Source organism: Schistocerca cancellata, chromosome 2 (assembly GCF_023864275.1).
Source record: "Schistocerca cancellata isolate TAMUIC-IGC-003103 chromosome 2, iqSchCanc2.1, whole genome shotgun sequence".
In the NCBI taxonomy this organism is placed as follows: domain Eukaryota; kingdom Metazoa; phylum Arthropoda; class Insecta; order Orthoptera; family Acrididae; genus Schistocerca; species Schistocerca cancellata.
In genome coordinates this window covers 875,849,575-875,921,663 of record NC_064627.1, presented here as the reverse complement: position 1 = coordinate 875,921,663, position 72,089 = coordinate 875,849,575, and positions in this window count along the sequence as shown.

Sequence of the window (72,089 nt, the reverse complement as noted above, 5' to 3'; positions counted from 1 at the left end):
GTGCAGAAGGTTTTTCATTCAGGGAAGTTTCCCGATATGTACAGAGGAGTCAAAGTGATGTCGTGCGGACATGGAATGGGTTCCAATTGACAGGTAGTGCTCAGAACATACACTACAAAGGCCATTCCCAATCGAGACATACAAAATGTGATCGATATGTGTAGTTCTTGAATGAAAAATACTGTGAGCTGAGTGCTCCAGAACTGAATTGAGTGTTCAAAAAGGCTATACAATGCTATGTATTGCTTCAAACTGTTGAGAGACGATTACACCACTCGGATCTCTGTTTCCGACGACCATAACGAACACCACGTCATACACCACAACGCCATGGGTAAGAAATCATGCAGAATGGATTCCCCAAGACTGGCTGTCTTTTACTTACGGACGAAACTCAGATTTTCTTTCGTCTTGGTAACCGCAGACAACTTGTTTGGAGACAACCTGGTATTCTCGAACGCCTCCAGCACTGTGTCCCACATGTGCAGCAAGGTGGTGGTGGAGTGTTTTTCGAAGGTGGCATTACATGCGGTTACCATACCCCTCTTGTGGTTGTAATGGGCGGCATCACCGCTCTGCGGCACACGACAAGATTCTGATGTAGTGGGACTATATCGCCAACTTTTGGTAACCATTTCGTCTTGATGTATGATAACTCGCATAGGCATCGTGATGCTCTTGTTAACACGTTCCTCCAGTACGCTAGGACCATCATAATGGAACGGGCTGCCCGTTCCCTCGATATTCACTCAATCGAAGTGATGGGTCGAGTGCAACTAGCTGTCTATAGACCTTTACAATAATCTCGTACACAGCAAGACAAAGAATGCCCCTTGACGAGTGCGACAATTTAGACTCTAGCTGGGTTGACGATCTCATCGATGGGTAGCCACGATGGACTGAAGCCTGCATCGGAGAAATCAAGGGGATGTTACACCACTTGCAGACGCTGCTCAGTAATTTTTTGTGGCAAATCCCACAAGGAAAACAGACCATTTTTGTCGTTACACTTGCTTTTTTACGTGGTGATCTATACACTTGAAGATGAGTATAAACGCATGCCTCATAATCAGTTCTTGTGTTCTTTGCCATTTATTTCGAAATAAAGGATTGTTGCAAAACTTTTACTGATGTGCGTATACTGTTATGCTACTATCCCGGTACCCAGTACAAGTTACAGTTAGCCTATCTAACGGACTCTGGGTGCAACCAATATTTCTCATTGTTGGTGACCGAATCTAACCATTTAAATGCTGACATAATCTACTTATTGAGAGGTATAATGACTGCTACAACTTTAACACAATGGGGCAAATGTTACACTTATATTTTATGTATTTGATTTGAAGCTGCGTAACTGACGGCGCGCAGGTACCCGGACTATATCGATCCAGTATTTGAAAATTAAATCACTTAGCGACTTCCAAAACACTTTACACATAATTTCACACCGTAACGAAACTTTTCCTCACTGTCACCCTCCAACAAAATGATTAAAGGAAAAAGGTTGATCGCTTACCTTCTGCATTATCGCTGTCCATTCAGTAAAATTTCAGCATTGAACACGACGCTTTAACTTAAGTTCGTAGATGGTATCTATATACACCACTGGATGTACCTGCAAAGTTACGTCGTTGTACGACACAGAAGTTTAAGAGATCTGAAAAACTCGCTTTTGTTTAAAATGGAGAGCAGATTACCCAGACTATATTCCTCCAAAGTTGCATTATGAGAGCACTTAGAGACCCCCAACAAACTGTAAGCGTAGCTTTGTATCTCTTCCAGATGTTATCTCTGGCACATCCTTAACGTCACATATTTGGTAAAGTTACCAGACGTTGCAAACTATTTTATACATTAGATTTCGGCCCATTAAGGAATCGGCAGTTTACTAGTCGTTGCAGACGGCACAACTAGAAGGCAGACAAATCCTCCCAACCGTAGTGCGCATCGAATTAGTTCGCCCCGGCAGATGGGCCACCGAACGATTAGAGTTCCAAACAGACACAGAGATTTCTATTAGCTCCGTGCCCGTGTTGACGTTTGTCTGTCATGAATGGTGTCGATACTGAACATCTGTAATTTATGGGAAGAGCGGTCATAAAGACCGCGCGTCCGTGCAGTGTTCTAATCGTACAGCAACTGCCTAAAGATATTGCTCGAGCACCTTAAATTACGCACAGTCATTTGAGGGAGACAGTATGTCGTGTTGTCCCGAAGTCACGTCTTGTATGGTTTGGAGATCTTCTAACCTAAGACGAATTCTCACTTCACCCAATCATTAACAATTTACAAAACGTTAGGTGGTAACTTTAAGACAAATTACCATGTCGAGGAACCCTTCATCGGAAGCAGTTTATAAAGAAGTTTATAGAGTCTAGGCGGCCACAAAACCCAGCAAGTGGCCAATAGGCTCGCCACAGTCCCCTATTTAGCCACCGTAAATTGAAACGAATTTTCTTCAGCTGTATTGTCATTTGTGTGAACAATTATTGAATGTAACTACACTACTGGCCATTAAAATTGCTACACCACGAAGATTAAGTGCTACAGACGTGAAAGTTAACCGACAGGAAGAAGATGCTGTGATATGCAAATAATTACTTTTTCAGAGCATTCACACAAGGTTGGCGAAGGTGGCGACACTTACAACGTGCTGACATGAAGAAAGTTTCCAAACGATTTCTCATACACAAGCAGCAGTTGACCGCCGTTGCCTGGAGACACGTTGTTGTGATACCTCATGTAAGGAGGAGAAATGCGTACCATCACAGTTCCGACTTTGATAAAGGTCTGATTGTAGCCTATCGCGATTGCGGTTCATCGTATAGCGACATTGCTGCTCGCGTTGGTCGAGATCCAATGACTGTTAGCAGAGTAGGGAATTGGTGGGTTCAGGAGGGTAATACGGAACGCCGTGCTGGATCCCAGCGGCCTCCTACCACCAGCAGTCGAGATGACAGGCATCTTATTCACATGGCTGTAACGGGTCGTGCAGCCACGTCTCGATCCCTGAGTAAACAGATGGGGACGTTTGCAAGATAACAACCATCTGCAAGAACAGTTCGACGACGTTTGCAGCAGCATGGACTATCAGCTCGGAGACCATGGCTGCAGTTACCCTTGACGCTGCATCACAGACAGGAGCGCCTGCGATGTTGTAATCAACGACGAACCTGGGTACACAAACGGCAAAACGGCATAACGGCATTTTTTCGGATGAATCCAGGTTCTGTTTACAGAATCACGATGGTCACAACCGTGTTTGGCAATATCGCGGTGAACACACATTGGAAGTGAGTATTCGTCATCGCCATACTGACGTATCACGCGGCGTGATGGTATTGGGTGCCTTTGGTTACACGTCTCGGTCACCTCTCGTTCGCATTGACGGCACTTTGAACAGTGAACGTTACATTTCAGACGTGTTACGACCCGTGGCTCTACCCTTCATTCGATCCCTGCGAAACCCTACAATTCAGCAGCATAATGCACGACCACATGTTGCAGGTCCTGTGCGGGCCTTTCTGGATACAGAAAATGTTCGACTGCTGCCCTGGCCAGCACATTCTCCAGATCTCGCACCAATTGGAAACGTCTAGTCACTGGTGGCCGAGCAACTGGCTCGTCACAATGCGCCAGTCACAACTGTGGATGAACTGTGGTATCGTGCTGAAGCTGCATGGGCAGCTGTACCTTTACACGCAATCCAAGCTCTGTTTGAATCAATGCCCACGCGTATCAAGGCCGTTATGATGGCCAGAGGTGGTTATTCTGGGTACTGATTTCTCAGGATGTATGCACCAAAATTGCGTAAAAATGTAATCACATGTCAGTTCTAGTATAATATATTTGTCCAACGAATACCCGTTTATCATCTGCATTTCTTCTTCGTGTAGTTTTCATTGCCGGTAGCACGATGAATCATGATGATAATAAATAATAATTAGCTTATGATCATAAATGACAGTTACTAAATAATAATAAAAAATAGTTTTTCCACGCATTCATGGTGTATATATGCGTTAAGGACACATAAAATAAAATAGTAGGATGCATTGATATGGAGAGAGAAGTGGAGGCAGTGAAGAATGGCTTAGCTGCAACCACTTTTTGTATTCCATGGGAGACGTTGAAGAGGAGAGTTATAAGGAGAAATCCAAGAGTTACTGACAAGAATAAGATATTTGGAGAGTTTTAGGGCGCTGTTTCCCAAAACAAGCCGCACGAAATTTGTGGCCGTCCCTTTCTTTGGAGAAAAGATTTTTCTGCATGACTGATAAGGACATGCGTTTTCTGAGTCACTTTACTTTACTTTCTGTCGGTAATAATACTGATAGTATTCTTGAAAAAATTTATAATTGTAAAATTTGAATAATATTTTACTTTGAAGGTGTGATTACTAATAGTTACACCCGCGGTATAGGGGTGACGTCTTTGACTAGTATTCATAATCTCATCGGTTCCGGATTCGAAACACTGCCGTCGCAACCAAGGACTTAAGGCATCAGAAGTCACCTTAATTCTGCCAATGGCTTTGTCAAAGACAGCGGATGAGCGGACAGAGGTTCAGGGCACATTTTTGTCCTTGGGATGGGAAACTGCCCCTAAACGCGGAAAAATCTGTAATGATCAACGGACTGATAATGTAGAAGGCAATGAAAACCACTGCATTAAAGACACGTAACGTGTATCCACAGGACATGTGGCCTGTAATTGAAGACGTGTCATGCTCATTTCTCCATTGACAAAAGATTCCGAAATAGCCCCCCCCTTGGGGTTTCCGGGAGGGGACAGAGAAAGGGGGAGGTGACCAGGAGAAGAAGAATGAATAACCACCGACAGGATAACGATTTACATGTCGGGGCGTGTAATGTCAGAAGCTAGAACGTGGTAGGAAAGCCGTAAAATCTGAAAAGGGAAATCCATAGGGTCAACCTAGATGTAGCAGCTTCCAGTAAGGTGAAAATCGGAGACAAGGATTTCTGGTCAGAAGAGTACAGTGTAATATCAACAGCAGCAGAAAATGGTATAATGGGAGTAGGATTCGTTATGAATACGAAGGCAGGGCAGACAGTGTGTTTGCTGTGATCAGTTCAGTGATGGGTTGTTCTTATAAAAATCGACAGTAAAACCGACAACGATAGTTCACGTATAATGGTCAACGTCGTAAGCTGATGATAAAGAAATAGAGAAAATGTGTGAGAATATTGAAAGGGTAACGGAGTACGTAAAGGGAGATGAAAATATAATAGACAAGGCGGACTGGAATGCAGTTGTAGGGGAATGAGCGGAAGAGGTTACAAGAGAATATGAGTTGGGACAAGGAATGAGTGAGGAGAAAGACTAACTGAGTTCTGTAATAAATTTCAACTAGTAACAGCGAATACTCTTCAAGAATCACAAGAGAAGGCTACGGGAAGATTTCAGTAATATTTCATCATGGTAAGGCAGAGACTCCAAAATTAGACTCTGTACTGTGTAACCAGGAGCAGATACAGCTTCAATAGTGATGAAAAGCAAGCTGAACTTTAAGAGATCAGACAGGAAGAATCAATACGCAAAGAGGTAGGATTCGGAAGTACTAAGGAATGACGAGAGACACTTGAAGTTCTCTAACCTACAGATTCAGCAATAGTAGAACAGTTGAAGAGGAATGGACATCTCTGAAAACGGTAGTCACAGAAGTTGGAAAGAAAAACGTAGGTAGAAAGAAGGTAACTGCGGAGAAATCATGGGTAACAGAAGAAATACTTCCGTTGACCGATGAAGAAGAACATAGAGAGATGTCGAGGGAAATTCAGGTATCCAGAATGAGGTTTTCACTCTGCACACAGTTTGAATCTGCTAGGAAGTTTCAAATTCAGGTATACCGAAATACGAGTTGCTGAGGAATAAAATACATAGAAGTTCCCCTATGAGGTGGAAGATTTGTCTGATGTGATAGAAGAAGAAATAAGTCTACTTAGAAGAGACAGGAGATCCGTTATTACAATAAGAATTTTAGAGAGGTTTGGAGGACTTAAAATCAAACAACGCAGATGGGATAGACGACATTCCATCAGAATTTTTAAGATCATTGGGGAAAAAGGCAACAAAATAACTATTCACGTTGGTTTGTAGAATGAATAAGTGTGTTTGCATGCCATCTGATTTTCAGAAAACTATCATGCAGACAATTCCGAAGACTACTCATTGGCTCATGCATCCAAGATGATGACATAAATGATATACAGAAGAATGGAAAAAAAACTGATGATGTGTTATAAGACGGTCAGGTTGGCTTTAGAAAAGGTAAAGGCACCCGAGGGGCAATTCTGACGTTTTGGTTGATAACAGATGCAAGACTATGGAAAAATCAAGACACGGTCATGGGATTTGTTGAAATGGAAAAAGCGTTCGACTGTGTAAAATGGTGTAAGATATTTGGAATTCTGGGAAAATTTGCAGGGAGTGATAAGAGTAGACGACCAAGAACGAAGCGCTCGGATTAAAAAGGGTGTGAGACAGGGATGTTGAGTCCCCCCCCCCCCCTACTGTTCAATCTGTTCAATGAAGAAGCAATGACAGAAATATAAGAAAGGGGAATTAAAATTGAAGGTTAAGGGTTATCAGCGATAATATTCGCTGATTTCGTTGCTATCCTAAGTAAAGAAGAATTACATGATCCGCTGAATAGAATGAACAGTCTAATGATTACAGAATATATATTGAGAGTAAGTCGAAGGAAGATGACAGTAAAGAGAAGAAGGAGTACTGAGAACAGCAGAACATGGTGTTTTACTAGACGGGTATGTTTAACTTCCAGCATCGGAGGGATGACTGCCTCAATGATCACGGAGATTTTGCGACTGCCGTACCGATTCTGCACTGTACGGCTTTCGAACGGAAACTCTCTGTTCGGCCCTTATACAACGAAAGCAACTTAACTAAAATTTGGAAAAGCTTCCCTTAAGTTAGAAACATGGGGAGATGATCTACCAGCTATTAAGCTTCTGTTTTCTGTATGTTTTGTAATTGTCTCGCAGGTGTACTTAAGAATACCCCAGTATTTGATGAAGTTCCTCCATGTGAACCGCGTGGTATTTGTTAGGTTTCCTTTAGGCTTAGTAGAGTAAAAGTACCTGTCGTTGACACGGAAGTTGGTTTTATCTTCATTGATTTGAATTACGTTTAATAGTAAAAGAGAGAAGTTGGTTTAATCCTCATTGATTTGAGTTACGTTTAATAGTACAAGAGAGTGAGTGTATTCTTTTCTTTACGCTTGAGCATAAATACCTGTCGTTGATACGAAAGTTGGTTTCAACATCACTGATCTGAATCACGTTTAGTAGTACAAGAGAGTGGGTGTGTTCTTTGTTTCTCCGACCTTCCACCTACGATCTAACGAAAGTTTAACGTGGATTCATAACGACGACACAACTGGACATTTTACAAAAAAAATATTGCCAAAAGCTCAGAAACAGAAGTGACATAGCAAGGCAATAAACAAGAATAATGCGTTTGACACCCAAGTAAAGAAAATATTATCTCCAGAATGAATGTTCACTCTGCAACAAAGTGTGCGCTGATTTGAAACTTCCTCCCAATTAACTGTATGCTGAAACAGAACTCGGGACTGTGACATACTGCCTTTTGCAGGCAAAGCCTGAGGAATTGTTTCCAAAATGTTCAAGCGCAGTCGGTTATGCTCTTGCCTGCGAAAGGCAGCAGTACCAACTTTCAGTCCAAGTCTGAGTTTTAAATTGCGAGGAAGTTTTAAGCTATGACGTTTCGGCAGTTGAAGACCTTTCTCTTTAGTTGGTGCAGCGCCACCGTCTTCAACCCACTGTTTCGTAAGTGGTATGACGTTTGAAACGCATGTGTCATCTACAAACTGTAGTCATGAAAGTTTTAGGAATAATTATGGTGATATACCATTAGCACTTTCTTACAACTAAAAAACCTCAGTCGCAGTACACGGAGATAGCCTCAAAGCAAAGTAGCGTGGAACATGAGGTGAAACTAAACGGAGCAGCCCGTTGGAGGAATGCCGTGCGGTAAATCGTATGGGACAGTAGTTTTGTCGCAGAGACCACCGGTGGGATCAAACTAGTCTGAATGACGAAGAATGAAGTGGCAGACCATCTCTTTGTGAAGAGGGAAAGCAAAATGAAGCCGTGCTACTCGAATCCAGTGGTGCCAGATTCGAGGTAGTAGTGGAAAAGTTAAAATCAATGTCACAGACCAGTTGTCAGCATACTGAACGACAGTTTGAACACGACAGAGGTCGCCGGCTACTAGGCTCCGCGCCTACTCACATTAGTTCAAAAAGCAGCAGCGGAAATGATGCGGCTGTACTACACTCCTGGAAATTGAAATAAGAACACCGTGAATTCATTGTCCCAGGAAGGGGAAACTTTATTGACACATTCCTGGGGTCAGATACATCACATGATCACACTGACAGAACCACAGGCACATAGACACAGGCAACAGAGCATGCACAATGTCGGCACTAGTACAGTGTATATCCACCTTTCGCAGCAATGCAGGCTGCTATTCTCCCATGGAGACGATCGTAGAGATGCTGGATGTAGTCCTGTGGAACGGCTTGCCATGCCATTTCCACCTGGCGCCTCAGTTGGACCAGCGTTCGTGCTGGACGTGCAGACCGCGTGAGACGACGCTTCATCCAGTCCCAAACATGCTCAATGGGGGACAGATCCGGAGATCTTGCTGGCCACGGTAGTTGACTTCCACCTTCTAGAGCACGTTGGGTGGCACGGGATACATGCGGACGTGCATTGTCCTGTTGGAACAGCAAGTTCCCTTGCCGGTCTAGGAATGGTAGAACGATGGGTTCGATGACGGTTTGGATGTACCGTGCACTATTCAGTGTCCCCTCGACGATCACCAGTGGTGTACGGCCAGTGTAGGAGATCGCTCCCCACACCATGATGCCGGGTGTTGGCCCTGTGTGCCTCGGTCGTATGCAGTCCTGATTGTGGCGCTCACCTGCACGGCGCCAAACACGCATACGACCATCATTGGCACCAAGGCAGAAGCGACTCTCATCGCTGAAGACGACACGTCTCCATTCGTCCCTCCATTCACGCCTGTCGCGACACCACTGGAGGCGGGCTGCACGATGTTGGGGCGTGAGCGGAAGACGGCCTAACGGTGTGCGGGACTGTAGCCCAGCGTCATGGAGACGGTTGCGAATGGTCCTCGCCGATACCCCAGGAGTAACAGTGTCCCTAATTTGCTGGGAAGTGGCGGTGCGGTCCCCTACGGCACTGCGTAGGATCCTACGGTCTTGGCGTGCATCCGTGCGTCGCTGCGGTCCGGTCCCAGGTCGACGGGCACGTGTACCTTCCGCCGACCACTGGCGACAACATCGATGTACTGTGGAGTCCTCACGCCCCACGTGTTGAGCAATTCGGCGATACGTCCACCCGGCTTCCCGCATGCCCACTATACGCCCTCGCTCAAAGTCCGTCAACTGCACATACGGTTCACGTCCACGCTGTCGCGGCATGCTACCAGTGTTAAAGACTGCGATGGAGCTCCGTATGCCACGGCAAACTGCCTGACACTGACGGCGGCGGTGCACAAATGCTGCGCAGCTAGCGCCATTCGACGGCCAACACCGCGGTTCCTGGTGTGTCAGCTGTGCCGTGCGTGTGATCATTGCTTGTACAGCCCTCTCGCAGTGTCCGGAGCAAGTATGGTGGGTCTGACACACCGGTGTCAATGTGTTCTTTTTTCCATTTCCAGGAGTGTAGTACAATATAGGTAAAATGTTCAGCTGCCTAGTCTCCAGGAAAGCCTTATGCATATATCGCTATTATTCCCAGACAAAGGAATAAAGCAAGCAGTAGTGTGGTATCATCAAACGATCGCATCTCCACACTAAAGCCAGCAGCGCGAATCGATACCACGGACATTAGCGTTGTCTCTCTCTGTAATCCGCAACAACGGATTCGTTCAATAGGGTTCTTTCCTGAAGACCAGCCCTCTTTCTCAGCACCACAGTGCAATTGCATGGAGGGCCATATAGAGCTGAGCATCGACTCGCTCTGACAAGTCCGTGACCTCCGAAGAAGCAGTGAAGACAATCTTGTTAGGGCACCAGTGCTATTCAAGATGGGACGTCGAACAGATGTGCAGAACTATTGACCTATATCTCTAATGTCGATCAGTTGTAGAATTTTGGAACACGTATTATGGTCCAGTATAATGACTTTTCTGGAGACTAGAAATCTACTCTGCAGGAATCAGCATGGGTTTCGAAAAAGAAATCCAGCTAGCGCTGTTTGTCCACGAGACTCAAAGGGCCATAGACACGGGTTCCCAGGTAGATGCCGTGTTTCTTGACTTCCGCAAGGCGTTCGATACAGTTCCCCACAGTCGTTTAATGAACAAAGTAAGAGCATATAGGCTATCAGACCAACTGTGTGATTGGATTGAAGAGTTCCTAGATAACAGAACGGAGCATGTCGTTCTCAATGGAGAGGAGTCTTCCGAAGTAAGAGTGATTTAGGTGTGCCGCAGGGGAGTGTCGTAGGACCATTGCTATTCACAATATACTGTACATAAATGACCTTGTGGACAACATCGGAAGATCACTGACCCTTTTTGCGCATGATACCGTAGTATATCGAGAGGTTGTAACAATGGAAAATTGTACTGAAATGCAGGAGGATCTGCAACGAATTGATGCATGGTGCAGGGAATGGCGATTGAATTTCAATGTACACAAGCGTAATCTGCTGCGAATACATAGAAAGAAGGATCCTTTATCATTTAGCTACAATATAGCAGGTCAGCAACTGGAAGCAGTTAATTCCATAAATTATCTGGGAGTAGGCATTAGGAGTGATTTAAAATGGAATGATCATATAAAGTTGATCGTCGGTATAGCAGATGCCAGACTGAGATTCATTGGAAGAATCCTAAGGAAATGCAATCCGAAAATAAAGGAAGTAGGTTACAGTACACTTGTTCGCCCACTGCTTGAATATTGCTCACAAGTGTGGGATCCGTACCAGATAGGGTTGATAGAAGAGATAGAGAAGATCCAACGGAGAGCAGCGCGCTTCGTTGCAAGATCATTTAGTAACCGCGAAAGCTTTACGGAGATGATAGATAAACTCCTGTGAAAGACTATGCAGGAGACACGCTGGGTAGCTCGGTACGGGCTTTTGTTGAAGTTTCGAGAACATTCCTTCACTGAGGAGTGAAGCAGTATATTGCTCCCTCCGACGTATATCTCGCGAAGAGACCATGAGGATTAATTCAGAGAGATTAGAGCCCACACAGCGGCATACCGACAATCTTCCTTTCCACGAACAATACTAGACTGGAATAGAAGGGAGAACCGATAGAGGTACTCAGAGTACCTTCCGCCACACACCGTCAGGTGACTAGCGTAGTATGGATGTAGATGTAGATTTGGATGTCGATGGAACTGTACTTTTGTAATGTTACACTTGTACTTCAAGAGAGGCGTCTGTATTTGTGTGCATCAAATGATGCTTTACTATTTAAAGACAGTTGTAAATATTCGGCAGACTCCTGTGGCAATGGATTTTACAACGTCAAACTCTTTATCATTCTTGTAATAAGGTGAACTAATTTTTCGTACGTTTCAGTTCCGATCAACGACCTCCCAGAGTATTCAAAGAGCCCACAGTTACAACCGGACAACTGTAGTTTCGTCATACCATAAGAAGCAGAACGCCGCCCGAATAGGTAAAGACACAGCTGATACTGGGGAAGGCGATGCGAGTGTTTTCGGGCATTCCAGGCTATGGAACTAATACATTATGCCGGAAAGAGCAAACTGTCGCAAAAAAGTAATACTGATGTGACCCGATTACGTTACTAAAGACTTACGAGTCGAAACGTGGCAGAACGCAGTCCGAGGGCGTGTTCTTGCTCGATTACCCCCAGTACATTGTGCACAGAACACAGTCTCCCAGTCACTTTAACTCATTTCCTGTGATGAATGTGGCAGGCATTTCCATGAAGACGCCAAGGTGGAACATTTCCTCAGAAGTCAATATGCAGACTTCTACAACTAAGGTCTTCAAGCAATGAAACCTTTTGCAAAGTGCTAATGAAAATTTTTTGATCGTATTCCCATATCAGCTCAAAGCATTTTTTGATAAGTATAAAAAATTATTTAATTTTCAGTTGCTGCAGGTTTCATTTGCAATAGTAATCTTCATCATCACCGGTCAGTTTATAAACGTATGATACAAACGCGAATGGTGGTACTTGAATCTGTAATACAGCGACGTTACTAGGGTACTGGAGCCAAGGCGCATGCTGGAGCGCCGTTCAAGTGGAAACGCGAATTTGCGATCGGTGAAACAATGTAAAAAGGCAACGAAACAGGTGAGAGAAGAAGGGAATGACTGAAAAGAATAAGGGACTAAGAGGCACTATAATGAGAAGTTTGTGGAGCTGGGTGAACGGGAATCGCGAGGAGATTCGGCTTCAACCGTGTCGTATAGTAATTCCAAGAGACGTACCACTCCCTGGTACAGAAGCGGTTATTTCAAGCACATAGAGCTACTCTTGTTATGTAAAGTGTTAAGAGCATATTTAGTGTTTTTTAAATTTCCTGTGGCTTTGCACTGAGTGCAGATTAACGAATACACAATGGCATTATTATTAAATTCATTACTCTAACGGTAAAAAAAAAAGAGTTCTGATCTGAACAGTGGGGATGGGATGGGGATAGAGGAGCGACTTTCATCGACAAATTTAAACCATGGAACGTGACTGTTAGCGGGTATGAAACCGACGAGGGAGGATGTTCCAACAATCTATTCTTTAAGCCATCACATTCATCGCTGTCTAAAAACCTTTATGGACAGGTGCAAAATTCTGTGCAATTCTTTATGCGTATCGATCTTTCACAAGCGTTTTTTCGAGGTACGGTTTCAGAAGACCAATATAACATTCGCCAGCATTTCTTTGCTCTTAGCTTCATCTAGAACCTATTACGAACTGGCTGTCACATGTGTCCACCTATAGCAAGAACTCATGCACATAATCATTTTATAAGTAGATCGTCTTAAAATATAAAAAAAAAAAACATTTGTTTTCGCTCTCGTTTTGGACATATCCTACATCCCACCTACCCGTAAATATTAACACAAGGGAAACGTATGTACGTGTTAGTGGGATGACAGTGACTCATGAGCAGGTTGTCACAGAGTGTGAATTAGATATATTTGTCACAGAGAGGAAAAATGATTGAGGAACAAAGAGTGTTAATTCATATGGCATGACTCAGAAGGACGTTGTAATTTAATTCGACAGGTAAAGTACGCTACGAGTAAGTACTGGGAAAACAAGTGTTGGATGGGTTCCTTGGGATACCTTCGAAACAGAAAAACTCAAATGGACAGATAAACTACGTTTCGAGTAAGTGCAATAGGATATTTGGGATACCTTCGAAACAGATGAGCTCAGATTTCTACGAATTTCTGAGAGAAAATGGAAGGAACCTATGGACAAGAAAAATATTACAGGGCAGCTAAATTTACAATACATAATCGTAATCACCGAAGACGTTAAGCACAACAATGTCGCATTTCCGCGTTGTTAATTAGTGAAGATATTTACTGAATATTAAGAATATAATGCTTTTTATTGCATTTTACTTTTGATGGTGACTAATGGCACATTAACTTTAAGAACTTCATTTTGGGATAATGTAGTCCTGAAACATATGTGGCAAATAAATGACACACTTTCGAAATGAAAACTTATATGATACATTCTCGGTACTGACATTAATATCAAATGGAAAACTTCTAAGCTCTGTGACACAGTGTATGTTTGGAACTTTAGGAGAACACTACATAGCATCCGTTAAATGAGCGTGATTGTCCTTATCGCGTTTGAATGATGGTGCGCTTTGAAATAACATAACAATCAAAATCAAAGCGAATAAATAATCGACTTGATAAAAATACAGTGTTCACGAACTTTGTTCAAACAAAACGATCACAGAGGTTGTTCTATGCGGGGGATATTATGGGTTGAAAATACGAGTAGACTTCAAAAACGCATTACTCATTATTATGTCAGGCCAAATAACTTTCATGGAATACTACATTACACGATAAAGTGACACAGATGCATCATACAATTTTTCAAAATGGCCATCAGGTATATGTGAACAACGGTTTGAACGTTCTACCTATCGTTTAATTTCTCGAATACAGAACTCCGATCCTTCGTCATACAGCTATTCCGGAATCATTGTGGGAACGTACATAAGAAATAAAATCTCTCACCTGCCCCCCCCCCCTCCTATCCGATGCCCGATGCTTCTAACTTGCCGAAAACATAGAAATCGCATAGTGCAACATCTGGTATTCCAAACCAACATCACCCACGCCTATATCGTCTTATTCAAATTGCTGGCACGATTTCACTACTGCTGGATGCTACGTTGCATTTGCTCCACTAACCGCCTAGAATGTCACGATGAATTTCTGGGCAATTTAGATTCTTTTGCCCACAAGTATCATCTTGTCCCGCTTGCGTCAGCTTTGAAATAAGTTTAGAGCTGTCGTGGCACTTAAATCGTAAGCTGTCACGTACTTGATATCCATACTGCGGTAGAACTGTGCCTACAGAAAACCAGGAATATGCACTCTCTTGTGACGATGCGCCACTGTCGGTACACAATAGTCTTAGCGTGGAACAACTTAAATAACTCGTCTTCTGAAATCCCCCCGAATTAGATCACGACAGTAAGAGCTGAAATCCATGAACCGTCTAAAGATTTTGTGAGTGTTCGATTCCAGCTCCAGTGGCCACCACTTTGAATTCCAGGCGCGTGGCGCCTCCGGCGCCCGGAATAACAGATGGCGCTCCAGGATCGGTGACGCCCGTGCTGCAGGCAGCGTGCGGGCATAACCTTCCGGAGGGGGTCAACGGAAACTTCTCGTTGTGATAGCTGCAGTCTTTGCCCTGGCGATCCATTGGACTGGTCGGGGCACATGGTCTGTCAACTGGAGGTTCCAAGCCATTGTGGGATCGAGTGGGCATAAAGACTTTATGAAGGGGCCGCTGGAACTGCTTCATACCACCATTTCTCGAATTGTGAACGGCGTTAAACAGCCTCATACAAAAAAGTGATGTTGATCGATATGGCCTTTTGCAACTGTTAGCCTGTGTGAATTCGTGTGGCCTTTGCAACTTGTAAAGGTCTATGCACTGCTCAGGCGAGTGAATGACCTGGTTGGTTGTGTCCAAGTACGTTGTTGGTGCTCATCGTCAGTATTGTATTGAGTCCATGTGTTTTTGAATCTGCGTGCTTGTCTTGACAAGAATCCCATTTATTACATTATGTTGAGTACGGTGTATCCTATTATTCATTTGATTATTGTTGAAAAAGGTGTGGTTCACATTTTAGAAGGAGGGCTGTTTATGGTTAATGTTAACGTGTGAGCTATCAATTCAGTGTAGCATTGGACTTGTCTGTTGTGTAAGGATTACCTGTCATTATTTTAATATTATTTATTCTGAAGCAGGACGGTGAAAACAGTGCGTAAATTTAAATCTTTCTTGTTAACTCCTGGTGAGATCTGTGCGATTTCTGTCTCCCATCTTAGTTAATGGGATTTGTTTTTAATGTAAAGATTATCTGTGGGCTTTTTAAAACTGTTTATTCTAATTGCAAAAAGATGAACCGACTGAATTATTTGAAGGTTGTTTTGATTGATTCCAAGTATGTTTATGTTATGCTGGTTCCTTAACTGCTGAGGGACTGATGACCTTAGCAGTTAAGTCCCATAAGATTTCACACACACACACCTTAGCTGATGTCTTAATAGTAGTTGTTTCTCAAAGGTAAAATGGAAATGAAAGTGTAAATTAAAATTTTCCTCACTGTTCGCGCTTAAAAGTTGTATTAAAATAACAGTGTGAGATGAAGCTTTTTTATCGATTCTCTTGTAGGGCTAACTGTGTTTCACCTCATTAGTTTTCTGTTTAAATATTTATGTGTGATAAAATCATGATAATTTGTTCATTGGAAAGTCATTACGTATACCTGTAAACCCCAGAACCACCTCTCCAATGCTACGCCACAGATTTCACAAATAAGAGGAAGATGTATACTAGTCTCACTTACGAAAGAGACTTGACTACATTCGTGAATATTTACGTAGACGCTTTTAATGTCACCAACTGTATTCAGCAAGTAACAAATGCAAAATGGAATAGTGAATCTCTGCAGACGTATGATAGGGCTTAGTTTGAAAGAAAGCATATACGTTTTAAAGTATTTAACTATCATTTAAAAGTCGGAAATCATTATTTGACTTGTAAACGTAGATATTCATGTCATATTACTGAACTCCTTCCATACAAAGGATTGTATGTTTAGCATTTCATTCTATCCTCGAATAGATACTATAATGCGGGTACTGTTGGCCACAATCCGCGAGAGTTTTTTACAAATCTGAAGAGATTATTAAAAATTATTTGAAACCTGTGGTAAGAAATATCACATAGAATTAATATTTCAAGCTTCCATTTCGAAATGTGCCTGTAAGTGAAATAACATATGACATAATATGTGTTTTCCCATTTAGAGGGTGGTTATGGCCACGATATATACTTGTTATAGTTGTGATCGTTTGTCTGTATACTTAGGTAGGTTTATAAGCTTATACCGTGCTAGTACTCATGAACATGTTGATGATGTCAGATATATTAGTCAGCTGCTATATTAAAAAGACTATAGTATTTTGAGCATAACCCCTTACCGAGAGTTATTCACTGTCTATTGTCAGGTGCATTTACCCTGTTAATCACTAGGGTATCAAGTTACGGCAATGTTCGCAAAAGATACTTGGAATTTACCCTTTCCATCACGGTGCGTTCCTCCCACTAATACAAGATACCAACGATTGTACATTCCGTGGAGAGGTCCTTAGTCTTGTTGTTCGCCCACATTCTCGTACTGTATGTACATACAGTTTCACGTGTCATCTATACCAGATGTATACCTCTTTTACGCACTGGTGTGCAAAACTTAAGGACGAAAGTAACTTAGGGCAAGATGTGTCACATTTAAGTAACATAAGTCGATGAAACATTGTCTATACCTAGAAAGAACAGCTACAGTATATTACAGTACAATACAGAAGGTTACTGAGAGAAATACGCAATGAGACGAACAGAAATGGCACTTTCATTTAAGAACAATATTTACGCTGTAGTCACCTCGATTCATGATGGCCTGGATATTACAAAAAGCCGGACATGGTTCTTAATAGGATGTGTGATCGCAACGGACAGCTACGCATAATCTTCAAAGTACTTCTTCGTGGCTGCAAGTGGACATGTTGCAATGCACCTCCACAAAGCAAACCACATGTGCTCGATGAGATTCGTCGGGGGAAAGGTCGTATCAGTACATTCGGCGTCTTCGGTCCCCGGTTCGAATCCCGACACTGTTTGAATTTTGATTAATAATCAGCTTTGGCGGCCGAAGGCTTCCGGCGTAACAAATCACTCTCACTCTGCCAACGTCCTTTCCAAGAGGGCGGATGAGCGGACAAAGGTTCAGGGCACTCACCTGTCCTAGGGGTGGGAAACTGCCCTCAAGGGGGGAAGAATCAGCCACGATCAACGGCATGAGGATGCAGAAGGCTATGGAAACCATTGCATTAAAGACACAAAATGTGGATGCAAAGAACATGTAGCCTGTAACTGAAAAAGGTCTGATGCTCGTCTCTCCCATGGTAAAATATTATGGACTAGTCAGCCATTTGGAACACCGGGAGGGCACTGCCAATGGGGAGGAGAACTTAAGAGAAGACTGAACAACCAACGAATGAGTAACGTTCTATGAGCTAAGGCGTGAAATGTCACATGTTTGGAAGTGGTAGGGAAACCAGAAAATCTGAAAAGGGAAATGCAAAAGCTCAATCTAGCGGTCAGTGAAGTGAAATGGAAAGAAAACAAGGATATCTGGTCTGATGACTATAGGGTAATATCAACAGCAGCAGGAAACCGTGTGAGTGGGATTCGTTATGAACAGGAAGGTAGGGAAAGAGTGTGTTACTGTGAACAGTTCAGTGAGAGGGTTGTTATTATCAGAATCGACAGCAAACCGAAACTGACAACGCTAGTGCAAGTATACATGCCGACGTCGCAAACTGGGGATAGAGAAAGTATATGAGGATGTTAAAAGGGTAACACAGTACGTAAAGGGAGATGAAAATCGAATAGTCATGGGGGACTGGAATGCAGTTGTAGGAGAAGGAATACAAGAAAAGGTACAAGAGAATATGGGTATGGGACAACGAATGAGGGAGAAGAAAGACTAATTGAGTCTTGTAATAAATTTCTGCTAGTAATGGCGAATACTCTGTTCAAGAAACATACGAGGTGATATACGTGGAAAAGACCGCGTGATAAGGGAATATTTCAGCTAGATTAAAACATGATCAGACATAGAATCCGATATCAGATGCTGGATTGTAAGGCGTACGCAGGAACAGATATAGTCCCAGATCAGAATGTTGTAGCGATGAGAAGTAGACATAAGTTTACGACATTAGTCAGGAAGAATCAGTATCCTAGGAAGTGGGATACGGAAGCACTAAGGAACGACGAGATACGCTTGCAGTTCTCTAAGGCTACACATACAGCAATGAGGAGTAGCTCAGTAGGCAGTATAGTTGAAGAGGCGATCACAGTAGTTGGAAAGAAAAACATAGGTACAAAGAAGGTAACTGTGAAGAAACCATTGGTAACAGAAGAAATACTCTAGTTGCTCGATGAAAGGAGGAAGTATTAAAATGTTCCGGGAAACGGAAATAAAGAAACGCAAGTCGCTGAGGAATGAAATAAATAGAAAGTGCAAGGAAGCTAAGACGAAATGGCTACTTCAAAATTGTGGAGAAATCGAAGAAGATATGATTGTCGGAAGGACAGTCTCAGCATGAGGAAAGTCATTGAAAGCAAGGGTGATAACATGAAGAGTTCAACGGGAATTCGATTGTTAAATGCAGAGGAGAGAGCGGATGGACGTATTAATACACTGAAAGTCTCTATGAGGGGGTAGATTTGTCTGATGTGATAGAAGTAGAAACAGGAGTCGATTTAGAAGAGATTTTATGGGAATCCAGTATTAGAATAAGAATTTAAGAGAGCTTTGGAGCATTTCAGATAAAATAAGGCAGAAGGAATTGGTAACATTCTATCAGAATTTTTAAAATCATTCGAATAAGTAGCAACTGAACGACTATTCACGTTAGTGTGTAGAATGTATGAATCTGGCGACATATCATCTTACTTTAGGGAAAATATCACCCACACAATTGTGAATACTGCGAGAGCTGACAAGTGCGAAATTTATCACATACCCAGTTTAACAGCTCATTCATCCAACTTCCTGAAGAGAATAATATACGGAAGAGTGGAAAAGAAAATTGAGGTTGTGCTAGACGACGGTCGGTTTGGCTTTATAAAAGGTAACGGCAAGAGAGGTAATTCTGACGTTGAGGTTGATAATGTAAGCAAGATTAAAGAAAAATCAAAACAAGTTCGTAGGATTTGTCGACCTGGAAAAAGCGTTCGACAATGTAAAATGATGCAAGATGTTCGAAACTCAGAGAAAAATAGTGGTAAGCAGTGGGGAGGGACGTGTGATATACAATTTGTACAAGAGCTAAGAGGGAATAATAAGAGTGGATGACCAAGAACTTTGCACTCGGATTAAAAAGGATGTAAGACAGGGACGTAGTCTTTCACCCCTACTGTTCAATCTGTACATCGAAAAGCAATGAGGGAAAAATAGAGAGATTTAGGAGTGCTACTAAAATTCAAGATGAAAGGATACCAATGACACTATTCGATTATGACATTGCTATTCCCAGTGAAATTGAAGGACGATTACATGATCTGCTGAATGGAATGAACAATCTAGTGAGCACAGAAATCGAAGAAGAAAGAAAGTAACGAGAAGTAGCAGAAATGTGAACAACGAGAAAACTGACATTGGGATTGATGGTCACGAAGCAGATGACGTTAAGGAATTCCGCTATGTAGACAGAAAAATAATCAATGACGAACGGAGTATGGAGGACATCAAAAACAGACTAGCAATAGCAAAAAGGGCATTCCTGGCCAATAGAAGTCTACTGGTATAAAAAGTAGGCCTTAATCTAAGGAAGAAGTTTCTCAGACTGCACGTATGGTAGTGAAACTTGGACTGTGGCAAAACAGAACATAATCGAAGCATTTGAGACGTGGTGCTACAGATGAATATTGAAAATTGAGTGGACTGATAAGGTAACGAATGAGTAGGTTCTGCACAGAATTTAAGAGGAGAGGAATATGGGGAAAACACTGATAAAGGAGAACGGGCAGGATGATAGGACATATGTTAAGACGTGAGGGAATGACTTCCATGATACTGAGCAGTTCGAAGCGATGCGCGTTGTCGTCCACAAAAATGAAGTTAGGGCCGAATGTCCTCCTAAATAGACGCACCCTGTGAAGTTGTACAGCGTCACAATAGCGTTGATAGGTATATGTACATAGTTCAGAGACTATGAGGCCAGTACACTCATGCCTCCCCACACTATAACACGTGGATCACCAAAAGAATCATGTTTGTCAATATTCTTAGTTGCGTTACGTGTTCCAGCCTCTTTCCAGATAGGGTACAACCAGAATCAGTGGTCAGATTGAATCACGTCTCATGCGAGGGGAGCACGCGACCAACTTGGCTACGTGGCAGACGCTATCGTCGAGATGCAGGTGTCAACGAAACACAGCGTACTCGTCATCGGGCAAAAAACCACCCCTCATGCAGTTTCCGTCGCACTGTGGATCTTGAAGCCGTGTGCTTTACACTTAAATGTGGTTGCAACCACACCATCTGTTCGACTTGAGGAGCCCCTCCTAGCCTGTTGCACAATGTAGTGGTAGAACGTCGTGTCTTCTCCTTCGGGCAGCAGCGCCTGGGGTTCGTAAGGCTTACAATGCACGCAAAACAATGCCGTGAGCAGTGCTAAAATGTACATGGCTGCATTCGTCAATCTTCTTTCCTCCAATTTCCCGAACATTCTTCCCCTATAAACTCATGCAATAGAAGGCTCCGAGCTATGTTGTAATGATTCGTAACTGCAAGTCGATTGAGACAAACTGTCTTTTTCCGTTCCTTCAACTGCCTCGTTTTGTAGGGCCAGCCCCATTTGACGCTATAGTCAAGCTGACCTCACGCCATGTGAGTTCCAGCTTTGTGAACACGACAGGGAGATCTGTGGGAAAGTTCTCCATCACTTTCTTTCATTTCCATCGAATAGTTAACGTGTTCTGTAAATATATCTATATATTTAGAGTTCTGCTTTCCTTATGTGATGTAGCTCGTACTTTCCTTCATTGTACAACAGTCAAATCGGGTCCACCTGCAGAATACTAGTCATCTAGAACCGATAAATACTAAAAACTGTACATGTAACGAAAAGTATATTCGGTTTCAGATAAAATTTTACTGGCGTGTAATAATTAATCTAGATGAGAGAGCAGTTGTGTCCGAATATTTGGTAACGGTTTTCCTCGTCCTTTTCACGTAGACAGCAGTTTTTATCGTGTTCAAATTCGAGTTTAAAAACGATTCTTGACTACGTTTTGTGTACGTGGCGGTCATTATAGCCGCATGCAGTGGCACAACAACGCGTGGATCGAGAACAGGGTCGGTAATTGCTGTCACCGAGTTTTCCTTTTAACCGGAAATCGAATTTCCGGGAACGGAGGTGGCCCGTTTCCTGTAAGGACGACACGAGCGAGTGGACTCCTTGTTTTCTCTCCACGTCAGCAGAGACTACTGTGCGGCGATGCAACTGCCCCATCACCGATTTATGCACCTACTACAAGCAGACGCGAGAAATGACACGCTGCTTCGTCATTTGGTTTCTGAGTTTTCAATGGTATCTCTGTATAGGAGGACTATTTTCCTTCTCAGCAGAGAGCAGTGACTTGCCATCAACAGTAGCACCGTGGCTGGAAGCTAGAAGAACTGTGCTTTCGGATATGCGTGTCACTATGAAAACGTGGAGCCAACAATCTTACAGAAAAGCGAGTAACTATGAATTGTGATGATTTAATACTGGCGTATGTTTTTATAGGAATCCCGAAACACAGCGTCAGATAGTTACGTTTTAATAAGTTCAGAAATGCATAATTACATGTCCAAAAAATCGGGATGATTACGTGGAAGCTGACAGGAGAAATTGTCAGTAGCACATAAATATTAATAAACAAAATCAAAGACTTGGCAACAAGAAGGTATTCTTGATGTTGTGGTAGAGAAGGATATCGACGGCGTTCCTTAGTTAAGTACCGACTTTCATGGATACGAGTTATACGCCTTATACACTGTGCTGAATCGGTGTGTTTCAAGAGAAATGGCATGTTGCATCATCATAAGTACGCAAAATAGGTGAGAGAACCTTGTAGTTAGAAAACAGGTAGCATCTATTAAGTGTATAATGTCTGACTATAGCTTTTCAATAAGAGATACAAGAAGGTTTAATGAGGTTCCCACGTGCTGCAAGTACAACAACTGCTGTGATTTTTGAAATTGTAACTGTTTCTTTATTTACTAACTTTGTACATTTTGTTTTACACTTCGATAATGATAGCGGGCTTTGAGATCAGCCTCATTATAGAGCTTCCGTTGTTTTCAATCAAATACGCGCATCGTCAAAAATATTGCACACTCCAGTATGCCGTGCAGGTGCGTTCGCTACTGTGACTGTTCCGGTACTGTCTGGAAGGTCACTCCAGACTTAGATTCCAAACATACGCACAGTTGTCTTGAGCGCAACCTGCCGACAGAACGTCGCATTCGAATGGATTGCAGCATTTCAGACGAAAGTACTGCGCCAGTAAGTACACTTTATAGACGTCTGTGAACAGCAGAGTGAATGTGCATCACGTCACAAAGGACGATCTCGACCAGTGTGTGGGCAGAACGTCGTACTCGAGCGGATTGCAGCACGTCAGTTGAAATTAAATCACCAGTAGGTACGCATTATAGACGTCTCTGGAACAGTAGTGTGAACATCCATTATGCCACGAAGCACAGTCGAGACCAATGATTATTTCCGCATCATCAAGTTATTCGCAGAAGGCTTATCAAACGAGGAAGTTACTCGAAGTGTGCACCGGAGCCAATGAGATGTGGTACAATCACGGGATGGGTTCCAGTTGATAGGTAGTATTGAGGACTTCCGCCGCACAGGGGGACAACGTTCCACGGGTGTACAGGATGGTAGATTTGTGTGACTTTTGAGTCAAAGAAACTGTAGGCTGAGTGCTCCAGAACAGAATTTGGCGTTAGAGGAAGTTACAGGGCGTCATGTACTGCATTAAACAGGAGAAGACTGAATGATGCAATCTCGCGTCAAGTGGTTTTTTTGCCCACGAGCTTTCGTCAGAGATCTCATCTGCCATTGCCAACTGGATGACTGTCGTGTGGTTGTCATTGCCGAGCTTATTAGCTGCTCCGTCACTCTTGACGTCACTGGTGTTAGGTCCCGCACCATATATGGTAATGTTTTGTCCGCGCGACCACCGGGCCCCCTTCAACTCCCTCGACGCCGGATCCCACGCTATACTCAGCTGCAATCCACCGCCTCTATTGAAGGTGGTGTCAGAAAATCTAATCTCTATGGCCGCGTTTATCACGCTATCCGAGAAGCCAAGCCGGCCGGTGTGGCCGTGTGGTTAAAGGCGCTACAGTCTGGAACCGCGTGACCGCTACGGTCGCAGGTTCGAATCCTGCCTCGGGCATGGATGTGTGTGATGTCCTTAGGTTAGTTCTAAGTTCTAGGGGACTGATGACCTTAGAAGTTAAGTCCCTTAGTGCTCAGAGCCATTTGAACCATTTGAACCGAGAAGCCATTAGTACGTTTAATAATAGACGTCTCATGGAATGCAATTCGGTGTCCGTTTTCCAGAGCATGTTCAGCTACAGCTGACTTTTCAGGATAACGCAGACGGTAACACCTTTCATGTTCTATGCGGCGCTATTGATTAGTGCGAACAGTCTGGGCGATATAGAAGCGCCCACATCCACACGGTATCTTGTGAATTCCTTGCGTTCTGGGGCCTACATCGTCTTTCACAGATTTCATTACTTGCCGGATCTGTGCCGGAGGCCTGAAAATTGTGTCTATTTTATGCCTCTTCAGGAGCCGACCAATCTTCTCTGTTGTCGAACCACAAATCGGTAAGAATGCAACTTGCTTGGTGTCTTATTCAGAGGTCTTCTTCCTGTGAGGCTTCTGAGATCTGTTTGTTGTTATAACCGTTTTCCTTAAGGACTTCGCCTAAGAGGCTCCGACCGAGCGAGGTGGCGCAGTGGTTAGACACTGGACTCGCATTCGGGAGGACGAAGGTTCAATCCCGCGTCAGGGCATCCTGATTTAAGTTTTCCGTGATTTCAATAAAACACTCCAGGCAAATGCCGGGATGGTTCCTCTGAAAGGGCACGGCCGACTTCCTTCCCCATCTTTCCTTATTCCGATGAGACCGATGACCTCGCTGTCTGGTCTCCTTCCCCAACCCCCCCCCGCCCCCCAAGGCTCAGTTTTCAGCGTCTGAGGCGGTTTCAGCTCGATGTACTAAGGTCCTCAGAACTGACTGTTTCTGTGCATTATCGAATCCCATTCAATAACACCTTTTGATTCCCAAGAATGTACATATAGAAAGTTTGCTGAACTGTTACTTATCAACACTTCAACAAAGCTCTCCAGAATTATACAATACAAATATCAATAATTGTAGGTGATGTCAAAGCCGGTTATATACTTTATCTGGAAATCTTCTAAATGACCCTAGGCAGTTGCGAGACATGTTGATACACACTAGTGGAGTGATTTGGTTTCACTGCACAATGCCTTTCATTTACATTCTTCATTGCCTGCGAACGCTTAGTTTCCTCAGCTTGACAATTTGTTTCATCATTTATTGTTTCACTACTTTTAAATATTAGGATGTATGGGGCCATTAGTAATTTGCATTTGATCTAAACACAAGATTTTGAACTTTAATCGTGTGGTTACGCCACACCATTGTCTGTTGGATTATTCCTTTATTATCTCCTTTATTTACTAATTAACTGAGTTACGTCTGTGGTAATGAAACTTTCACTGATGGCTCGCTAAATAGGCTATATGATTAATCAATGCTTCAATATGGATTTAAAGCAACAGTGCACAACCAAATTCCAAAATTGAAGACAAGCCATATACAATTTAAGGTCGTGCAATCGCCTTTGATGGTTACGTAGCAACAAATTGATCTCAACTGAGGACTGATTTCACAATAAATATGAGTTACCAAAAACCCCAATTGTTTGATTTCATCCAGGATTAAGCGGTCTAATAGCAGGAGATACCGATTTGGGAAAAAAAATTCATGGGAATAGCAGTTCCAGCACACATCTTGCAAACAATGGAACCGAGAGACAGGAACTGCTTTTTACTTATTTTTGGGACAAAGGAGCACATTACACTAAACAAAATTAAGAAAATAAATTTGCTGTGAGTGTATGTGTGTGTGTGTGTGTGTGTGTGTGTGTGTGTGTGATGTAGAATGTATGAATGAGTGTGTCGTGATCATAATAAATGATGGAAGTAATTGTTGCCGCTATTAACGGTGATGAAACCAATAATATCTGCTGTAACCTATTTCACTGGACAATAGTTCACATAAAATTTTGTCAGAAGCTTAACGCCAAAGTGAACATGAAATGGTCTATATGTATAAAGTAATAAACGCGGAACAAATCTTAGAAATACTTTTGTCCATACAAGACTGTAGAACGATTTTTCGAAAAACACATTTTAATCTAGTTGTATAGTGTTTCAAATTATTGACTGTACTAATGTACCGTCAATATCTATCGATATGTCAATCTTTTACGTGATCATTATGACTGTTAGGTTGGCCGTTGTTATTAATAGATTAGTAGGTCGATGCGCAGCCATATCCAGCTGTACCGCAAGCGACACGGATAGATTCACGTGCTGGCTAATGTCTCGTTATGGGCTAACGACGTGTGGCTACATGCTTAGTGTAGCACACGACTTCATGATCAATAGCTCTGGCCGTGTTTATCGCCGCTTGCAGTGCACTCCTTTGTCAACGAAACTATTCAAAAGCTTCGATTTCATTGCATTTTCGCGAAATCATTTAACGTCAAAGTGGGTACGCATCCATACCCAGCTAGCAGGAAACTGGCTGTCGATGGTTTACCAGAAATATTCCAAACTAATTATGGAACAGCGACCGCAAAAAACATTGTTCATTTCCTGCCTTGGTTCTAACAAGACAGAGGAAGATAACGTTTGATATCACAAAATAAACACAGACGTTTTATGCGTTCAACGGAATTCACAAGTCACCAAGCGATCTACCATCAATGAACTGTTTTTAGCAACATAAAATTCTTCTAATATGTCCTTCTTGTTCATGCTGCTAAATGAAGTCATCATATACATGTACTTTATTTCATAGGCAACAGTGAAATCAGACCTTATGCCACAAATTTATAAATTTGGAATTTAATTTACACAGTGTCATTTTTGGTTGTAACGGTGTTTCAATTGAGGATAATCTGATGGAAAGCCGTATGTGTGTCATAATGCAACACTCTCTCGATTGCTGCTACGAATTCCAGTCGTATTAATCTGTTGCATCATTTCGACGTTTGAAATTGCGTATGACGTGAATATTTCTACTTTGGGTTTGTAGAAAGAGAAAATAAGGCCGATTTCTTCGACATGCTGAAACTGAGGACACTTCAGAACACATTCAGATGTTTATTTAGGAATAGAGGTTCAGATTGCACACACTACAAAAAAAAGAAAATGCCTTCATCAATACCCAGCAAGCAGGAAACTGGCTGCGGACGGTTTTGATAGAAAGATTCCAGATTAATTCTGGGACAGTGACCTCAAAATACAATGTTCACTACCTTCATTGGTTCTAACAAACGGGAGGAATTACGAAGTTTAATATGACAAAGATGACAAAGACTCTCTGAGAATACAACTGAATTCAGATGTCACCTAGCAAACTACCATCACTAAACTATTGCTACCAACTGTCACTGTGTCAAACATGGCAGTCACCTTCATACTGCATAATTAAGTTATCACATACATGAGCCTTATTGTACAGACGAAAATGAAAATTAGACCATATTCCATAAATATGTATTCTCTGTAGGCTCACCAAAACCAGTACCAGCAAAATGGCCGGACGCGAGTTCGAACCGTCGTCCTCCCGAATACGACTTCAGTGTTCAAACTCTGCCTGGATATAAATTTGCCGGTTACCTTAAACTTCCATTTATTTTTCGGTGCTCTAAAGACACTGTCTTAAGCATATGGGCGCTTATTCATTCTTGTTTTGGAGGTTGGTAGACTTCCTTTACTAGATTACTGTTAGCGTACCTTGAATTTTCTGTGTATGTGCATTGATGTATAGTTCTTTATTTATGCTCATAATGTTGTTGTTTTGCGCACTGGCTTACTACTAGGTATTAGTCTCGGAGCCTGTATGAAGTCTTTGAGCACTTTCTTATTTCTGAAGTCCCGTGAGGCCATTCTAATGACGCTTTACGCGTACAGTCAAGAATACTTTCTTATAATCACCTTGGTGAGTGCGGTTATGTATTTTGTTAGCTCGAGGCTGTGCTGGTCAAATAATTACTTTTAAGGTTGTCTTGCTGAAATTATTGTAAGGCACTCCGGAGTCAGTTCAAATAAACGATGTTTTAATTTACTCTTATTGGTTACCATTTAAGCTGTCACCTGCTTGACGTATTTATTATTGTACTCTGTGTTGGTTATATTGACACTTGTCGCTTTGTGATTCGGATTAGAAATACTTCGAGTTTTTATGAGAAGCCCTTGAGAAGCGAGCAGTCGCCTGTCTGCGCTTGTCAGTCCTGTCTGGCGTATCATGTTGACCGGGCCAGTCGCGGTGCAGCAATGCCGGAGCCTGAGGATTATTGTATAAGGCAAAAAGCAGCCTCGCGCATATCTAGTAATGTTACGTAAAGTCCCATGTAAATCTTTTAAAAATGTCCTAATAATAATCTTCGTGATATAAAGTAATTTCTAAAAAAAATTCATTTCAATTTAAAGAATTTACTAATTTTTTCAATCCATGATCATTCCTATTGTTACAAAAGAAAAATCAGTTGCTTCCTTTCATAAATGACAAAGCTATCGCTCAGCATTGCAGTGAGCTGTCTCGGAAAAATTTTATTTAAGAGCAGATATATTCGCCGTTTTTATTGAGGTAAGAACTTTTCCTTTTTTATTCAGAATGATCTTACAGGGCCATGACGCAGCGCTGCTGTCGTCCAATTTCTACCAGGTTACTGAATTTATTTTTATTACGAGGTTTAGGAATTTTTCTGTTTCGAGCTTACATTAAATGGGAAACAAATTTTGTGTGGAGGTTAAATGTGAATGAATTTCTGTAGGGAGTTTACAATTGTGAAAGGAATGAATTTTGTGGGGACATTACACTTAAATTAGAATCATTAACCCAATAATATTCATTTATTATTATATTTTTTGTGTTGGGAGGTTACACTTGGCGCCCCTGCCAGGATCGTATTTCTTTGTGAATCTCTGAGAAGTAGTCATATATTTGCTCTTATTTACTTAAATGTAGTTTGCATCTGGCGCAACGCATTTACTAATTTGTCACTCTTTCTTTCACAGATCATCGGCAATTTGTTGCTCTTTGTTGTAGTAGTGTTTGTTCCATTTTTGCTTTGTCTTTGTTTCATTTTTGAGCTCAATTTTGATTTGTAAAAAATGCCGTGAAACACTGTTAACAGTACATCGCGATGTGCAATGAGTGAAATAGCCGATTCGAATAGTTTTACCGATAATGTTTGCGACACTCAGTGTAATAGTGATAATTCCCTAATTACAGATAATCAGTGCCTACCAATCGCTAATAATGATTTTAATGCTAATGATGAGCAAAAAAATTCAATGATGTCCACAGTAAATGTAATAATTGATGACGCAGCACATTCCGTTACAATGAACGCTGCCCAGCTTGACACATCCGATTTGCAAAATTTACGTACTGAACAGATAATTGTTTCTAACGAAGGTGAACAATATTCACAAAACACGTCAAATTTATTTGATTCCGAGGTAGTGACCAACAGTGCACATCCGATTAGCAAACATTTTCAAGAATCACAGAATAACCAAATGGTTACTCAAAACATGTCACATGCAGATACACCATCACACATCATAGAAAATAGAGTCGCTACTTTTGGCATGGATCAATTTATGGCATTATTGCTACAAATTAATCAATCAAACAAACTACTTAACGAAAAACAAGACAACCTTAGTGAAAATTTCAAACAGTTGAATAAAAAACAAGACATCCTTAGTGAAAATTTCAAAGAGTTGAATAAAAAACAAGACAACCTTTGAAAATTTCAAACAGTTGAATGAAATACAAAACAACAGTTACAAACAACTTAATGAAAAACTAGATAACAATTCCAAACAGCTTAGTGAACAGATTACAGTCGTTGCCGTGCAATGTCATGATACTAAGGAACAATTACGTGAGGAAATTAAGGCTTGTGCTAGGAACAGTAGTGAAGAAATTAAATCTGTGGGTCAAGAATTAAGGAATACGCAAGCAGCTACAACGAAATTACTTAGAGATGAAATTAGTGCAGTCGCTAAACAATGCTCTGAAAACGCAATACAGCTACGCGACGAGTTTAAGTTAATGTCAGCAGAACTTTCACGCATACTGGATGCAAAATTAGACGCGAAATTTGACCAACAGAACAGCCAAATTGACGAACGTTTTAATCACCACCTACAAAGCAGTGAAACGCGTTGCCGTAAATTTATACAGGAACAAAATAAAGTAAAGCGACAAGTCATGGAAACAATTACTGCACAGAGACAGGAAGATAAGCGTAAATGGTTTACGAAAGCAAAAACATACGTAGACAACAATATTCCTACAGTATCAGACGAAATTAATACTATCAAACAGTTGGACACCGAATTGCGTGATGAAATTTCCGATCTTAAATCAAAATCAGACGCACACACATTAGACTTTCAGACAGTGACCGACAGACTTGAACAATTAGAACTAATACAGGATCCTGATGCCATCAAAGCAGATGGTAAAAAATTGAACGAAACCACACGTAAAATACGAAAACAAATTAATGCTTGTGATACTAAAAACGATGATCAGGTAAAAGCACTGACTGAAAAATATGATGAATTGGCCAGTCGTATTGATGTTATTGAAAGTAATAATGACACCAAATCAGACAATACGTCACCTGTTTCGTTTAATCAAACACCCGAATTTCAAAATTTACAGCAGACAATCAGTGAGATCGGTTCGTGCAATAATACATTACGTAGAAAATTGTCAACTTTACAGCAAGAGGTAGCAGAGATGAAAAATGTTTCAGCCTTTAGCACATCACAGCATACGCCACTTTGAGAACATTTGTCAGACTCACACAGCCAGTATAATTTAGGTAATTTGCAGAGACCACGCGACTTAGAATCCGAAGAGACACAGACAAACAGATTCTCATTCAATCCTGAACCTGTTCACACATACAGAAACGACAATTATGATTATAAGCAATATTTATCCGTAAAAAAATTTAAGGTATTTAAAAATGACAGAGCACACGTACATGCTTTGTACTGGATACGACAAATTGCTTTTGTAGATTCATCAGCTTGGGCTGCAACGCAGAGACTAGAATTGGATTGGATACAACAACTTGCTTTTGAATTTTCATCGGCATTGCCTGTAACGCAGAAACTAAAATTTATTTGTAGCGCGTAATTGACCTCAGGGGATTCATTACGCTTCGATGAATACGTGCCGTAGCGTGCACAGGGCCCCGAGCCGTAGTAGTGCTGTTTCATCTTTAGTTTTCTGCACTGCTGCCTTCTCTTCTACTATCCTTAATATCTATCAAAACAGCTCTTCAACTATCGGTCTATCTAGAATTAAGAAGGAGTAAAGAAAATGTGATATGACGGGTTTTACCGAAAGTGACAGTTTTCATTAGACACTCCAGAAATGACAACCACGAGAACTTTAATACCAGATAAAAATTTAATCATCAGTATGTGTAAAATTTTCAGCAGTCGCAAACATATTTTGGTAACAATTGACGCTTTTTTCCCAACAACAGCAACAAAACCAACCGGTTAGCATACCAAACCAACAACGTAGTCTACAACGTCAACCAAGCTTTAATGTTTCGCCACCTACGCGTATAGCGTCTGCTCCACCAAATAGCAACGCACCGCAACAAGGAAATAACTACGTACAGAAAACACATCATTTTAACTCGTACCGCAACGCACCGTATAGAAATGACTATCATGACATCGTAAAAGTAATGAGCACAATTTTCAGCGTACGTTTAATAACAGTCGGTCTTACCAGCAGCAAAATCATCCGCAACAACATGTTATCATGAATGACCAGACAGTAGATATCATCCCGAACGTAATACGTCAGGAAGAAATAACGGAACAGTACAAATAGTGGAAATGCCACAGCATCCTCCCGAAAATAATAGCACGTCAGAAAGAATTTGACTAGATACAGCACAGGTTGCATCTTCCATCAACGTAAGCAATACTTGTGACACACAGAAAATCTTGTTCACGAAAATGTTATTACTTTTGACGGCATCTGAGACACACTTTTTCATGAAAAACCAATAGTCTGAATTTGCTAATCTAAAACAAGCTTTGTTGAATGCACCACTTTTATCACATCCAGATCTTATTAGAAATTTTTCCATTGCCACCGACAGTTCTAACACCGCTTTAGGCGTACACATTTTTCAGGAAATTGAAGAAGATGGTACTACAGTAATTAAAGACATCGCCTTTGCGAGTCGCATTCTGTCACCTGCTGAACGCAATTATTCTGTCACAGAACTTGAAACATTATGTGTTGTATGGGCATTTACGAGATTTCGGCATTTTCTTTATGGAAGACACACTACCGTTTACACAGATCATAGAGCTACACAGTATTTACTTTCCGCATAATTTACACACGACAGGTTAAGCAGATGTACACTTTATTTACAGGAATTTAATTTTACAATTGTTCACATTCCCAGTGCACAAAATATTGTAGCAGACGCACTATCCCGTTCTCACAGCAACAATCAGCAAGACATCGCAACCAACTTCTGCAAAGCAAATTTCAGCGTCATGTATATTCAACAAGTTGCATTTGAAAATTTCATTTCGTCGTCATTACGAGACATAGTTTTCATTTTTTCTTTCACATACTTTGGTCAGCTGTGCGAACTAATGCTTCTGTCCGTCAGCTGTGTTGTCTTCTGCTGTCACTACCAATTTACGACATTCACAAAACACAAACAAATGTTTTTCAGCAAATGATTAATTTTGACACGTGCAAACTCACTTCGAAATTTGTTACGTTCACTCCGTTACGCAAAGCTACTGCTAAATCTGTTTCGAATGCATTTGTAAAACATTTTTTATTCCATGTAGGGCATGTATTGAAAGTAATTTCCGACAATGGATCACAGCTTCGATCTGCTATATGGACACGTATGTTACGAGCAAGAAACATTTCTCCGATCTATATATCCAGGTACCATGCTTCTTCGAACCCTTGTGAACGACTAATGAAAGAAATTGGTAAACTGTGTAGAATATACTGCCATAAAAGACATATTGATTGGGATACACACATACTGTCATTCCAGGATTTAATTAACTCCGTACCAAATGAATCTACTATGCTATCTCTGACTGTTATAATGAAAAATGTTGAACCACCCAACAAAATTAAAGAATTAGTATCCTTTCCTACATCTCGTCGATTACGACACCATGAAATAATTGCCATTGCGCTGAACAACATCAAACGTGCCGCAAAGCGTCGGAGAAGACAGCAAAAACAGGTTTGTACATGCCGTGACTTTCACATTGGACAGAAGATATTAGTACGTACACACTATGTATCCAACAGAGGACAGAATAGATGTAGTAAATTTGAGCTTCTATATGCAGGTCCACATCGAATTCGCAGCATTCCCCACCCCAATGCAGTACACGTCGAAGCTCTGGGAACCAGAAAAAGTAAAGGCAATCACCATGTCTCCAATATTAAACCCCTTATTGAATGAACATACTTTATGATTTATCACACTGTAATGCCATTTCCTGACTTTTATATGACCACTTATGCAATTATATGTATGTGACTACTTACTGATGCTTATCGTATTTTTTCTTGGCAAGTGCCCGGCAAGGAAAGGTTAGCAGGTCGCTTTTCTTGTCGTTACACATCAGACCGTGCACATTTTCCATTTTTAATGTATGTATGATTGTTTTCCAGTTTGTTTGTATGCACTATGAAATGTTTAAGATGTAACAAACACCAGCTGACTTTTACATTTTGTCTTATCATATCTCAACATCGTGACTATTTTACATTTTTTTGCTACTACATTATGGTACTCTGTGTACATTTTTCTTTTTGCACTTGAAAACTGTCTATGTTTTTGACATAATACGTTTTCTGTCATGCTATGCTGTATGCTTAATTATATCACTAGAAACCAGTTTTTTTTAATGGGTATATGATTTAAATGCAAGACATTAATCATTGTTCATCATTTTCAGAAAGCAATAACGTGTAAAAGAAATAAATTAAACAAACCACAGTGGATTACTATGAAATGGGAATTTCACCTTTGGAATGTACGAAAGAAGATGCAATACCTCGCCATGAAGACTAATGGATCAGAATTAACAAGCATTAACAAGAATATACAATACACATCGTATGATAGCAGTCTTAACTAATTTTTTCTTTCAGAATACGAGGCGATTGATGCAGGCTGTCAGACAGAACTACACATCTTAGTTTTAGCGATGAAATATGCTATAAATAAGAAACTATATACTGTGTATAGTTATATGAAGTATATGGATATATGAATAATGGATAAGAAGTGTCTTTTTGCAGATGATAATGAATGGTGATGAATAGTTATATGAAGAATATGCTAATATGAATTATGTAGTTTTTCTTTGCAGGTGATGATAGTAATGAAGTTATGGTGATATGAATAATGAAGTTTTTCTTTGCAGATGACTATAATGATGAAGTTTATATATTTACTGTTAGTTAAGAGATGCTATGTAGTTATTTAAGTATTTGTTGCAGTTCGTTTTGACAGTATGTGTTATATCGCATGGTATAATGACTGAATGTTTTGGAAAGGACAGCTAGAGTACTTACATATTGAGTACACATTTCAGTACCTGTTAATTCGAAGTTCAGTACTTTTCAGCATCATATACGTTTCTTCTTTCAGCTTAATAATCCATTTTGTATTATTTCTAGGAGAAGCTATTCATGAAATTAATGTACTATAAGCAGTTAGTCATTAAACCTGTTCTAGTACTTGCTTTTTTTTACCAATTTGTGTGTGTCATTCATGAATGTGATCACATATACTCTATTTGTTTCATAACCTTGCTACAGCTGACTCATGAAGAATGACGTTACCTATCCTTATTTGTAGCAATAAGTCAAAAGCAAATATTTTCGTGTCCTGGCAATTAATTATCGATCCCAACGCAATGCATTGCTAGCACAAAAAAAATTTATTACCAGTCCCAAATAACGCTACCAGTTTAAGAGAGTTCTGAGTAATATTGAATAATGTTTTCTAACCACAGACCTTGAGTAATAGTTACAGTGTGTTACATTTTAAATATGTCCTATGTCACTTGAATGATGAGTTCTGAGTAATGTTTTCTAACTAAAGACCTTGAGTAATAGTTACAGTATGTTACATTTTCACTATGTCCTATGTCACTTGAATGATGAGTCCTGAGTAATGTTTTCTTACCACAGACCTTGAGTAATAGTTACTGTGTGTTACATTTTAAATATGTCCTATGTCACTTGAATGATAAGTTCTGAGTAATAGTGAATGATATTTTGTAATAATGCATACATGCTATGCCAATAATTTCTGTAAATAATATTTTTGTTATACTCTATAAATGCTATGCCAATAATTAACTCTCATTTTGAATTATGACATCTGATGGTTTGTCACTGGCCAAAGAGTGCCAATAATTATTTTAAATATGTCATATGGCACTTGAATGATGAAATATGTTTTGTAATATTCAATATTTGCTATATGTTTAGTCACTGGCCAAAGAGTGCCAATACTTATTTTAAATATTTCATATGTCACTTGAATGATGAAAAATGTTTAGTAATAGTCAATACATGCTATACATTTAGTAACTGCCCAATGAGTGCCAATGATTACTATAACTAGGTGAATTATGTTAACACTATGCCATTCATTAGCTCCTGTTTTGAATGATGACTTCTGATGGTTTGTAACTGGCGAATGAGTGCCGATGATTACTATAACTAGATGAATTATGTAAATGATATGCCATTAATGATGTATAAAAATGGTTTGTAACTGGCCAATGAGTGCCAATGTTCACTGTAATCAGATGATTTATGAACATTATTCTGTAATACTTCACACATAGTACAGAAGTGTTCAGTAACTAGGCAATGAGTGCCAAAAATTAGTCAAATCGGTTGATAGACTACTGTAATTCTCAATGATGACTAGCATGAGACTTAATGTCCTTCACCTTCTGACCCAGTTACCAGAAATTACTGCAATATAGATTTGTCCTGTCTATCATTATGACCATGAAGCTCTATATTTAGTTTCTGCACTAATTCTACGTTGGTGAATGAGTGTGGTGTTGACACATCTTGGTGTCCACCACCTTGAACAATGGAGATGTTATTATGGTTCCACTGTTTGGCGTACCTAATGTACTACCAAAATGATAACATGGAATATTAATACGACATTTTAGTGTCTTGGCTACACTGATTAATACTTCAGGGAAGAGAACTTCAGATTGTCTCACTTGGTTTTGTGCTTCTGTAGAAAGATATGGACTTTCAGTGCAGCTACGTGCAACCTAATGTGCTACAACCATGATGCAATCCTTCACTTCCTATCCTAGTTCTAGCAAAACGGTAAAAAAAGTCACTACAGTGCATATGCACTTTATGTCATTTGTTAATATGTTTTGTACTCATTGCGTATACATTTTGTCATTGCTTGATATGTTCTGTACTACAGTGTGTATGCACTTTATGTCATTTGTTAATATGATTTGTACTCATTGCGTATACATTTTGTCATTGCTTGATATGTTCTGTACTCAGTGCATGTGCACTATATTTCATTTCATGTTATGCACTTATATATATGTATATACTCCGTGACTGTAAACTTAGTTAATTAAGAAAAATTGCGTATATATTTTGTGATATCTTGATATGTTCTGTACTCAGTGCTTGTGCACTCTATTTCATTTTACGTTCTGTACTTATATATATATGTATATACTCTGTGACTGTCAAGTCCAATTGACTCACCATCGCTGCCAAATTTTTGCCCCCCCCCCCAGTGGAGGGTTATGTAAGAGGTACGTGCTGCCTGCGATAGGTAAGCTATAAGAGAATCTGAGACCAAAGAGCAGTGTTGACTGCAGTACGAACTGTGTAGCAGTTGCAGTAAGTTGTTGCTAGCGAGAAGTCGCCTGTCTGCGCTTGTCAGTCCTGTCTGGCGTATCATGTTGGCCAGGCCGGTCACGGTGCAGTGATGCCGGAGCCTGAGTATTATTGTATAAGGTAAAAAGCAGCCTCGCGCATACCTAGTAATGTTATGTAAAGTCCCATGTAAATCTTTTAAAAATGTCCTAATAATAATCTTTGTGATATAAAGTAATTTCTAAAAAAACATTCATTTCAATTTAAAGAATTTACTAATTTCTTCAATCCATGATCATTCCTATTGTTACAAAAGAAAAATCAGTTGCTTCCTTTCATAAATGACAAATCTATCGCCCAGCATTGCACTGAGCTGTCCCGGAAGAATTTTATATAAGAGCAGATATATTCGCCGTTTTTATTGAGGTAAGAATTTTTTATTCAGAACGATCTTACAGAGCCATGACGCAGCGCTGCTGTCGTCCAAATTCTACCTGGTTACTGAATTTATTATTATTACGAGGTTTAGGAATTTTTATGTTTCGAGCTTTCATTAAATGGGAAACAAATTTTGTGTGGAGGTTAAATGTGAATGAATTTCTGTAGGGAGGTTACAAATGTGAAAGGAATGAATTTTGTGGGGACGTTACACTTAAATTAGAATCATTAACCCAATAATATTCATTTATTATTATATTTTTTGTGAGGGGAGATTACAGTATGGAGTTAAATTTCATCTCATTGTCTGCTATACCATGTGGAGAACATTTCGTGTTGGTTTGTAAGCTCTTCTTATCCTAATTTTATCTCCATTGGGGGATATATGTAGAGGAAGGCATTTTATTTTATTGCTCTCTGTATATGAGACAGTCATTTCGCAAATCGGTTATTAATTTAAAGTAAACTAATTTCGTTGACCTTAACGAAATATTTAAAGAATTAGGATAGAAAAATGACTTTATGTCTTGGATTGACTAAGAGTTTTCTATGTAAGCAGAATAAACGTACCACAAACACACACACACACACACACACACATTTGTCTGCTATTTTAACGAAAATGTTTAAGGAACATCACAAGGGCAATTTGTAAACATTAATATTATTTTAACCAGATGCCTAGAGTACCTAGACTGCCTCCAATCTTTGTATAGGGCAGCCAAAGTAAGTGTGCTTTACATCACGTATCTCTTTACAGTCGTATTGTGTTAATGCTATAATGAGTATAAACCGTAATATGGAAATGTGTCGTGTTTGAGTTTCACTCATGTTATGGTGATTACGTACCAGCCTCTTGTATGCATTACCAGAGGAGCTACGTTTCCATATTCCACATCTCACCGTAACGTTGTGTCTTCTGTGCACTGAGTGAATTTGTATGAATCATATGTTCTTATGCGGATAGTCAGTTTCAGTTTTTTTAAACGACATTTATCCGCCAAATACCAACAAAATATTTTGTACAATATTTGGAGTTTGGTTTCGGAATTTCCATTATGCGAGAGTTATCTTTATATCTGTTTAGCAGCCACAAGTCGCCTACAACCTTTCTTTATTTGACATCTTTCATTCGGCAGAAGGTATCTTCAGTAATATGGTAGCCATCGACAACAAGTAAAGTGTATCTGGCTGGGTATAGCGCAGACGTCGTACATAGAGACCTAATTCAAGAAATCTGTCAATAAATGGACACAAGATTTCTGAGCTAAAGTAACAATAGAAGCGATCGAGACATTGAAACTTATAGTCCGGTCTGCGGATATCACATGAAGATGGTGGCAAGTCAAGTACAGGAGCAACTGACGATGACGATGGATGCTATCATCGAAAGCTTGAGATTTTATGAGGAACTGACGCGGCAAGAAATCCGAGAATGTTTTATATATAAGTGCCGTAGCGAAAGACTTCGCAAATAAAATTATGACATGTGAAAGGTACCACGTGAATAGTGACATAATTATAATGTTATGCAGCGGCGAGAAACACGCCTCCATCTCAGACTGCTACATATCGCTGCTGCACGTCAGTTACATAATGTCGATGAAGTACATTCTATAAAAGGAAATGTAGACGATAAATCAGAAATGATTGTCCTTACGAGGCATATAATAAATGTAATGGAAAAGCAGGCTGTATTAAAACAAATTCCTGTGGTAGTAAAATTACATAATCCCATTACACAATGGGAACAACTTTGATACAGACACATTAACAGCTCACTAGCGAAAATGTTACCAAACGTGGACAGTGCGCTCACGCAACATCCCCGCCAGACGGGAGCTCGCAATAAACCACAGGCTCAAAAGTAAAACGGAATAGAAATGTCAATGGACGCCACGGCATCGCGACCACACGTCATCCATATTGATGCTTTATAACTATGGTTGTTGTGAGGATGAGATGTGGCAGTGATGCTGTGGCGTCCACTGAAATCTTTATTCAATTTCACTGTTGTGTCTGTCGTTTATTCCGAGCTCCCGTCTGGCGGGATTGTCCACATTTGTTAAAGTTTTCGCCAGTGATCTGTAATTCTATCTGTTTTTGAAGTGTTTCGATTTTGTAAGCAAACTACACAATCCTCTAATAAAAGTATTTGTTATAACAAAGCTGCCTTTCCCATAAAATTTATTACATGACCTGTAAGCACAATTATCTCCGTTTTATCGTCTACATTTCCTTTTATGAAATATAATTCTTTAAATTACGTGAACTGGCTTGAGCTGCGACATCTAACAGGTTTGGATAGAGGCAGCATTCTTGCATCAGCTCATCAATATAGCCGTGTCTCTCTTCGTGTGCAACATGTACGCTTCATTGGTACTCTTTACGAATCAAAATTTTATTTGAAACTTCCTGGCCGATTAAAATAGTGAGCGAGACCGAGACTAGAACTCGCGACCTTTGCCTTTCGCGGACAAGTGCTCTACCAACTTAGCTACCCAAGCACAAGCTCGACTTGCGACCCGTCCTGAGAGCTTCAATTCTGCCAGTATCTCGTCCCCTACCTTCCAATATTCTCAGAAGCTCTTTTGCGGACCTTGGAGGATTGAAGCTCTGAAGACGGGCCGTGAGTCGTGTATGGGTAGCTCAGTTGGTAGTCGGCACGGTAGCTCCGCGTGTTCAATCAGAGAACTGGCTACAGAACTTCAACGGATGTCATGTGCCGTCCGTTACTACCAAACACAACGAACTATAAGGAACAAAATGGGGGAAAAAATTGGTAGAGCACCTGCCCGCGAAAGGTCAAGGTCCCCAGTTCGAGTCTCGGTCCGGCACGCGGTTTTAATCTGCCAGCAAGTTTCATATCAGCGCACACTCCGCTGCAGAGTGAAAATCTCATTTTGAAAATTTTATTGGTCTGAGGAAGCCGAAAAGGCTTACTGCACCATCACGTGTAATAGCGTTATGTATGTAATGCAACACGATTTTACTCAGGTAGGGATATGTTAAACAGTTACAGATGCTTTCTGCTTTACATGCGTATAGCTACGAGTGTTTCGTAAATTCGGCTACCTATGTGTACTCGTATTCGTTAGTTCTGAAGATGGTCATTACCGACAGAAATTAATAACGTGATTGCAAATGAACAATGGAGCCAAACCCGGATATGTAATAAAACTAATGAGTTGCTTGCGCGAAATGTACTTGGAACTACTAACCAGCCTAAAAGCTTGTTGCTCCTAGGAGCTCTAATTAATTATCCGAAAATGAAGTAAATACTCACTGTCCTTAGTCATCAACAGCAAACACCCTGTATAGTTACTGATAGACACTTGATGCACATGACTATGATCTGGAACATTGCAGTGAATTATAGCTCCGCAGCAGTACATGCGTTGACTTGAAAGTTCCCGGCACATCGAAACTGTTTACCGGACGTTGCTCGAACTTCGAACTTTTGACTTTCACGGACAAGTTATCTACTGTCTGAGCTATCCAAGCACGACTCAAGACACACCTTCAAAATCAGTATCGCGTCTCCCGTCTTCACATCACATAGATTCTCCTCCGTATCCTGCGGGTCTAGGATTCCTAGAAGAAATCATACTGCGGGCACTGTGTTAACAGATCGTTACGACGGTGTAGTTTCACTATGCAGCGGATGTGTGGGTTTTGAAACTGTCTGACGGATAAAATAGGCACCCGACCGGATCTCGAACCTGGTACTTCTGATTTTCGCAGGTAATTCTGTGCTGACTGACCTATCCAAGTACAACTCAAGACCTCAGACGGTAGAGCATTGCCTCCACACTCTTTTACAACGATCATTAGACTGATGGAGGTTAGCGTGGGAAGGGAGAGGAAATGGTGGGTCGTGATCCGATAGATCAGTCGAATGCGCACTTGAAGACCGAAGGCGAGAGTGCAAGGTTCGAGTCCTCTTTCGGAACACAATGTTAATCCGCCAGGATGTTTCAGCTGGTACACTGATCACGTCTGTCTGACAACAAGAAAAACGTTCCCTTTATATTTCAAGTTTCGCCCATCATGTAGTCAACATTGCTTTCACGCTATGCAATCTTTTGTCCAGTTCCCTGATTTTTTTACTTCGAGACACTTCTTTCGACTCAAATATTTCTTAGTGCAAACGCTGTTCTAAAACAGAGAATTCAATGAGAGAGAAGATTCCTTTTATTACTACAGCTTAGAGATGAGATCTCCACCGGCTAAGATGTAAAGATACAGTACTGCCAACACACTCTCTAAACTACGTCATTAAGAGAATCGTCAATTTACGTCCGGTCAGTAAAGTTTTAGAGATTCCACACGGCCTCGCATTCTGTAAGAAGGATTGTGCAACGAGGATGCCGAGGGCACTTCAGCGTTGTCGCCTCACGCGAACGCGGTACTTGACGATTACGTCGCACAGTCCGAGAAAAACAAAAGGCCAAGAAGAGCGATGAGGGACATAAAATGCCGGCCGACCTGCGGGGCGCAGCTCCCTCGCGCTTCCCGATCCACTGGAACTGCAGCCACTTCCGGCGACCTGGAAACCTTCCAGAGCAGTACCCGCTACGCAGGATTTATGGCCGTATCATAACAGCGGATATAATACGACTACCCAGTCAAGGAAGCTAGTGGGACGATATGGACGTCAAGCGGGGCGATGTTCTCCTTCCAATATATGCTCGATCCGAACGTGGCTTATAAGCTGTGCCCAGGCGGAAGGCGGTGTTCCAGATAAAACGGAATAAGAGGATCCACCGAGCTGGTGCAGGGACACAGCTACACTTAGCCGTTATAGCCCCTATTATTGGTATTGCAGGCGTCTCACATAGGGAAACAATTCCAGTTAATAGAGAAACGTGCATAAACTTCTTTATCTACTACACATATTTCACACCGGACGGGTGAACATGAACTGCACCGACAAAATTTCTGAGGTTGTCCAGCATTATTTTCTTAGTAATCTGATGTAATGGACCCGTGGTTTCCAATGGATCGCCAGACAGCAATAATGTAAAGGAAGGGAGATTAGGGTTTAACGTCCCATCGACATCGGGGTCGTTAGAAACGGATCAGAGCCTCGGACTGTGTCAAGGATGGAAAAGGAAATGGGTTGTGCCCATCGTGTGTCTGGATCAGTTTACGGAAATCACCGACCACCTGGAGCCAGATGATAAATTGTAAAATAAGAAAATATTTAAAAACTTTAAAATTTTTTTTAAAACTTACAAAATTGTTCAGCATGTTGTCTCAATCGTAATTAACATTAAAAAATTGTTTTACAAAAGGATGAGCAGTTTCGCTAGCTTAACTACCATCTTCAGATCACATGTGGTGTGATAAATGCTCTCGCAGTGTACAAGAGTGTAGCATTGTCCTAACATTCTTATTTTAGGTCCCCAAGTAAAAAGTGTTGTATACAGCGACGTTATCTATGACAGCAATTGAAACAAAAAGCCTGTAGAAGGACGTAAAAAAGTTATGCACTGAAGAGTCCATGTACGTACTTCCTTTACAGCCAGTAACAGCAACCAGACGTATGTCATGTGAGCTGTACTTGAAGTCCGTCATACTGAGTAATTTGTCCATACAGAAGAAGTATATGTGCGCTGGGTAACAGATGACCCACCTATTCATAGTACGAGATGCTGATCTGAACTGTCGTGTTCCCGGACGCGAGTCAAGTGTACTTTCCACTCCGCCTCAAATCAGTAGTTTTTTGCCACAGTAGTTCTGGTAAGACTTACAGTACTCAAAAGTGTTTGCACAGGAAGTTTACTGACGAAAAGTGCATATTAATGGCGGACGGTGTCTCATGCGCTCTATATTGGTTTCATATTAATGAGTATTGTGCAATAACAAAAGAAAATATCCAGACGCTCGTACAGTAAATTGCAAAATGTATAAAAGCGTTTAAGAGTGATATTGCATAATATATGTCAGTTCCTACCGAGTTCGGTTGCAATCGATTTGCTGCGATAGAATTTCCGCAAGGAACTGAAAAAAGTAAATGACAGAAGATTATAGAAAATGTATGAAAGCACCAGTGGTGGTTTGAAGAAATAGACTTCCTGATCAGGAATGGGTGGATTCCGCGTCGTCAACAATATAGAAAACAGCACATGCGTACTAGAAGTTGTACAGTGCACTTCCTTAAGTAGTAGTTGTCCTTTACGCATCTATGTTGTCGTGAAGTAGCCCCTTGTCCTTTGAAATATACACGGAAAGCTTCTGCAACTTGCTTTACCCATACTGCAAAATTGTTCGGCATCCACAACTATCAGTTAGTAATTCCTACCAATATCGATAGTGCTACTTGAAACGACATTATCACAATACCAGGTTGTTCGGATGCACATATATACACAGCCCACCGTCTCTCACAGGAATGACCCTCAGTGACAAGCACAGTCGACTGATGATCTGTTGAGAATCTCTCACTTTACGTGAACGCACATACCCCTATGACCCATCTGTACCTCTCCCCTCCCCCCGCCCCCCACGCCTCCCACGGGGTCGACTATAACGTCATAGAAAGGCAATCCCTGATTCTTATTTACGTTTTTGAACTGAATATGATTCTAAGACGGGAACCTCTGACCTTGTTTCCAAATTACGACTTGGACTGCAAAGTAGTAGGTGTTGACAGTGGAAACTGTAATACCATTAGCAGTCATCTTGGCCTGAGAACAGATTTTTGTAAGAATAGATAAAATGTTCTTCAGGCACTCTGTACCATACAGACACGATCATTATCTACATAGCTTGTGCTACGTTGCGGAAGGTTGTGTCTAGCAGCCTAAAAATATATGTCATATATCATTAAATGTTAACAAAGTAAATTCAAACTGTTTGGAACATCCCAGCCAAATAAGTGCAGAAATTAATATCTCAAGGAACTGTTAAGATTTAGGATAGTGTCGAATCATCTAATAGTCTGGTTGTTACATGTTAAATACCAGACGTCCTAGATCTAAGCAACCTCAAGTATCTCGGAAGAAACGTGCGAAATGATAGTAGCTCCTCATAAAGTTGCTAGTCTGAAAGCAGTTTCTAGGCAGAGACTGATCAGAATAATGTCAATGAAATACGGGGTGATTCAAAAAGAATACCACAACTTTAGGAATTTAAAACTCTGCAACGACAAAAGGCAGAGCTAAGCACTATCTATCGGCGAATTAAGGGAGCTATAAAGTTTCATTTAGTTGTACATTTGTTCGCTTGAGGCGCTGTTGACTAGGCGTCAGCGTCAGTTGATGCTAAGATGGTGACTGCTCAACAGAAAGCTTTTTGTGTTATTGAGTACGGCAGAAGTGAATCGACGACAGTTGTTCAGCGTGCATTTCGAACGAAGTATGGTGTTAAACCTCCTGATAGGTGGTGTATTAAACGTTGGTATAAACAGTTTACAGAGAATAGGTGTTTGTGCAAAGGGAAAAGTTCTGGACGGCCGAGAACGAGTGATGAAAATGTAGCACGCATCCAGCAAGCATTTGTTCGCAGCCCAGCAAAATCGACTCGCACAGCTAGCAGAGAGCTGCAAATTCCACAATCAACTGTATGGAGAGTCCTACGAAAAAGGTTAGTTATGAAACCTGAACGTCAACTACCGGAGGCGATGGATCGGCCGCCAGGCAGCCCGTGAAAGAGCACTTCATCACTGGCCTCCAAGAAGCCTGATCTTACCCCCTGCGATTTTTTCTTATGAGGGTATGTTAAGGATATGGTGTTTCGGCCACCTCTCCCAGCCACCATTGATGATTTGAAACGAGAAATAACAGCAGCTATCCAAACTGTTACGCCTGATATGCTACAGAGAGTGTGGAACGTGTTGGAGTATCGGGTTGATATTGCTCGAGTGTCTGGAGGGGGCCATATTGAACATCTCTGAACTTGTTTTTGAGTGAAAAAAACCTTTTTAAATACTCTTTGTAATGATGTATAACAGAAGGTTATATTATGTTTCTTTCATTAAATACACATTTTTAAAGTTGTGGTATTATTTTTGAATCACCCTGTATAATGCATGAAAGAAATGGCGTGCAAAACCTTGTAAGACCATATTTTGAGCCATACTCATCGGGAAGGCTTGCCACTTTGATTTAATAGAATACAGAAGATTTTACGAAAAGCAGAACGTTATGTTATGGAATAATTTTGTAAGCGAGATGCCGTTACGGAGTATCACAGAAAGCATATGTTACAAAAACAGTCGGGCGACTTCTTGCCTGTCCTTCCATATAACTCGCGAAATGACTTCGACGAGAAAATTAGGGAAATTAGAGATCATAAAGAGGATTACCGACAGTGTTTCTCGCAATGCACCATTCTGGAATGCAGCTGATTGTGCCACCAGAAGCATCCGCCACCACACATCGTAAGTTGGCTTAATGGACATAAATGTAGCTCATATAATTAACTGAAGTAATAATTGGAGGTTACTACACGGCAATCATCCAATTTGCATGACATCATTTGCCGACAAGTTGTGTCATACTATACTATTTTTTTCTTTTACGTTAGTACGAAGTAGTTCTGCTACAATGAGGCTGATCAATTTGTGATTTGGGGGGGGGGGGGGGAGGTGTTGAAGGATGTGTGTGACTCTGACTTACAGAACAACTGTGAAGCACTGGTTGCTTCTTCAATAAAAGCAATTCGTGTAAGCATTCATAACTAAAGCAACTCATATACCGCATGCGCTACTTAAAGAATAACGCTCCAGAAAGCATTCTGAGAGGTAATGATCAACCATCTCTTCATCGAACAGTAAAGGGTGTTGATCTGACAACATATTTAACTGTTAGAAGTCTCTCGGTATCATGAAATACAGGGACGTTAGGACTTAGATTCCCGCTAAAGACCATCGTATCTTTCAGCTCATGATAATGGCTGAATTAAAGGTATAATAATGTGATGGAGGTCTGAAATCGATAAGATGAAGTCTATTGGCAAATATCGGGTATGGTCTTTTTAGCTTGTACTATTCCAAAGCTGCAGAGGCAAAATGCGTACGAATTTTCCCAGGCTGTCTATTCATAGGAAAAAACTCATATCACTAACAGCCAGGAACGTGAAAGCATTCGCCATAGTCCTAAACTCCACCAGATTTGATGCACATTAGTAGGAAGGGTGTGGATAAATTTTCAAGTGCATTATGTGTTATCCAGAAGTTATAATCAATTAATTGCGTGCTCAATTGGAAATAACTCTTTTTAATATACATGAAACAACATTTTTCCATGCTCAGAAAATTGTTTACCTAGTGTCCCAAAATAAAATTGTTATCAGTATGAGTCACAGGTACTGGAAAAACTTAAAATACAAGAATTAGTAAAACGTTACTCTTATTTACATCGAGGCGTTGCAACTTTTGTGTGGAACTTTTACTCTGAAAAAGTGTGGTTTGTTTATGCGAAAATTAAAATGTGCGACCATTCTAATGAAACTCTGGAAAACGTTGTGGTGGGAGTGATCAGACTGAAAGAGGTAGAAACATATGTTCGAACCACAAGCAAACAGTTACAGCTGCCAATTAAACTGACACATAGGAGAGCTTTCAATTAGTACATATTTCTCCCATAAACAGGTAATCAGTCACTTCTAGCTACACAGATGGGGCCAACGCTACTGCACGTTTTTGCTACGCTACAAACAGAAAACGCATCTTACAGAAGGAAGCATGATGATGCAAACAATGATTGTATTCTAGATGACATAGTCACGCAGTGCACAGAGTGAGGGAGCGCAGTGATTAAAATCTCCGTCCGGACACCCTGATTTACATATTCGATAGGTGATCAGGAAAAATGTAGTGATGTTTCATTTTGAAAACTTCTAGCATTTCTTATTACATCACTTATATTTTAACATGAAGTATTGCACAATTAGATAACAACGAAATACTCTAAATTACAAGGAGATGGAATCCCGACAGACAGGTTAGTGTTACAGTTCATTAGTGTACCAGATACTATTGCCAATCGCAGCAGTACTGCCAATCGCCTTCTGAAACATGATGGATCCCTGATTTTGAACCACACCCAAGAAGACGTCGCAACTTTTTGTTAAATGTTTCGCATTTAGGAGAAACAGAACGTGCGCCTTTCACCTGAAAGATTAAATAGGCATCTGTAACTACAAACATGCTGTCTTACTTTACAATTCAAGTTAGTGTTGGAGATACAACTAAAAGCTGTCCCCACTAACCTTCTATCTACGTTCTTTGTCATTAAAGATCTTGTCACGCTAAGCTAAAGAAAAAAAACCTTTGCTCACCGATGATTAGGTGAAAAAACTTTATCTCTACAAAATATTTGTGTATGAAGTATATGATAGTTATATCTAAAGCTGGTAATATCGTAACATACTGAGCCGTATTTGAATCTTGCATTTCATTCACAGCAGTTTTGAAGCATTTCTGGGGTAGTAATTATCCCACCAGGTTTCGTGAATGGAAGCGGATGATGTCGACATCTTGGCACAATATTTCGATTGACAGCCATAGAGCCTTTTACGGATGTGTGATTTGCACTGAAGATGGCTGGAGCACATTGCTAAGTTTATATAAAAAATTGGCGGGGAGGCGAATACGCTGCATGAAACGCAGCGTTATGATAGTCGCAAAACCGAATCGTCATAATTAGTGAGCAGAGAAAGGTATTTTACTTGGTAATTAAGCGTATTCCAGGCGGACCACTGTGAAAATGGCGTCCATGAACTCTCAGTATTCTTGATGAACGGTAGTAATTTGCATTCGATCTCTCCATGGAATATATAACTGCATAACATAAGACCTATCTAATAAAACCTCCCTCGTGTTAGGAGTCTGTCTGCAAGTGTATATTGTTAGTATTCTCAGCTTGTGTACGGGTGTGTGGGTATGAGGGGCTGTCAGAGAACTTTAAAACACTGTAATAGTATCAGTATCTTTTTCCCCATACCAACTAGGACTTTCGGGGCCGATACAATCGGATTCTGATGTACTAGATGCCTAAAATGACAGAGAGTGACGAGAACCATATCTCAATTGATTCTGATGGTACGTGACTGAATAGAGTTTGATGTTACACATTTGAACAGAGATTGTTGCTACGTTAAACGTTCAGGAATGTTGACATAGCGGAATTCGTCATAACATCATAACTGAGGTTTGATGCATTTATTTGTGGTGTGGATTGTACGATTTCGATTCAAATCTCTATAAACCACAAACGTTTTTATAAGTTGCTCCATCGTCACAATGAAGTGAAACAGCGATCTGCGGACTGGCAGTTCCCTTAAATCCCAGTACTTCATAACAAATGTGCATCCCTTCACTATCAATTTCGCTCTGCAATGATAAACTTTAGAACTGCCTTATCATCGAAAAATTTAGCATTTACGTGTTTTCTTTTGGGTCTTTGTTGGCTATTATGAGATCTATTATGTGATGGGAAAAATAGAAAAAAATATATCTATATTTTTCGTCATACATCAGATCCGGTAGGTGGCCATTCCGGACCGAAACCCAACTCCATACTGATATCATAAATGAGAAAGCAACTCTGTTATGCTTTCACGACAAAACCGCTGAATTGGTTTAGATGAAATTTGTTATAGACACAGCCTGAATACTTAGGAAGAACATTGGTTACTTTACAAAATGTGCGGTAAAACATGTTCATTGATTTGAAGAATATATGTAACTATAATTACTCTCTGAAGATACTCTTTACTCTTTAACTTTAAGACTTTATCATATCTTTGAAAAAGCAGTTTGCTTTATATGTTCTACATAATACGAGTCAACGTAATGAATATAATGCTTATACGATCCTCTCTGTCTTCAGTTCATACTCCCATATCAGCCACAAGCCGTCGCGGTTTAGCCCCCCGTCGTCACGCGGCATTATTACTTCCGAAAAGAGCTCATCTGCAGCTACAGCTTATGGTCACGTGGCTAGAGTTCCTGGAACTCGATTATGAATTCATGTGTTCGATTCCTAGGAATGTCGTATATTTTTATGTTGGCAAATGGGCGTTTTGTGTATTTGTGATGTGTGTGTCATGTCTTCATAATTTTACAGGGTGGTATTTATTGAAGTATAAGAAATAAAATCGCATACCTTCTGAACAGTTTGCGTTAGGACGTTCAAGCTGAACGTTTGGCAGCGGGGCATGATGGGAATTAGTATGCGCACGTATGGTTAGGCGTAGCAACGAAGCCCACTTTCATTTAGATGGTTTCGTCAAGGCTGAGAACCGCATTTCGCGATCGAGAAGTCTCATCACCCTCTTCGGGTGACTGTGTGGCGTGCAATTTCCAGTCAAGGAATAATCGGTGCATTGTTCCTTCATGGTGTGGTGACTACCGAACGGTACGTGAAAGTTTTAGATGATGGTTTCATCCCCACTACCCAAAGTGCGGCTGATTTCAACTAGGTGTGGTTCGTGCAAGACGGAGCTCGATCCCATCGAAGCAGGAGAGTGACGTCCTGGAGGAGCACTTTGGAGACAGCATTCTGACTCTGTGATACCCAGAGGCCGCTGGCATGGGCCTCGATTGGCCGCCATATTCTCCGGATCTGAACATGTACGACTCCCTTCGGTAGGGCTATGTTAAAGACAAAGTGTACGGCAATAACTCCTAAACCACTGCTGAGCTGAAAACAGCCATTCAGGAGATAATCGACAGCTTCGATTTTCCGAACTTTCAGCGGGTCATGCAGAATGTCGCATCATCGCCAATGAAGGCAGGCATTCGAATATGTCGTAACTTAAATCCGATTATCTGTTAAATAAAGTCACGCCGTTGTTTGTGACTAATTTACGTTTTTTCCCATATAGTTTATTAATTGTCATCTTGTATCATCATCGATGGGAATGTCGCCGACATAGCTCCTAATAAAAACACTTGCACCCACCGCCCGAATGCCCCAGTCGAGACTGCGGTCTCCCGGCCGATAAAGACTTAGGCACATTTCATTCTGTTTCGCTGAGAATTAAAATTATTTACTCACTGCTTCAACTCTAATACTAAACAACTTTGTTCACAAATATTCTGTCGCTTTAAACGACAACAATTATTGTAAGAATGATCTAAGTTGAAAGATGGGTAAAAATGTAGATAAAGGAAACACATAGCTTTCAATTCCATTCACAGCTAAAAACAGTTCCGTTGAAAACAGAAAAGGAAGAATCCATTAACGTTTCACGTCCCGTGTCATTATTGGTATGTCGTCCAATGGTGTAATCATTTTCTGTGACGTTTTACTAAAGAATCGATTTTACTATCCTTAGAAATCTATAGCTGCATCATCTCAGATATACAGTATGTCTCTCCTAAGAGTCGTAGGACATATTTACTCCGCTGTTTCAACAGATATTTCATATTTAGTTTTTGTATTGGGTAACTGGAGTCAGCCCAAGCAAATAGACCTCGTCACGTATTTCAAACGACGCCCTGTGTAAACGTAAGATGTCGGTTTGTTTCCCATTACAACCAAATTGATTTCTGAAGTGAAATTTTACGTGTCCGTTAGTCCAGTCTCCTGAGAATTTTTTTTATCGATATGTGTTAATTGAAACAAAAAGACTGGATGATCAAGAGTGAGGTGCTCGGATTAAAAAGGGTAAGAGACAAGGATGTAGGCTTTCGCTCCTACTGTTTGCGCTGCACATCGAAGAATCAATGACGGAAACTAAAGAGAGGTTCAAGAGTGGAATTAAAATTCTCGGAGAAGGAATGTCATTAAGGAGATTCGCTGATGACATTGCTATCCACAGCAAAAGTGAAAACGAGTTACAGAATTTGTAGAATTAAGTCAACAGGCTCATATGTACAGAATATAAATTGAGAGTAAACCGACGAAAGCGAGAGTAATGGGAAGCAGCGAGAAATTTAGCACCAGAATTTGAGATGACGAAGTAGTCCCTAGGCAGCAAAATAACCTATGATGTACGAACCAAGGAAGACCTAAAAAGCAGACCACTACTGGCAAAAGGGTCATTGCTAGTATCAAACACATACTTTAATTTGAGGGATAAATTTCTGAGAATATACATTTGGAGCAAAGAATTGTTTGGTCGGAAAACACGGACTGTGGGGAAAAAAGAAACACTGGAGACTCGAAGTGTTTGAGATATGATGCTATAGACGAATTTTGAAAAGTAGGTGGACTCATAAGTCAACGATCTTGCCGCAATGATAACACCGGTTCCCGTCGGATCACCGAAGTTAAGTGCTATCGGGCTGACGAACGCTGTTGACAAACGGACTGCACTCAGCCCTTGTGAGGCAAACTGGGGAGCTACTAACTGAGAAGTACCGATTGCGGTCTCGTAAACTGACATACGGCCAGGAGAGCGGTGTGCTGACCACATGCTCCTCCATATCCGCATCCAGTGCAGTCTATGGGCTGAGGATGACACGGCGGCCGGTCGGAACCTTTGGGTCTTTCAAGGGCCGATCGGATGGAGTTTAGTTATAGGTGGACTCATCAGGTAAAGAATGAGGAGGTTCTTCACGGATTCGATGAGGAAAGGAATGTATGGGAAATATTGACAAGAAGAAGGTACCGGATGGTAGGACATCGAAGTATATACTAAGATGGTATGTGTTCTTTCGGAGATGTCCGAAAGAACAGATACCATCGGTGACCATGCAGCTCGTTAGAATGAAATTACAATGAAATGAACACCCTTAGCTGCTTACAGGCGTTGACATACGTCAACGGGGACAGATGAAAATGTGAAGATGGTCAAGTGGCCGGTGAGCCTTAACTATATATATACTAAGATGGTATCTGTCCTTTTGGACATGTCCGAAAGAGCAGATAGCATCTTAGTATATATATAGTTAAGGATCACCGGCCACTTGACCATCTTCTTCTTCTGTGCGAATGCACAAACAGTGCCCGAAATCTTACGGGAATCGGCAACGCGCCGCGAGTAATGAGTATAATGGGGGGGGGGGGGGGGGGCACTACGAATATAGTGCGGGACAATACGTTGAGAATGTGGGTTTCGCGGGAGGCGTGCCAGAGATAAATCCCTGCAGTCGCGCTGTCCTCTGTGTCCTCGGTGGCTCAGATGGATAGAGCGTCTGCTATGTAAGCAGGAGATCCCCGGGTTCGAGTCCCGGTCGGGGCACACATTTTCTTCTGTCACCGTTGACGTATGTCAACACCTGTAAGCAGCTTAAGGGTGTTCATTTCGTTGTAAGGACATCTAATATATCAGGGAATAACCCCCAATGGTATTGAATCTGTATAGCGTAAGAATTATTGGGGAAGACAGAGACTGGAATACATCTAGCAAATAATAGATGATGTAGGTTGCAAGGGCTACTCTGAGATGAGAATGTTGAGAATATACTTAGTTTGTGGTGGGCCACATAAATACAGTAGAGGGCTGGTGACCAAAGAAGGAAAAAGAGGAAGAGAGACAGACAGAGAGAGAGAGAGAGAGAGAGCAGGAACATTAAAACTCAAACAACCCTGTCATTCTCCGTGTTTTACTGTCTTTGTTAATTCATATTGGTAAAAGAAATACTGCACTATCGAATGAGCGCCTAAAATTCCCCATTACAAATAATTTGGTCTGTAATGGGGAACAAACTGTGTCTTTCCGACTACAGTGGGCTTCGTATAAATGACGTCATCAGCAATATTTGTCTGAGTCGACACTACCTGGGTATCGCAGAAACGGAATTGCCAATATATGCTGAAAAACGAGAGAAAATACGTCTGGCGACTCGTGCCAGACACATTCCGTATAGATCGCCAAAATCGTAAGAGATAAAATCGCATATGATGCTTGTCTCATAATTACTAAGTATATAAAAAAATTTCTGGTTTTTTGTGCTTACAGCTGCAGCAGGGCACCAGACAGGGAATCGGAACAAGGTAGTTGCCGAAGGCGCATTGAAAACTGCCGACCCGAGCGAAGCCGTTTCCACGCCACTCAGAATGTCGGCTGGCGGCTGGGAGAGCTCTTCTGTGCCGGCTCCAAGGACATCGCTTAAGGACTGCCACCTGAGCACCGGCGCGCGCCGCACCGCGGCGCTGCGGTCGCGGCTCCACTGCTCAGCTCCTGGCCTGCTGTGCTGGAGTTCACCACATTCAGTGCCGCAGCAGCAAACTAAATATTGCTACGTAGTGACGTTTTGGAAGATGAACTTCTAAGTCAAAATCGGCATTCCAGCTGGGCACATCCACTGTAATTGATACATACCATTAGCCGTGTATAAACTACCTCAATGATAAGATTTGAGTCATTAAAGTAGTTTACGGTCTTTCTAACAAGAGAATCGCGCCTTCTCGTTACTACCGATTTCTTCAGATTTTTGTTTTATGCAGAGCTGGACCAGAAGTGAAGGTGACGGAAGTGAGAGCTCCAGATGGGTAAGCGTTTAGAAAAAAAATGAAAAAAAGTTCATTTTGGGCACGGGTCGAGTGAGGAACGAAGCATTTATGTTAATATAGTTTCCAGAAGCGGTTGGCTCAGCGGAAAGAGCACAGGACGGAGAGTGGTATCAGGGGTGGGGGGAGGGGTAGAGGCAGTTTCCTATATGGAAACTATTTTATTTTGATTAATTGATATTTACATAAAAGGCATGAAAAGGAAAGGCAATAAAGGGTACTGGGCCTACATGAGAACTTCGTATACAAAATTAAATACTTTCATTATTTTACAATCGACGCACGGCTAATATTCATCGTACAAATTGGGGAGGTAGTAATTTTCTTGGCATATTACACACGTTATAGACGCCACATTCTTTTATGATTACCTGGCTGTTTTAAGGTTTCTGTAGGAAAAAAATTGGCTCACGTTCATAAAAGGTTCTCACTGGTCGCACAGTTTGGCAGCAAATCACGCGATATTCACCTCGTTTTTGGCGAGGGTAGCTGGTTATGCGCAATGGAGCGTCTATTGCTGCAGTCTCTCGATATACCAGTTTTTAAATATTATCGTGAAATTGTTTACATGCATACGTACGTACATATATAGACACCGCATTGTTGCACTACCGGAGTGTATTTGGAGGGAATGACTTGAATACCGCACGATGGCAATCCTCCTCCATCTTCTACAATGCATGACCACCCTGCTTCAAAAATGGCTCTGAGCACTATGCGACTTAACTTCTGAGGTCATCAGTCGCCTAATACTTAGAACTAATTAAACGTAACTAACCTAAGGATATCACACACATACATGCCCGAGGCAGGATTCGAACCTGCGACCGTAGCGGTCGCTCGGCTCCAGACTGTAGCGCCTAGAAGCGCACGCCCACTCCGGCCGGCTACCACCCTGTAATTCACAGTTAAATGCCTGGAAGAGGCGTCATCGACCACCTTTAAAGCTATTTCTCTATCGTTCCGCTCTCGAATAGCGCTTTGGGAAAACAAAACTCACATCTTTCCGTACGAGCTCTGATTTAACGGACGGTGGTTGGCCCAGGGCAAACAGTACAGATAGTAAATCCGAGGGTCGTGGGATCGACTCGCCTTGAGGAAATCGTTCCTTCCCTTTTCTTTCGTGTTCAGTTTTTACGTCACAAATAAATCGAAATAATGCTCAATATATTGCAGTTATTAATATTTTCAAAAAGTGCGTGAAAGAAGAAAATGGAAATTAGGGCCCGTAAATAAATTTCCTAGACAGGATTGTAGTTAACAACGTCCAAAAGGACTCTGCAAATAACTTACAGGAAGGGATTGTAGTCACAAACAAGTAAGTTCGAAATTTTCACATTCGTCAGTGCCAGTCAAAATGCTGCTTTTGAAGTCACATATAATGCAATGTCTCATTCGTACATTCTCTTTGTAAGTTGCTGGGACCATCTGACTTATAACGGAACCCTTGACCTTCAATGGGTAAAATAAATTCTCATGAACCGACAGGATATTAACAAAGTAACCCATTCGTATACGGTACAGTATGCTACAGTTCTTTCTGTAAAATTATTACGAACAGTAAAAGAGAGTGTTGCCTGATTAGTACCAAGGGTTCAAAAACTGGTGGATGAGTACGTGAGAAATTGTACAAATGCCACCGTTTCTTCACCAAAATCGGGAAAACTTACAACAGCCTTATATAAAAAGAAAACAAAATTGACAAGCGATGAAGTCCTTCGCACAGTGGAAAAAATTTCTTCTGTGGAAGATAAGCAAATTCATATTAATAGACGGGATTTTGTAGGATGAGAGGGGATTGCCATCGTGCGGTATTAAACTAATGAGTCAAAGCTGTCGATCCAATTACCTTTGCGTAAACACTGTTCGTGTAATGATGACTATATAGCATCACAATAACTGCCCCCCAATTGTTGGCTGCATTGTGTTTAAATTTTCTGCGAGAACTTTAACAATAATAGGTTATTCGCTATGCCACACCTCAATTACATGCAAACTGCGATAGATATCACGCTCCTCAGCTTTGTTATAAACAAGCTTGTCAATAATGGTTCACCGATACCGACCTAAGACTACTTTCAAATCCCAGTTAAAATTACTGCTGTTTCTTTTTGCCTCAATAATCTCAGTTTCCATTAACGCTCCATTTTCTACACAAATTATATATTTTCATTCAAAACAAGTTTTCATTTCACCAAGAATATTCAGTTCAACATTGTGCAGTAAGTAACTATCTCTATCTCTCTCTCTCTCTCTGTCTATCTCTCTCTCTCTCTCTCTCTCTCTCTCTCTCTCTCTCTCTCTCACACACACACACACACACACACACACACACACACACACACACGCACACACTCAAACACTATGACTCTCTCTGTCTCTGTACTCCTTCTTTCCTGGAAAACATTTAAATGGTAAAGTAGCATTCTGATGTGAGTTTAGTAATTATGAAACGACGACTACAATTAAATACGCCTTGCAGCACGCTATTATAAATGAAGACTATTATAATTTAAGATGTTAAAATTCATTTTATCGGTACATGATGTGGTGTTATACTGTGATTACTGCAAGTTTGTTAGACCCATTATATTGGCAACAACAGTACAAATTTCCATAGCAAATTGTAAATAAGAGACGTTGATACGTGAAGCATCGACATTAAAAAAAATAAGTTTTAAAATTATAATTCCGGGTTTTCTTTAAAAGTATCCCAGTTTTGTGCAGTCGAGGTTTATTTTTGTTCCGTTAACTAAGTTTCCAGAGGTTAACGTTTTACAATAAGGTGATACTGAAATGAAACTATACACCAATATTACCTAACGACCGCTTAGAAGCGATAAACTGCACCTTCTGCATATCCTGTAATAACAATTAGCTCCATGTAAAATCACATTCGTAGATGACTACAAATTCGATTTCTGAGTGAATATTGTAAATTGATCCTGTAGAAGTGAACATATTGAATAGGTCACATATTTCTATATGAGCCTCCATCAGTTTTATGATGCTAAAATCATATAGAGTAAAACTCAAATTTGTGACAGATTAGCATCATCTATTTCGTGAAAGGAGTTACACTAAAAGCAATAGAGTGTTATTCATCCTCACATTAAAATTTTACTTCAAACATTCCTTAATCAGCCACGCAGTTTTAAAAAAGGAAAAGAAAAAAAGACCTTTGTACAAGTGTACCAATATTGATGGGATAATGTCTTATCCGGTCTGCATTAATGACGACACATTCATGTCATGTAACACAACTGGAGGGAGTTGCGCGGAAACCGTGAGAAGAGACACATATATGGTTGGGAAAGAAATTCGGCCTCAGTTACATTTAGGTATCGTAGAAATTCTCGGTTTTCTAAAATATTAGTTCTATCTGATATAAATTTCACATATATATCATACAAAGATATTTCTTATATTTATTTGAACAACATGTTTCACTGATTATGAAGGATGAGTGTTGTATATCTCACAGTGCCTATCGTTATCGTCATGCAAGTTATATCGCTTGATGCTCTCTGCAGTGTCAACACTTCTGAAACAGAATATTCTAATTCCTTCGTAGCTTCCTGGTAGAACAACGTAATAACAAAAGTAAAGCACAATATTGTGGGTATTCAACAGCATCTTGTGTTCAGTTTATGAATTAATGTTACAAACCATTTGATGGTTGGTCATGAATTGGGACCAGTTTAAAGTTGTCATTAGTAATAACCCACATAGAAATTCTTGTATGATGATAATATTTGAAGTCGGAACAGCACAAAGGAGTACAATCACTGATGTTTATCAACATGTCTCCAGGTGAATGATCATGGATGGAAACTGTCTCCGCCCTAAAACTTTCGTAAACTGGATTTATGGGACCTGAGAATGTTAAACAGATGACGCAACAGTATGATGCAACAAACTGGCTGCAGGAGAAGTACTTTCCTTATTTATAAGCATACCTTCAGGTAAACTTTGCTTGAAATTAAATATAAACAATGAAGACGTAGGAAGAAAATTAGCTTTTCCATTCCGGTTACAGTGCTTGTCAAACTCAATCTCTGAAACTTACAGCACTTAATATAGAAGGCACTGCATCTTATACCAAACGAGAGATATTGCGCTTCATCTCAAAGCAAAGCTTTTTCTATTACCTAAAGTGACTGGGTGTTCCTTCGTTGATCTGCAATATCTCATTACATCGTCAACTTTAGTGTACATAAAGAGGAAAAGAATCTTAATATTATGGATTCAAAGCAAGATAAATTTCAGCATATAAAAGTATTTGAAGGGTCTCTCGTGTATTTTGCAATAATACATTATGGTCACTTGAACATTAAATCTTCTTAAGTAGTTTTTACCATGATTTCTAGCAAAGCATTAACCACTTTATGTAGTTAGAAATACAATGATAATGAGTTCGGGTATCATTAAGCTTCTTCATAGGCGTTAAATCCCCAAAAATGTCGACATGTTACTTGGACACGAACCATAACTGTGACTGAGTCCCACTTACTGATCTTCACTTAAAAGTGATCACCTCTTAAACGTGCTTTCTATTGACACATCTCCAGGTCCGTCAGCATAGGCTACTTACACAGTGATGTGGATGGTAGTGAAATGTATTAAAAACTATTTTGCGCTATGCTGATTAACGCTATTCGTGCTCATGACAGCTGAAATTATTCAAGCAGATTATATAAAAAGCCTGTACATTGAAAATGGATGTTAATTTAATATTTAATTGATAATGTTCATAGTTTTCTTAGGACGTCGTTACCAACACCTGCAAACACTCATTTTTCCCATCCATTACGGCTTGTTATGCATCTTTTCGACTAAGTTGTTGCAATGTATTTCCAGTTATCTCCTAGGTACCAAGTACGCTACTTTGTAAAAGTTCTAAGAGTAATCTCCTCTTTGTATCACATTATAAGCAGTAGCTTGCAAATCATTAATTCCGCTTATCTGAATAGCAACTGCACAATGAGACATTACATAAACACCACATTCTCCTCTGTTGTTGCCAATTCGTTCTCAAAAAAGGAATTAGCTGACAACCAATGTAAAGTAGAAAAATGGCAATATTTCCCACCGGAATAAGAAATTTTAGTATATTTTTGAATGTTAATTCGTTATATTCATTGCACATGTTACATATGTAATATTCATTACACATGTTCAACATGTAATGATACAGATGGGGAAAATGTAAACTGAAGCAGGTACCTCAAATATGAAGATTTAGTTTTCCCTCATAAGGTGTGTGGGTCTATTTAGAACCACAAGGAATTTTAATGGTGTATAATTTTGTAAATGGTTGTTTTTTAATATCCCGCCTTCATTTACTTTGTTTGCTCCTTAGTGAAGTATATCCTGAAAGAAAAAATTGTATTCGAGCTTTAGTTTGGCATCCACAGAAATACTATTTCTCTAGCTGTTGGGGTCTTTTTAGACACTGTGTACTTTTACGTTCATTATTCCTGCCATTTCTGAGAATATTTAATTTGCTAACAATGGAACATGTGTGGGTGGAGTAGGATGGGTGGGAAGAGTTGAAGCCAATGTTGTTTTGAACAGTGGATGTCTATTTCTGTGGAAGTGAGGGAATTGTGAGTGTAAGTCATTGTCTTCCCCAGTAACCAAATCAGTTTGTAAATGGATTCACTTCTATTCACGTCTCTAATTTTCTGCCTTAACAAATAATCTGAGAGACCGTTCTTTTCGAGAAAACGGGCTTTTTGCAAGATGATAAATCAGCAGGCACACTGATATACATTCCTGATAGTGATGAAGCAGTTTCCATGAATAAAGGTCATGTTTCAGAATGCAGCAATTCATATTCACTACAAGGTGACGATGATACATCAAAGCAACAAATGGTAAGCAGTCCATTTATGACATCAAAGGATAAATCAGCGTGTCTAAAAGAAATAAAAAAGCTCATTCAAGAACATTCATATTTCTACAACGACTATCGAAGCAAATATCTGCGGAATTTACTCCGAAATATAAAACTGTACTGCATACAAAGAGTGTGGGTAGCAAAATCTGTAGATATTTTTGTTTAAATAAATCAATATATACGATTTTATTGTTGTAAACTCTTTAGTTATCTGTAACCTTGTGGTTAGCATACTGTACGCAAGAGCGAAATTGTTTCCTTGGCTTCTGCCCAGTATCTGTGGTGGATTGTTTTCTGAAGCACTGTTGCAATGTATAAAAATTTTCCTATTATTACATTAGATGCAGTTCAAAACAGTGTAATAAAAGGGGGAGATGGAAAAGTGAGCCCTGAACCAAAATGGTCAGACTGAAGCCTTCACTTTCTCTTTATGTGCATGATATTTTTAATCAGAAAATTTCCGTTTCATACATTCAATATGAAATGGAGAGTATTAATTTCTGAATTTTCTTACTTTTTTAATAATAGTAATTGAAGTCGAACTAAACTCAACTGTATTTATAGTACCCTATGAACGTTTGACTGCATATACTTGATAGACTTCCACCTGGGCGTTGCTGTTATTTATTCTCACGTTTCATATGCCATTAGAATGTTTTATCTAGTTTGATGTAGAACGAGTCCATTCACAATCGTATTACATGTTCCTTTAAATATGACTACATGCTGATCTTTCACAGTTTATTTTGTTCTCGTATTTTTTTCTGATGTGAAATAGAAATTCCTACACACCACCATTTACATATCACATAAATACAAATTATTGTAGGGGAATTTGAGCAGTTGCAAAAGAAAAACTATTCCAGCATGTTTCAAATCTTATTTTGAGGTCTGTTACATATTTCATGTAATTTGCTAAGTGATAAATGTTTTGTGACAGCATTGAGCGCCCTTAAGCGCTGAGCTACGTCAGCCTCAGAGTCGAAAAACAAATGTCAATTCTTCTTCTGTTGTTGTAATTATCGTCATTGTCCCTTTTGAACAGTCATGGGTTATTTACAACCAATAGACATACAACTAGGCAAAAGGCCCACCTAAATCCATAAACAGATGTCTAAAAGATAATTGTGAGTGAGCACCACACATAATTATTACAATACATTTAATTTTTTTTTCAATGGGTAACTCCAGTACATTATTTCAGCAACATTATTTAAATAAAATACACAAAAGTTACTTACTGATTTCTGCCCAACATTTTCAATGGTTATATGCTCAAATGTGCCTGAACTGATTTGTTTTCCTCATCAGTACTGATAATGGCACATTATTATCCTAATAATTATTACATTAAAATGTGTCATGTTTGTCACTGATGTACAGGCACAGTCAACGTATTTTACCTACTGGAAACTCTGGTACCTCTGTTAGAAGTCCTGTTTTCGAAAGACACATTACAGTAATGTTGGTTTATAAAGTAAGAGTGTAATTTTAGTTACAGAAAGTTAAACCAGATAATCATAATCACTTACCAAATAATTTATGTGAAATTCTTATGAAAATATAATGGAATTGCTTCTAAAACCTCTTCCGCCTACTACCCATCATGAAAGCTGGAAGACCCACCAGTGGGCGGTAGGGGTCAGGTTGCCGAACGCTCATGCATTATCTCTAGGTGTGCAGAGCTCAAAAATAGAAACTCAAAAATATCTTTTTAACCAGCACCTAACAGAGTCACCTTTAGCCATTCTACCTGCACAGACAGATAGAGATAGATAAAGAGAGTCAGTGTGAAAGTAAGTGGATTACAGAGCCATGTTAGAAAAGCGCTATGTAAACAAGGATCAATTAATCTCAGATTCAAGAGAAGTAAAAATCTAGCTGACAAACAAAAGCTGAATGAAGCGAAATGAACGTAAGGAGAACAAGCGTTCAACGATTTTGAAAGTAAGACGTTGTCAACCTACCTGAGTAAAAACTCTAAGACAATTTCCTCGTATACAAAATCAGTAACTGGGTCAAATTCATCTATTCATTCTCTCAGCGACCACATCGATACCGAAACGAAAGATAGAGAGAAGGCTGAAATACTGTATTCGGTCTTCCGAAGTTGTTTCACCGCGGAAGATCGTAACAATATCCCTCCTTCCAATTGTCGTACGAACGTCGAAATGGCAGATATTGAGATACACCATCGCGGAATTGAAAATCAGCTACAATTGCCTAGTAGTGGAAAGGCGTCAGAACCAGATGAGATACCTATAAGATTCTATACAGATAATGCGAAAGAGCGTGCTTCCTTTCTAGCAGTAATTTACCGTAGATCTCTTGAGCAATGAAAGGTACCTAAGGTCTGGAAAAATCCCCGTTTTTAATAAAGGCCGTGAGACTGATCCACACAATTATGGCTTATAGCGTTGACATCAATCTGTTGTAGAATTATGGACGTTTTTGTAAATTGAACCTCCGCTACAAATATCAACATGGAATCCGCAAACAGAGATCCTGCTTAACTCAGCTCGCTGTGTTTCTCCACGAGATCAGCAGCGCAGTGGACAACCGCGGTTGATTCCGTGTTACTTGATTTCAGTAAGGCATTTTTCACCGTCCCGCATTGCTATTTAATGAAAAAAAGCTTACGGAGTACCGTAGCAGACTTGCGATTGGATACAAAAGTTTCTTACATATAGAATTTAACACGTCGCTCTTAATGGAACAAAATCGGCAAATGTAAAGGTAATATCCGGAGTACCACAGCGAAGTGTGATACGACCGTTACTGTTTATAATATGTATAAATGATCTAATATAAAGCGTCAGATGCTCCTTAAGGCTAATCGCAGATGATGCAGTTGTCTATACCAAAGTAGCAACGCCAGAAGATAGTAAGATTTGCAGAACGACCTACAGAGAGTTGATGATTGGTGCAGGCTCTGGCAGTTGACCCTGAACGTGAATAAATGTAACATATTGCGCATACACAGGAAAAAAAAACACTAATGTACAGCTACACTATTGATGACAAACAGCTAGAGACGGCGTCTGCCGTAAAATATCTAGGCGTAACTATCCAGAGCGACCTTAAGTGGAATGACCACATAAAACATACAGTGGAAAAAGCCGACTCAGATTCATCGGAAGAATCTTAAGGAATTGTAACTCATACACGAAAGAAGTGGCTTGTAAGGCGCTTATTCGCCCGTTCACATTGGACTGATAGAGGAGACAGAGAAGATTCAACGAAGAGAGGTCATTTTCGTCCCGGGATCGTTTAGCTGGCGAGAGAGCGTCATGAAGATGGTAAACAAACTCTATTAGGAGACGCTACAATATAGGTATTGTGCATCACAGACAAATTTACTACTGAAATTTCGGGAGAGCACTCTTCAGGAAGAGTCGGACAACATGTTACTTCCCCCCAAAATATCTAGCGTTTTGACCACAATTAGCAAATTCGAGAAATTAGAGCCAATACAGAGGCTTACCGACAATCGTTCTTCCCACGCACAATTCGCAAGTGGAACCGGGTTAGAGGGAACAGGTAGTGGTACCGAAAATTCCCTCAGCCACACACCATTCGGTGGCTTGCGAAGTAGGATGTAGATGTAGATGAGTGTGTGTGTGTGTGTGTGTGTGTGTGTGTGTCTGTTTGAGAGAGAGAGAGAGAGAGAGAGAGAGAGAGAGAGAGAGAGAGAGTTTCGGCTGTGAGAGACCCGCTGTTATCACGTTCCGCGGCTGACGCGCTACGCCGTGGCCACGGTCTTCGCCACACCAGCAGATCGGTTGCCTATCGCGACGCGACCCACTGAACACAGCTGTGACGCGGGCTGCAGCATCGCAAGTGCGGTTAGGCGCGGCAGAGGTAAAAGCAGTTCTCGCAGCGAATTATCGCTCTCACTACGAATATTCTTTGCTCTCGTCCGTGAATCGGTAATTCATTGTTGATGCAGTAGGAGACGAGTAGACTAGCTTTGGTTTATTGTTGATAATAATGTTGACGCTAGTTTTATATCTTTATTCCTGTTTCTCTTGTTGGAAGCTCATGTTGACATTTCTCCGATTTTGCCTGTTAAATTTTAGCTTCTCAGTTGTACCAGATGCAAAACACAATATACTATCTACATGTCATTTTCAATTGGTTTCAATTTATTTCGGCAAAATATCATACAACGATCCTAGTAGTATTCCTATTTAAGCCTAAAACTATAACACTCGAATTTTCTTTAATTTGTTGGAACTACTCACCTGAAATGGCATTACTTGTGTAATGGACCTCTTTTTATGTCTTTTCATCGTTATGAGCACCTCTTTACTGATGAAATTCTGTCAAAATGACAAAATGGCACGAAAGCAAGCATCTCTGACAAGCGGTGTAATTTCTGGCTAGCAACAGAACCAAATTAAAATCAATGTACATGTTACAGTTTTTAGGTCTACAGTAGCGAAACAACCATGAAGTTTATACTTGATAGAGAGAAATCGCGAACCACAGAAGGTGATAATAAGGTATAGAAACATTTCTGGGTACATAGGAAAAGAAATACATCGTGTTTAGCATCAGGAGGAGTTAAAAATAAACAAATTCGTAATTCCTGTTAGGATTAGCTCCGAGACAGTCAGATGAGCTACATCCAGATCGATACATTACTATAGTTTACTGTCCATTATTTTATCTGCGTGTTATCGCGATCCAATGACTAGCATTCCCTTGGATTTTACAGAAACGCCTTTACTTTCGGCCATGTTACGAGTGTCCCGACAGACTGAAGTGACATTGGGTATATAAAGAGGACAAACTCAACAATGCATCATTATGCCATTCTCATTGCAGCTAGTACTATAGATTATTAGAGAAATGAGAGTATATGATACTGACTCTAATGTTACAGTGTGTGTAGTCAGTAAATGCGTGCCGGTCCCAAATCTGTGGTGTGAGTATCGTCCCTGGTCTTTTATAAAGCGAATTTCGAATTTGTTGGCTTGATGAGTTACTGAGATGGTGTGGCGAAATTTTTCTTTTTTGTAGAAATTAATAGGGTTTCTCTGGATGGTTTGGTAAGTGGAAGGTTGTCCTGTTTGTTATGTGATGGGTCAGGAGTGTAGCGGGGGGGGGGGGGGATTTATTGAAACCTGGAACATTCTGTTTTCAAGATTTCCTAGTGTGTGTCACCTGCCATGGGCCGCAACATAGAAACATATAAGATGGCCGGAAGCATGGTGGTTCGCCAAGTTTTAAGTTTTGCATTGATAACGCGTATACAAAACAAGCCAAAATCATAATCGCCCGCAATGGTTACCTACGACCTCCAAGTCAATCTAAGCTATCTGATTCACTTCAGTCAAGTCAAGCTGCTGTTACAAAATATTATCACCAGCCACCCATGCACTATTGTGTTATTTTACCAGATATCTCTGGAGGAGCATAACAATGAAGTTGTGACAGCACTAGAATAGAATAGCGTCCTGTTAATTGGTATGTAGGGCGAATTTCCCTCCCAGTGTGGATGAGTATGTCGCTGGTGTACGTAGTGTATGTGAAACATGAGTCCCAGAACGGAACCCTTTGGCACCTCAGCCACTACAGCCACTACAGGCATTATGGTGGTCTAGTGATTGTTGTTCCCGTCGAAAAATGTCCTTCTCCACGGGAACAAATCAATAATAATGAGGCCATCTCTTAGACAACCCACACAGTCAAAATTAAATATTAATTCACCTTACCAGACACTATTAAAACCAGTTTACATTTCAGGGAATACACCTCCAGGTCTCTCTGATTGACTCTTCGCTGCACAGATTTACTCAGTCAAGTGCAGGGATTGGTGAAATCCCTAGTGTTTGGTGTGAAATCCAAACTGTTGTGGACCACATATTGACAAGGGTGTTTCCACTGTGCTGCTGATATTTCGCAGATAAGCCTTTACACATCTTTCATATACGCACGTTCTCTCCACACGCGCTTTCCATATGTTTGGACGCCTGAAGGAAGATATTCGTAGCTAATGATTTATTTCTGACGGTCTTGTCTCACAGTAGGATAAATGTATTAACAGTTTTAGCGATTATTTCGTAATGATAAATAATTTACTTATTTCTTTCTCATCTATCTCCTTTTCTTTAGACTGGCCCTTAAACATTAAACGATCAGCTGATCAGGGCGCTGTGCCATTTTCCAGTGTGTGTGAGTATTGTGGTATCGCTGTCCGTCTCAGACTCGACAGAAGACCCGAGATAAGTCGGTGTGGTTTGTTAATGAGTCCTGTGTGATCTTCTGTGTTGGGTGCCGCGGGTTTGCCCAATGAGTGGCATTTCAATTATTTCGTTGCCAAAAATAGTTAAAACCCTCATCACAAAAGTTGTCAGTGTTCATCAGTAAAAGTATTTGCAAATTATTATTATAAATGTACTTTCTGCACTTGTGACTCATGCCGTTGTGTTAAAAGCTGTGCTCGGTCGTTTACGACGTCAACAAATGCGGACTTGACCATAGTTCAGTGAACATTTTGATTGAGAGAGATGACAGTATACAATTAAAATTCGTGAGTTGAGGTACTTTCGTTCGTATGTTATGTTGTGAGAGCAATAGCCACCTGCATCGCGAAACGGTTACGGGTGTGCATATCGAAATGCTTGGTAACACCGTTAGGACGAACTAATGTTAATTACGAGAAACTGTTCAGACTATCGAAACCAAATCTAATTAACTGTCTGAACAGTGATTTGAAGCTATTCAGTTGCTACTAAACAAACAACGGCACGAGAATTGGTCTCAGTGTATTGCAAACAGACTTGTGTAGCTGAAGTACTAATTACAACCTGCAACTGTTATATGACTGAAACAGTGTGTGAACAGTGGGGCCCACATTAATGTGTTATAGAACAATATACGTGGACCTAATCATACATTTGTGTTCAACAGTATGTGCGTTCTCACCTAATCTTCAATCAATTAAATACGGCAGTTACTGGTATCGAGTGCTGTTGGTGGTTGTAGCAAAGGGAAAAGGAGTACCAACGGGAAACAGATAAGTGCGAGCTAATCCACCGGTAATAGAGTACTCCAATCCACGTGCCTGTTCTGTGTGTTTCGCTGAATGTGAGCGATCTCTGCATTTAGGGAAGACTTATAAACGGATTACTACCTCCCCTACGTTTTATTCCCGCAAGCTCCTTACTAATGTTCATTCTATCGGCGTAATTTTACACAATCACCCTACCTGTAGCTATACAAATGAGCGTCTGTCATTTAAGTATTTAAACGCTGTTCTAGCGGGTATGAGCGAGAACAATGATCTATATTTGTGAACTGTTTAAAACAAGATTACTACCGAAGTGTGATATTTACATTAAAAAATTCACAATATGTCGCATAGAAATGTGTCTACACCTGATGGATTTTTTTAGGTCTCTCCCGAAACAGGAGGCAGCTATATTTTTCTGTAGTTTCAAAGGAGCAGAACGACCTTACAGCGAAAAGTAGGTAGTAAATCAAAGAAACGTGGATTTCTTGTCATCTAAATTGACGAATATACATAACACACACGAATATCTTAAAGACTAATATTTCTTATTCTTTAGTTCGGTAACTGCAGTTTTGGCCTGAGTACATTATGGCGTGGCTTAGATGCTGAAACAGAGTAACTTTTAGCTAGGGTAAAATAAAAAATATGGGTGTGAGATTGTACGGCCTTGCCAGTGTTCACTCCGTTTGGTGTGATACTGACATGAGTAGCAACCGCGAAGGCAAGTCGTCCAGAATCATTCCCGCGTAATATCTTCAACTGGAGAAGAAATGATTTTTGTGCACTAGATAGCCCTTGAGGAAAAAAAGAAAAGTGGTATGAAGACTGCATTACGCACCATAAGTCAATATTTCTTTAGGAAAGGGAACTCACTGCATAACAAATTCACTAGAAAAACGTGACCCGGATAAGAAAAATAAATTATTATCTTCCGTTCAAGTTAAAAACTGTTAATTTTTGCTCCAGAAATATTTGTGCATTAAAACGAATTCTAATTAAGATTCAAATCACCTTCAGAAATGTAAATTTTACGAAATAATACGTTTTCTTATACCTGCCGGGATTATATGAAGAACTACAGTTGCAACAAAATTTATTGATCATATATTAATAAAGTTAAATAAGTGAAGAGACCAGTACTGAAGTGCAGATGAGTTTAGATTTTAATCCTCCCGTATTAAACTGATAATTTAGCCGTAACATTTTGTGTTTGTGGGTATCCACAGCCACCAAATATTTAATAAACGTAAACATGGTCCGTAGAAAGCTGTAATGTGATTTTTATTTAATCGTAGGTTTATCTAATTTCGACTACTTCTCAAGCAGCTTTAAAACCAACTTGGAAAAGTTCCAGTAAGTTACCATGGGGTTGTAAGAAATTTGTGCAGTAACTTTTTATCTTAATGTGAGGTGTGAAAGTGTTATTTATACATGGCGATGTATGCAGACAATGTAAGGTTTTTCCAAGTTGGTTTTAAGATGCTTCACAATGACAAGTAGTCGAAATTAACTAATCGGACAAATAAAGATTGATATTTGAGAACTTTTTAAAAAATATTAATAAATTTTGAATACTTATTTAAAAACGAACTGGGAACTAGAGTCAGACAAGAAGTTCCTGCGACGTCTCATATGCTCATATTGAATAAATTAAGTAAGTCTCAGTTATTAACAAAATCTACATTATGCTTTCCTCACTAGTTTGACTCTCTCCTCCCACATCCGGCTCCTAATCCGTTGCATACTGAAACATTTTTTTCCCATTTTCTTGCCTTCTAAGTGCCAGATTTGCACCTAGTGTAAAAATGGGAACTAATTTTTCCCAGTGTAAATGGATTCCGTGTTAGCGCATTTCAGTACCTACTAAATTCCGCACACACTGAACCTCTGTGAGTAACGGCACTTTAAATATAGCCACCAGATGTATAAAGTTTGCTTAATTATACACATGCTGTTTTGTGTGTTTTACAGGTATTGCTTTTTGAACTGATCACGAAAGGATCGATGGACAGAATTCTCTCCTTACACCTCACAGCTCTCCAATTCCAGCAGTTAGGGGACGACAGGTGTCTCTTGGCACATTGTATTGACTCTATGATTTATCAGAAGAAGTATTTTTATTTTCTACCTATGTTGTTTATTTATTGTTAGATAATGTGAAGAGACGTATTATTCCTGCCATACTTCATTAATTTCAGGGATACATATTGGTGTGAAGATGATATGTGTATGGCTGAAATCGATTACCAGAAAAATAAACACCATTTGTGATCCAGACTGTAGACTGGTCGTTTGTAGTTAAATTACCTACAAGACCGCTGTGGTTCCAATCATGAGTTAAAAAATTATTAATCTACATATTTCTGTTTCCTGTCTTCTATCTCCTCTACACAATACCCAATTGTTTCTCGCGCTTTCTCTGACGAGACCACTTCTTCCCAGATGTGTCTGTATTGCTGTCATATATTTCTGTTACGTGTCGTTTCTCGGATTGGTAAAGAACGTGATGTGGAAATTTCTTAACACAGCTGTAATACCGCTAAAATTTCTTAAATCGTATATATTCATTGCTCTTACTATTATTATTATCATAGCTACTACCATCGGCTTGCATGCTATTAAAGTGCTGCTTCCGGAAGTTTTCTAAACCTCAAACTCCCAGACAGGAGAAAGACCAGCAGAATGCACCTCCAAGACTCGGCCTGTCATTCTGCCTGTTACCAAACATTTGTCTCCGTTTTTCTGCCGGATGCCGCGCTGAAAGAAGAGTAACTGTCGCCAGTAAAGTCCGCTTTGTACGCTTTTGTCGTTTATGTAGGTGACAGGCTGTCTCCCGAGGGTAAAAATGTGGCGAGCTGCTACTAGACTGCCACTTGTCAATGACTGCGAGTCCCATTCTTCTCCAATAAGTTTTTTCATTTTCTATTTTCCTCCCAAACACAGCATTGTCTCTCAGTCGGTTCTCTTTTGCTTCGGTGCTTCCATTGTAGCTCCGCGATGTCCTCCATAATTCTTTTACCAGTTATCAACGACAAAAATGGGACTTTGACAGCTGTTAGTTGATATCATAATTAGGAAGCCAACTAAGAAAAGATACGGCTGCAGATTTCAATTAAATTGTAATTGAATTCTACTGGTCTGGTGGACTGATCAACGATATGGAAACGAAAATAACTCAGAGGACTGACATTTAAGAGTGGGAAAATTAATAATTAAATTCAGTGGAGCAACGAGCCTCTCGGCTCCCATCCCCCGCCCCCAGCGCAGTCAGGTTCGTCGTTCGTGGTCACTTCACCATTACGGCAATTGCCAATAAAAAGGAATGACAGTGTTTTAAAACGAGGTAGAGAAAAGAGTCTGCAACAGGATGTCCGTATGATCGGATAATCACTTGCGTGATACTAATGCGATAGAAAATTACCGTCAAAGTAATTTTAAATTTGATGTGATAAAGTCATGTGAAGTTGGACTATCAGATGAGTCAGAGAAGAAAAATTTATTTGCTGAAAATTGCTTTTAATAGCAATAGACTCAACAACGGCTGTCCTTCACCGACAGGGGCATTCATAAAGTACTGTAGCTCACAGCGATGGGAGAACTGAGAAAATTTAAATCCTCCCAAGTACGCTTGATATAATCCTCAAAAAGTGAAAAATTCCAAATTTAGGCGACCATATGAATATGTACTGACAGTCATTGGATCGCTCATTACCTGTAGTTGTGTGAAATGTGCGACAGGTGTGAGCAGAGATACTGATTATGGTGATGTACCCTTCATTACATACCTCACGACAGCCAGAGAAGATAAATTGTAAACTAAATTTCTCTGACATAAAATCGATTGGGAAAGCAGATGTCATCTACTCGTTTGTTTTCTGTAATACTTATTCACTCGTATAGAGGCTGTGACAGATGAGGCATTGTACTGTCAGACACTGACAAAAGCACAGACTTCGTATCAATATGAATGTAAAATGTAGCCAACAAATGCAGCGTTTATCTTGCAAGAAAGAGCGCTTTGACAATTACGTGTGAGATTATAAATTATACGGAATCTTAGACAACTCAGTTTTTTTTTCATCTTCTTCTGTGTCCATATCAGGTGACTTTTGTCATACTAGTGGAAGTTAAAGGATCATTCATAGCAGCGAAACGCCCGAAAAAATATTCATTTGTCTATCAGTAAATATGTTAACGTGCGATAGTGGCAAATTATCCTAATAAACGTGTCTCTCCGTGCACTAAACAAGAATATAGAAAACAGGACCTGATGGAGGACAGTTCAGCCTCGATTACAGATTGAAAGCATGTGTAGCGTAATATGGACCTGAGACGGATCTTAGGTGCAATTTCCTGCATGTCTTTGCACATTTTTGATTTGTATTATCAGCTAGTAAAAGCTACTCTACCGGGTTATGCTGAAATACTGAACATAAATTTACTTCTAACGTACGAGAGTTAAAAAAACGTAATGTTCTGTCTGAGAAATCGCCTTTCTAATCAAAATGAATCAGTCATAAATTCATTGTAATCATGCAAAGGTTTTACAAAATTCATAATGAATACACCGTTCGAAGACCAAATAATTCATTTATTCCGAAATTTTAGTCGTATTCACCAACTCCGCTCAATGATGAATACGTGCTCTCATCCACTGACTTTAAAGTGTTTTGTAATGTAAGTAATGTGATATTTTAGTACTATATTCGTATTTTGCAATATGGAAGCGGATAAATAGCCATTCAATGTGCGAAGATCTTGCAGATACCAAACGACAAAGAAACAATCATTCATCTGAAATGTGATTTGTGTAAAACGGTAGACAACATCATGAAATATACGTAGATATTACGAAAGAGAAAATTTGCACCAATAAACACTCGAAGAAATGAATAAAAAGATTGATTGAAGGACCACACTGATTGAGTATCAGTACGGTTATTATAACTGAAAATCATGAAATATGAACCACAGTGGAAGACACAAGTAAATGGCGTGTATAAGGATGTCACTCCTTAAGCCTAAAACTGAAGATAGTGACGATGAAGATAAAGCTATCACAATTAAATGCTTACGATTTAAGGAGCAATGTTTTACTGATGTTGACAATTATATAGGTTTTTTACATCTGCATCTACGTCTACACCTAAGGGAAAAGGCCCGTGCATATACTGTAATATCTCTTTCTTCATTACGACGATCCTTACGCTGCATATCATATTCTCCCAGTTAGTCCGCGATTTTCATGAATAACCAATCAACAAATAGCCCGCATTCGAACTGTATCTTTCCCTTAAATAAATATTTAACATTCCTATATTTTCTTTACACTTGACGTTATTAAATATTTTCATTTGCACTCGAAGTAGCTTTCCTTTCACCATAAACTTACTCAACATATTATGATAAAACATTCCGCGCCGTTTGCATTCACACCATCTTGAAACTTTGTGACAGTTCGTACAGCGTTCATCAGTAGAAAAATGATCTACATATTTAGTTTAGACCACATTCACGCATCATTCAGACTACAAACATAAATGTCTCTGTGCACTACTGGATTCTGGTGGTCAAAATACTTAATTACATTATAGTTCTTTCA